This window comes from Engystomops pustulosus, chromosome 2 (assembly GCF_040894005.1).
Source record: "Engystomops pustulosus chromosome 2, aEngPut4.maternal, whole genome shotgun sequence".
Lineage (NCBI taxonomy): Eukaryota > Metazoa > Chordata > Amphibia > Anura > Leptodactylidae > Engystomops > Engystomops pustulosus.
The window spans coordinates 55,047,331-55,119,419 of NC_092412.1; the positions used below are offsets into that span (position 1 = coordinate 55,047,331).

Sequence of the window (72,089 nt, forward strand, 5' to 3'; positions counted from 1 at the left end):
ACTGTGCATTTGGACCACCTATGAAGCTCCGCCTTGTTATATCCTCCCTCGCATATAATACTGCTGAAGAAATAATTTCTTCTTTATCGGAAAGAAAATAGTTAAAAAATACCCACTACGAAGAGTGCTGTGTGCAGAATTGTCAGTGTTTTTCTATATCATACAGCTTCACACTACTTTTTCTTCTATCTGCTTGTAAGAGCTGACAGGTATATTTGGTATTTTGGACAAGGCTGAGAAGGAAGCAGACAGGAAAACCACATGGTCTTAAGAAACAGAGAAATTGCATGGCAGGGTACATACAGTAGTCATGGCAGATACATACAGATCAGGCGCCAGGACTGCTGGCTGTTGTGGGGGCCAACATAAGGCTTTATCTAATGAATCCATAAACATGATGGAGCTATACATAAAATAACCATGAGGGGGCTGTGTATAAAAAAATCCATGAGGGGGCTGTTTGGTATGATAAACTAGGGAATATTTTAGGGAACAGGAGACTGTTTTAGTTTCTGATTTTTTTTTATTGCCACTATGTGCGTTCACTTCAAAGGGGCTCACTAAGGCTCTGTCGCCCAGAGGCCTACTGAAACCTAGAGCTGGCCCTGCATACATAGCCTCACATGACTTAGGCCCAGGTTCATTTGAGACATTTGAAAAAAAAAGCCAAAAGTTTCACCTTCCAGGACAGGAAAAACTAAACTAAACAGGGGTGTGACTAGTAAAGGCGAAGCCCCATCGCCAACTCACGTGATTTAAGATCATGCATATTTATACATATATACTTATGTATATACACAAAAAGCATATTCACACACATACAGCATACACACACTGAACACACACATACAGCATATACACACCCAATACCTCAGATAATTGGGCCCCCTGACACTGTGGGCCCAATAGCAGCTGCTACGGCTGCTAAAGCTGTAGTTACTCCCCTTTATCACAAGAAAAAAGACATGACCATACATGTGCACAAAAGACCTACCAAAAGACTCAATTACCGTATATACTCATGCATAAGTACTGAAAAGCCTCACCTATGCTTGTACACGAGTCAATAAAAAATAAGCCTATATACTCACCTTTGGGCGGTCCCGATGCTCAGCGTGGCTATTCTTCTGTCTTCTCCGCGATGCTCCGTTCCCTGCAATTACAGCAAACAGAGACCCGGCCATGCGCTCTGCCACCCGGCCCTCACTATGATGCACCTGCTGTCATAATATGTGCCGGCCGACAGAGCTCATGGCTTCCTCTCTGCCATTTGTTACAGCATATAGAAGACATAAGAGGAGCCACGCTGAGCATCGGGACCGCTCAAAGGTGAGTATGTACGTTTATTTTCTATAAGTGCTGGGAAAACTGGCTGTATACTAAAAGGGGCTGTCTGGCTACTAAAGGTGGGTGGCTGGCTAATAAAGGGGGCTGGCTGGCGGTATACTACAAGGGGATGGCTGTATATTAAAGGGGGCTGGCTATATACTACAGGGGGCTGGCTGGCTATATTCTGGGGAGCCTGTGACCAATTCCCTCCCTCGGCTTATACTCGAGTCAATGGGTTTTCCCAGTTTTGGTGGTACAATTAGGTGCTTATACTCGGGCCGGCTTATGCTCGAGTATATACTGTATGTGAATTTCATGTGAAATCTGTGCCAGAGATGAATTTCCAATCGTGAAGTGCACCAACAGTTCCTTGAACCACACCAACATCTGCGGCAAGTAGGACCCAATAGTTGGATTGTGTTTATTGCAATGTGGCAGCCATGACAATTTAATTCATTGCAGCGATTTTACAAGTATATGTGAACATTTTGCCATTTCATGCCTGAAACTCCATGTAAAGTTATTGCTACTAGATGTCTCACCAGAAAACATTCTCCCTTCCATTGTCTGCATGGTATAACTCCCAACTATTCCAGATTATGGAATTAGTGGGGCAGCCACAGATTTTTGGAACTACAAATAGAGTTGAGTGCGCTCTTCACCCCTTCTCCCTCCATAGGCAGATGAGAGACCGTGATGTAAATCTGCCAAAGTATAGGACATGTCTTATACTTTGCTGCGCACCTGCCTGACTTAGTGACTGGGTGCAATAAAGGTCTATGTGGCCATGATCTAGTCACAAATCACGGGACCAGATCATGGCCCCCATAACCTCCATCTGAATGAAGCCTAAAGCTATATGTTATTATGGAGATGTGTTTGTAGGTAGATTTGCCATCCAGTGGATTGAGGAAATTGGTTGATGCCTCAAACACTTTTACAAGTGATTTCTTTATTTTACACTTTAGTCAACATGTATTCTGTATATCATTACAATGTAAGAATATTGCAGCAATATCACAACTTTTATGGAGTAAGACTGGTTTTATGCCTTTGACACGGAAATGAATGAGTTTTGCATTTCATTATTTGATGTGTAAATCTATCTCCTTGTAAACCTGAAGGCTGTAATGATAGAAACTATGAACTCTAACAAATACAAGTGTAGCTAAGGGAACAAGTTAATCGAATAAAAGTCTCCCATAGAATTGCGCCAGGCAAACAAGTCAAGCAATTTTCACAGCTTTGTCCTCATAGAAAATATAATAATAAGATTACTGTGTACCTAAAACTGAGAACCTATTAACTGGGCTCACAATGTCTCAGCTGGAACATAAGAAAGATAAATATATAGCCCCATCTATAAATTGTGCACAAAACTGTAATTTCATTTTCGATTAACCATTATGTTGACTTGGAAAGAAGCAATGAGACCAAGATGGGTTGATATACTGTAGGTATTTATGAGGTTAAAATAAAAGCAGAAGCAGGGAACTTGGAGTGGAAGGTTTTATAAAACAGTGGTCTAGGGGAGGGGTGCAATTTTTGGGTTTTGGGCTTTGCTTATGTTTATGCAGGATCATGGAAAATATGGTCATTGGAGGAATATAGTCTGACACAAGGTTAGTGTTGTAGCTCAGACATAGGCTATAGTTATCCAAAGTATAGGTAAAGTATTTCTAAAATACAAGGTCACAAAGTGTTTTATTAATTAAAATTTTTTTTTATAAAAGTAAACAACAAACACATGGGTGATTAAGAGTAATACAGATTCATTAGTGATCCATAAAAAAATTCCAGTGTCAAAAAAGAAAAATGGTAACTGAACACAACAAGGAAATGAAGATGTGAGGTATCAAGCACACGCCCGTCAATTTAACATGTAAGACTACCTGAGATGTAAAAGTCCCTGTTTCTGCTCGTTTTTACATCCGGGGTGGTCATTTTCAATAGCCATGAATGTGTGAGTGGAGCTCATCCGTAGATGACACTTGATGTAGATGATACAAACAAGGCTCCAGGGTACCGTTGTTTGTGTTTAGAGATGAGCGAGCACTAAAATGCTCGAGTGCTCGTTATTCGAGACAAACTTTTCCTGATGCTCGAGTGCTCGTCTCGAATAACGAGCCCCATTGAAGTCAACGGGAGACTCGAGCATTTTTCAAAGGGACCATGGCTCGGGAATAAAATGTGTTATTTAATTGAAAAAGAATGTCTTCTGATAAGTTAGCAAAGGTATGCAAACATCTACAATCTATTCTTCACTGTTCCGCGCGTATATTATCTCCCGACAAGTTAGCACATGTGAAGAACAGTGAAGAATAGAATAAAAACAGTGAACACAGTGAACACAGGATCATTTAAGTGAAAAACGCAGTGAAAAATACAGTGAAGAATAGATTGCAGATGTTCGGCACATCTGCTTACTTGTCGGGGATCCGCTCCTCTTCTTCCACTGAAGTCTCCCCGATCTCTCTGCACTGCTCACCAATGTCTCTCCGTGCCGCCGCCCCGATGTCTCTCCGTGCTGCGTGCTGCCGCCCTGATGTCGCTGCGTGCTGCCGCCCCGATGTCTCTCCGTGCTGCCACCCCGATGTCTCTCCGTGCTGCCGCCCCGATGTCTCTCCGTGCTGCCGCCCCGATGTCTCTCCGTGCTGCCGCCCCGATGTCTCCGTGCTGCTGCTCCCCGGTGTCTCCGTGCTGCTGCTCCCCGGTATCTCCATGCTGCTGCTCCCCGGTATCTCCGTGCTGCTGCTCCCTGGTGTCACTGTGCTGCTCCCCGGTGTCTCTGTGCTGTTCCCCGGTGTCTCTGTGCTGTTCCCCCGATGTCTCCGTGCTGCTGCCCCCGTGTCTCCGTGCTGCTCACCGTGTTCTTCAATGTGTTCTTCACACATATATATTGTTCTTCACATACTATTTTGTTCCGCGCGTATCTTCCGACAAGTAAGCAGATGTGCCGAACATCTGTAATCTATTTTTCACTGTGTTTTTCACTGTGTTTTTCACTTAAATGATCCTGTGTTCACCGTGTTCACTGTTTTTATTCTATTCTTCACTGTTCTTCACTGTGTTTTTTTAATTAAATGCTCGATCTCGAGCAGGGGAAATACTCGTCCGAGCAACGAGCCGTTTCGAGTACCTTAATACTCGAGCGAGCATCAAGCTCGGACGAGTATACTCGCTCATCTCTATTTGTGTTCCATTTTACTGTGGTAGCTTTAGAGTTTGAGTTATCAATGTTTTAAGCTTAGATATAACGAAACACTCCCAGAGATTCTGGGTAATCCTATAAATTGGAAACATTATCAATGCTAAGAAGGTGTAAAAGACCGTGAATTGGGAACATACCCAATCGGTTCTTTGCTCATATATCTATGGCCATTACGGCTCTATATTCTCACTCATTGGCCACAAAATTTACCCTGATAAAGGAGACAAGACAGGGTTGCCTCCTGTGCCCCATTATATTTTTTTATCTATCGAGCCACTGGCCATAGTCCTTCTCAGTAATCCAAACATAAAGGGTGTCACTATAGGTCAGTCAGGCCATAAAAAAAATGCTAATTAAATAATTCAGAGAGAACTCTCTTACACATACCATTGAAGTAATGTCATCATCAAGTAATGGTTCTTTCTATAAAATCAGCAAAAATCCAAGGTTTCAATATCCCTATGCCACAACTGGAATCTCTCTAACTAAAATTTTGTTTAGACTGTTAAGATAAAAAATAACTGACCTTGGCATTCACTTACCTGGCTACTAGACAGTTTTAGTTAAATCGCCTACCTTTGTTAGAAACTATAAAATTCAGAGCTGGATAATTATTCTCTATATACACTATCGTGATTTGGAGGCATATTAACATATAAAATGATAATCCTGCCAAAGTATATGTTTTGCAAATCATTCCAAACCCATTCCAAATTCTTTCTTCATTAAAGCTAGCTCCCAACTTAACATAATTATCACAACATAAGCTTCTGAGCATTACAATTAAGATTCTAACTAAAAACAAACCATTAGGTGGGTTGAGCTTCCCCGTCTTAAAAGATTACCATTATCGAGCACCAACACCAATCGCAACACTGGAGGTCCAAGTATGGTGCAATAAATAAAACAGATTATTAAATCATATGTGGTAAATAAATCCTCCCAACTCTAAGCTCTTAATCCAAGCTTTGGACGGTTTGAGAGGCCATAATTAAATCCCATTTGAAATGATATTTTACCCCTTTAATACTTGCACTATTCACATCCTCTTCCCAATTTTGTTGGAGACTATGTGGTAATAGGGGAACTCTATTAGATACACTCTGGCTGTGCCCTGTAATACAATCTATGAGGAAAAAGCAGTACTAAACTCACCCCTCCTCTCATCCGCCGCTCCTAGATATAGATAGATATTGATAAATTTACAGTCAAAAGTACTTATGGCCACCAAACTGGTAATTACCAGACATTGGCAAGATGTTTAATGAGTTGGTTTACACCAGCTGTGCCTATGAGAAGCACATTTCTTATCAGGAACAAAGGTTCCCTAAATTTAAAGCAAACTGGGATGTTTAGATTGAGAGCCCTTACTTCCAGGAATAATTAGTTACCAATTTAGTCAAGCTCAGCACTGAGCTGCTCTCTCCCTTAAGCCCCTCCCCTTGCATTCCAGGGCGAGCTCACACACACACAGGCACTGACTTCCTGCCAGCACATGAGGAGAGTATAGCTACAGACAGCTACAATCTTTATCGGGTGGAGGCACAGCAAATCTGACAGTATGTGTTATAGGTGAGATATAGTAGAGCTGAGTATGTCATATGTAATATGTATCTCACCATTTCTAATCTCTGATCTGTCTCATCTCTTTTTCTATGTGTCAGATACTAGTGAATGTTCAGAAACTAAATAAGGGTGTATATAAACCTAGTCCCTGATATTCTAACCACATTGTCAGCTCACATTACTACATGGATTGTAATTAGAGATGAGCGAGCACTAAAATGCTCGGGTACTCGTTATTCGAGACGAACTTTTCCCGATGCTCGAGTGCTCGTTTCGAGTAACGAGCCCCATTGAAGTCAATGGGAGACTCGAGCATTTTTCAAGGGGACCAAGGCTCTGCACAGGGAAGCTTGGCCAAACACCTGGGAACCTCAGAAAAGGATGGAAACACCACGGAAATGGACAGGAAACAGCAGGGGCAGCATGCATGGATGCCTCTGAGGCTGCTTAATCGCACCATTATGCCAAAATTATGGGCAACAGCATGGCCATGACAGAGTGACAGAATGAAGCTAGATAGCATCTAAAACATCCAATAATTGACCCTGACACTATAGGGGACGGCATGCAGAGGCAGCGGCAGCAGCGGAAGGCTAGAGAGTGGCATGGCGACATACCCTAAATGGACTCAGGCTTCAAACCAATGGGTAGCAGAGAGGAACCAAAGAAGGTGAGCAAGAAGCGCTCAAATAATATTGGTACATGATAAAAGTTTGCCAGTATATTTTGTGGATTACACAGCAGGGTGGCGACAAAGTTAACATGGAAGCCATGAAAACAATCCAAAATTCTGCCTGACACAGCTCGTTTGATAAGGGGACGATGTATGGAGGCAGTGAACTAGTAGTAGATTAAAGGTACTGCAGTTAAAACTATGTTAGTTGGTTCTTGGCATGGAGCTGGCGCTCCGCTGCCAGGCGAGCTTTCGCCAATATGGCGGGTGAGGGGAATGTAAACATCTGCGCAAGAAGCGCTGAAATAATATCCGTAAATGAAAAAAGTTTTCCAGTATATTTTGTGGCTTACACAGCAGGGTGGCGACAAAGTTAACAAGTTTGATGTGGAATGCCCTGCAATAGCTCTTGGGCGGTGTGCCTTTTATCACCTAGGCTCAGCAGTTTGAGCACCGCCTGCTGTCGCTTAGCAACGGCACTGCTGCTGTGCCTAGAGCTACCGACTGATGGCGCCATGCCGGAGGAGGAGGAGGTGGAGGAGGGGTGGGAGGATTTGGAGGTATAGTAGGCCTTTGAGACCTGGACCGAGGTAGGCCCCGCAATCCTCTGCGTCGGCAGTATATGACCAGCCCCAGGGTCAGACTCGGTCCCAGCCTGCACCAAGTTAAGTGTAGTAGCGTTCTTATAAGTTTGGGATATGGCGGGTGAGGGGAATGTAAACAGATGCGCAAGAAGCGCATGATGCGCATGGAGCTGGCGCTCCGCTGCTAGGCGAGCTTTCGCCAATCCAAGCCCCTGTCTCTAGGCTACTCCCCAAACAGCACTTCTAAGAACCTTTTGTATAAGATCAAGTGTAGTAGCGTTCTTATAAGTTTAGGATATGGCGGGTGAGGGGAATGTAAACAGATGCGCAAGAAGCGCATGATGCGCATGGAGCTGGCGCTCCGCTGCTAGGCGAGCTTTCGCCAATCCAAGCCCCTGTCTCTAGGCTACTCCCCAAACAGCACTTCTAAGAACCTTTTGTATAAGATCAAGTGTAGTAGCGTTCTTATAAGTTTAGGATATGGCGGGTGAGGGGAATGTAAACAGATGCGCAAGAAGCGCATGATGCGCATGGAGCTGGCGCTCCGCTGCTAGGCGAGCTTTCGCCAATCCAAGCCCCTGTCTCTAGGCTACTCCCCAAACAGCACTTCTAAGAACCTTTTGTATAAGATCAAGTGTAGTAGCGTTCTTATAAGTTTAGGATATGGCGGGTGAGGGGAATGTAAACAGATGCGCAAGAAGCGCTGAAATAATATCCGTAAATGGTAAAAGTTTGCCAGTGTATTTTGTGGATAACACAGCAGGGTGGCGACAAAGTTAACAACTTTGATGTGGAATCCATGAAAACAACCCAAATTTCGGCCTGACAAACCTCGTTTGATAAAGGGACGATGTATGGAGGCAGCTATATGGACGACTTTTGGAGGTAGCAATGGAGACAACGTGTGGAGGCTGCTATGGAGACAATTCAATTTGGATAGTGCCGGTATGTGGCAGTCCAAAAAATTTTTCAAACCAGAGGAGCAGGTAGGTGGCCCTCCAGAAAAATGGAATAGATTGAGTGCCTGTATGTGGCAGTCCAAAAAATTTTTCAAACCAGAGGAGCAGGTAGGTGGCCCTCCAGAAAAATGGAATAGATTGAGTGCCTGTATGTGGCACTCCCAAAAATTGTTTAAAACAGAGGACCGTGTCGGTGGCCCTCCAGAAAAATTAAATGCATAAAGTACTATACCTAGAGCCAGTGGGCCCTGTCAAAAAACAGCCAGTTTCCTCTGCTTTACTGTAGAAAGAGGAGGAGAAGGAGGAAAATGAGGAGGAGGAGGAGTGGATAAATTATTCAGGTTGAGCTTCCTTCACCTGCTGGAGATTTGAAATTAGGAGAAATCCATGCTTTATTCATCTTGATAAGCGTCAGCCTGTCAGCGCTGTCAGTCGACAGGCGTGTACGCTTATCGGTGATGATGCCACCAGCTGCACTGAAAACCCGCTCTGACAAGACGCTAGCGGCAGGGCAGGCAAGAACCTCCAAGGCGTAGAGCGCCAGTTCGTGCCACATGTCCAGCTTTGAAACCCAGTAGTTGTAGGGAGCTGTGTGATCATTTAGGACGATGGTATGGTCAGCTACGTACTCCCTCACCATCTTTCTGTAAAGATCAGCCCTACTCTGCCGAGACTGGGGACAGGTGACAGTGTCTTGCTGGGGTGACATAAAGCTGGCAAAAGCCTTGTAAAGCGTACCCTTGCCAGTGCTGGACAAGCTGCCTACTCGCCTACTCTCCCTCGCTACTTGTCCCGCAGAACTACGCACTCTGCCGCTAGCGCTGTCAGAAGGGAAATACTGTTTCAGCTTGTGCACCAGGGCCTGCTGGTATTCATGCATTCTCACACTCCTTTCCTCTCCAGGGATGAGAGTGGAAAGATTTTGCTTGTACCGTGGGTCCAGGAGAGTGAACACCCAGTAATCGGTGCTGGAATAAATTCTTTGAACGCGAGGGTCACGGGATAGGCAGCCTAGCATGAAATCTGCCATATGCGCCAGAGTACCAACGCGTAAGAATTCACTCCCCTCACTGGCCTGACTGTCCATTTCCTCCTCCTCCAACTCCTCTTCTTCTGCCCATACACGCTCAACAGTGTAGGACTCAACAATGGTCCCCTCTTGTGTCTCGCCAACATTCTCCTCCTCTTCCTCCTCATCCTCCTCCACCTCCACCTCCTCCGATATGCGCTGAGAAACAGACCTAAGGGTGCTTTGGCTATCAACAAGGGAATCTTCTTCCCCTGTCTCTTGTGAGGAGCGCAAAGCTTCCGACTTCATGCTGATCAGAGAGTTTTTCAACAGGCCAAGCAGCGGGATGGTGAGGCTGATGATGGCGGCATCGCCACTGACCATCTGTGTTGACTCCTCAAAGTTACTCAGCACCTGACAGATATCAGACATCCACGTCCACTCCTCATTGTAGACTTGAGGAAGCTGACTGACCTGACTACCAGTTCTGGTGGAAGTTGACATCTGGCAGTCTACAATGGCTCGGCGCTGCTGGTAAACTCTGGATAACATGGTCAGTGTTGAATTCCACCTCGTGGGCACGTCGCACAACAGTCGGTGAGCGGGCAGTTGGAGGCGGCGCTGCGCTGCCCTGAGAGTGGCAGCATCTGTGCTGGACTTCCTGAAATGCGCACAGATGCGGCGCACCTTCGTGAGCAAATCAGACAGATTGGGGTATGTCTTGAGGAAACGCTGAACTATCAGATTTAACACATGGGCCAGGCATGGCACATGTGTCAGTCTGCCGAGTTGCAGAGCCGCCACCAGGTTACGGCCGTTGTCACACACAACCATGCCTGGCTTCAGGTTCAGCGGTGCCAGCCACAGATCAGTCTGCGCCGTGATGCCCTGTAATAGTTCTTGGGCGGTGTGCCTTTTATCGCCTAGGCTCAGCAGTTTGAGCACCGCCTGCTGTCGCTTAGCGACGGCACTGCTGCTGTGCCTAGAGCTACCGACTGATGGCGCCATGCCCACGGATGGTCGTTCGGAGGAGGAGGTGGAGGAGGGGTGGGAGGAGGAGGAGGCATAGTAGGCCTCAAACACCTGGACCGAGGTAGGCCCCGCAATCCTCGGCGTCGGCAGTATATGACCAGCCGCAGGGTCACACTCGGTCCCAGCCTCCACCAAGTTAACCCAATGTGCCGTCAGAGATATATAGTGGCCCTGCCCGGCAGCACTCGTCCACGTGTCCGTGGTCAGGTGGACCTTGTCAGAAACGGCGTTGGTCAGGGCACGGATTATGTTGTCTGACACGTGCTGGTGCAGGGCTGGGACGGCACATCGGGAAAAGTAGTGGCGGCTGGGGACCGAATACCAAGGGGCGGCCGCCGCCATGAGGCTGCGAAAGGCCTCGGTCTCTACTAGCCTATAGGGCAGCATCTCCAGGCTTAGCAATCTGGAAATGTGCACATTAAGGGCTTGGGCGTGCGGGTGGGTTGCACTATATTTGCGTTTCAGCTCCAGCGTCTGGGGTATGGAGAGCTGAACGCTGGTGGATGCTGTGGAGGATCGTGGAGGTGACGATGGGGTTTTTGTGGCAGGGTCCTGGGCAGGGGGCTGACTATCAGCTGACACAGGGGAAGGAGCAGTGGTGTGCACGGCCGGAGGTGAACGCGCTTGTTGCCACTGAGTGGGGTGTTTAGCATTCATATGCCTGCGCATACTGGTGGTAGTTAAGCTAGTAGTGGTGGAACCCCTGCTGATCATGGTTTGGCAAATGTGGCACACCACAGTCCGTCGGTCATCCAGTGTTTCCTTAAAGAACCTCCAGACTTCTGAAAATCTAGCCCTCGCCGCAGGAGCCCTCGCCACGGGAGCTTCACTAGTTGACACATTTGGCGCTGATGCACCAGCTCTGGCCCTGCCTCTCCGTCTGGCCCCACCACTGCCTCTTCCAACCTGTTCTGGTCGAGGACTCTCCTCCGTCTCAGAAGCACTGTGTTCACCCGGCCTCTCAACCCAGCTTGGGTCTGTCACCTCATCATCCTCCGATCCCTCAGTCTGCTCCCCCCTCGGACTTCCTGCCCTGACAACAACTTCCCCACTGTCTGACAACCGTGTCTCCTCATCGTCGGACACCTCTTTACACACTTCTTCCACTACGTCAACAAGGTCATCATCACCCACAGACTGCGACTGGTGGAAAACCTGGGCATCAGAAAATTGCTCATCAGCAACCGGACAAGTGGTTTGTGACTGTGGGAAGGGTCCAGAAAACAGTTCCTCAGAGTATGCCGGTTCAAATGGCAAATTTTGCTGGGAGGGGGCAGACTGGGGGGGAGGAGGCTGAGGTGCAGGAGCTGGAGGAGTGCCGATTTCGGTGACATGGGTGGACTGCGTGGAAGACTGACTGGTGGACAAATTGCTCGAAGCATTGTCGGCAATCCACGACATCACCTGTTCGCACTGTTCTGGCCTCAACAGTGCTCTACCACGAGTCCCAGTAACTTCAGACATGAACCTAGGGAGTGTAGCTCTGCGGCGTTCCCCTGCTCCCTCATAAGCAGGTGGTGTCTCACCCCGCCCAGGACCACGGCCTCTGACCCCTGCAGTAGTTGGACGCCCACGTCCCCGCCCTCGTCCTCTACCCCTAGCCCTCGGGTTAAACATTTTGAAAATGAGAGTTATAACTTGTATTTTTTTTTTAACTTTTTTTTTTTTTTTTTTTGTGTTTTTTAGTTTTTAAAACCAAACGATGCTATCCTATTGCTATGGCTATTTTCTAGCCAAGTATTACAGCACACTACTATGCCAGATGAGATGACGCTGAGTTATGAAAAAAATAAACGTAAAATAAAAAAGGAAATGGCAGACTGTGCCTAGTTGAAATACAACCCCGGGCCCTAATAAATTTTCCCACTTCGGTCTTTGCGATGGATATGTGCGTCACTAAAACACAGTGGTCGCAAGTCTGACTCCAAATTGCTCCCAATTTGATAGTAGATGCACTGCAGCAAGTACAGCCACCAGCAGATCAACCAGAAATCAAATATATATAACGCTACTGTAGGCGTAATTAAGACGTTTGTATTCTCCTATGGCTATTTTCTAGCCAAGTATTACAGCACACTACTATGCCAGATGAGATGACGCTGAGTTATGAAAAAAATAAACGTAAAATAAAAAGAAACTGGCAGACTGTGCCTAATTGAAATACAACCCCGGGCCCTAATAAATTTTCCCACTTCGGTCTTTGCGATGGATATGTGCGTCACTAAAACACAGTGGTCGCAAGTCTGACTCCAAATTGCTCCCAATTTGATAGTAGATGCACTGCAGCAAGTACAGCCACCAGCAGATCAACCAGAAATCAAATATATATAACGCTACTGTAGGCGTAATTAAGACGTTTGTATTCTCCTATGGCTATTTTCTAGCCAAGTATTACAGCACACTACTATGCCAGATGAGATGACGCTGAGTTATGAAAAAAATAAACGTAAAATAAAAAGAAACTGGCAGACTGTGCCTAATTGAAATACAACCCCGGGCCCTAATAAATTTTCCCACTTCGGTCTTTGCGATGGATATGTGCGTCACTAAAACACAGTGGTCGCAAGTCTGACTCCAAATTGCTCCCAATTTGATAGTAGATGCACTGCAGCAAGTACAGCCACCAGCAGATCAACCAGAAATCAAATATATATAACGCTACTGCAGGCGTAATTAAGACGTTTGTATTCTCCTATGGCTATTTTCTAGCCAAGTATTACAGCACACTACTATGCCAGATGAGATGACGCTGAGTTATGAAAAAAATAAACGTAAAATAAAAAGAAACTGGCAGACTGTGCCTAATTCTACTCAAACCCCTAATAAATTTTCCCACTTTGGTGTTTAAGGTGGATATGTGTGTCACTAAGAGCTAAACACAACGGTAGCAAGTCCCCCTGCTAATTCCTCACAATATGGTACTAGCTGCAAATAAAAAAAAAAAAAAATTATAACCTTATTGTAGCCCTAAGAAGGGCTGTTGGGTTCTTTAAGAATCACTCCTGCCTAACAGTAAGCTAATAGAACACCCTAACGCTTTCCCTGAGCAGCAGCAGCTCTCTCCCTAGCGGCATCCAGACAGAGAATGATCCGAGCAGCGCGGGCAGCGGCTAGTCTATCCCAGGGTCACCTGATCTGGCCAGCCAACCACTGCTATCTACGTGTAAGGGTACCACGTCATGCTGGGTGGAGTGCAGAGTCTCCTGGCTTGTGATTGGCTCTGTTTCTGGCCGCCAAAAAGCAAAACGGCGGGAGCTGCCATTTTCTCGAGCGGGCGAAATACTCGTCCGAGCAACGAGCAGTTACGAGTACGCTAATGCTCGATCGAGCATCAAGCTCGGACGAGTATGTTCGCTCATCTCTAATTGTAATGTGTCTGCTTAGAGAGTTCCTGCCCATACCCTGGAATATTACACTGACCACCACTAAATGATAGGAGCTAAAACAGCAATACAACTGAGTATATGTAAAAGTAAAAGGGTAAAACTATTGCCATTGTGTAAACATCACTAGAGGATTAAAATTTGAGAATTTCATAGGCAAACCCCTTTAATGGATATTATGTCTCTATAATATTATACTGATTAATGTAGGTTTTAATGACCTGTAACATCAGTTTTATACCATTCCTTTATTGTGACATCTTTAGATAATATTTGCAAACACAAGCTGCTCTCAGTATGTTTGCACTATCATGATTTCTAGTATTTAAGGAAGACAACCAGGAGCCATTCAGGAAGTGCACAGCAGTCTGTAAACCTAAATATTACTGTGTATATAACACAAACCACTGAATAAGGTAAACTAAGGAACTAATGTTTCAGCAAAATAGTCCACGCTTCTGTTATCTAACTTAGAATTTAAAGGTGAACTAGTCCCTAAAAATGTAACACTTTAGTTAAGTTCCCTACAGGGCTGGAGCTGCAGGTATAACCTTTAGAGAAGAAACTCCATCTATGACTGAGAGAATGGTTAAGATACAGAATAATACACTTCCAGCTACCTGCATGTGGTATTACACACTATCAATCTATAACAAATCAAGACTCTTACAATCTTTAAGTATGTTACACTATTCATATTTGTAGTTAAATCAAACACAAATCATTTTCAATTTTACCTCCCTGAGGTTTTAGCATGAATATGGAAATCAGACTCGAGAGTTAGAAGGAGAATTATATCAAAATGTTTCCTTTTCATAAACCCCTTGGGAACACTTTCTCATTTCTAGGAGCACAAGACTGCTTGTTGTAAGTCATTGAAAACTCTAGAAATACAAGATGCAAAATGTAATATTCATTTATGAATAATGTCACTGATAAAGACATAAATCTTCCTATTAATATTTTAGAGTTAACTCACACTTTAAAAAATTCCAAATGCGGTGAAATCGGTGAAAAAAATGCATTTGGCTTTATGGTGTTTTGATACATTGTGTTTTAATACATTTAAATAAATTTAAACCATGTGAAGGCAAATTTTTATTTTGTTTCGACATCTTCTGATGCTAATCACTTTTTCATACTTTGGTGTACGGAGCTGTGTCATTTTTTCCGAGATAAGCTGACATTTCCGTTGTTACCTTTTTGAAGACCGTATGACCTTTTGATCACTTTAAAAAAAAAATGTAGATGTTCCAAACGGTGAAAAAGTGTCGTTTTGGACATTTGGCCATGAAAGTGACAAGGTAAGGCATGGGAGGAGCTACCTCCACACATTTCTGCTGTTGAGCAGAGTAAGATGTGTGGAGGCAGTAGCAGCTGGTCCTGCCTCCTGGTCTCAGCTCTGCACTTTAGTGGCGGGGCAGCCCAGGACATTCTCCCAACTGCCTGGGACGGCGGGACAGCTCCCAAAAACCGGGACTGTCTTGACGAATCTGAGACGTTTGGGAGTTATGGGTATGGAAGGAGCAAGAGAACAACCAAATAAGTGGTAGATGCAATTATTACCCATCCTCCTGTTACAGGATATATTCTTTAAATTATTGTATTAACTTGAGTTAAGTTGAGCTGTTAAGAATACGTTAATGACAAAATGTTGATTCCTATTGATGGGGGGCAGAGCAAGTGCAGTGACAGAAGACTCCTGTATAAACTTAAGGCATGCCAGAGGTATAATGGGAATAGTTTAAGGCAAGACTGTATTAGGGAGACAACATCAGGGAAGAATGGTGTATGGGATGTAATAAGCCCAACAACTAAAATGTTACTCAAAAATCTGTATATTATTCAGCGATATATACAAAAAACAATATAATTTGCTAAAGGGCTTACTTAAAGGACATCTACTACCAGGATCAAGGATTGTAAACCATGCACACTGACATACTGGTGTGTGCCCCCTCTGGCACGATTTGCTATTCTCTTAGCTTCTTATGCCCGTTTTTATGGGGACTCTGGGCTCCATAGGTGTTAAAGGAGCCTGGAACCTTATTTGCATAGTTTTTAAAGCCTTTTTCTATTAAAAATCAGGGCATAAGAAGCTTAAAGAAGAGGAGATCCTGCCAGATGGAGCATGCAACAGTATGTCAGTGTGCTTGGTTTACAACCTTTCATCCAAGTGGTAAATGTCCTTTAAGTTATATACAACTTAGTGCACTTTGTATTGACAACAATCATCTATTCAGGTCTAAGTGATGAGGTCTTTTGTTTACCCCATTGTATACTACTGTACTTTGTGGGTTTTGGTCTGCAGATCTTTCAGCATTTTGTGGCTTCCCAAATAGTTTTTCTTCTCTGTACTTCATATTTGTCCATATTAGACAGAGTATTGCGCCATTCGTTTCCATTATCTCCAAACCACTAAATCTAAAACAGATTATTCAATACACTAGAAACTAATGGTAACAATAGGTCACAATGCTTTGTATTTATGGAGTGAAACTTTTATGATTTTTTTTTTACTTTTAAGAACAGAAGCAGAATGAAAACATCAGGCCAAAGGTGTAGCTATGGTAAAATATATGTGCCAGCTCCCAACACACATGTATTACTATTGACCTTCCAGGACCAGAAACTGTCCTCCAAAGGTCCTTTTTGGTCAGCACAACAGGAAGACAGAGAGACAAGGCACATGTGGAAGGTAAGTATGAGTTTCATGTGTGTCTCCTCTGCCTGTTTGTATGTTTCGTCTAGGTCTTCTTTGTAACTTTTCCTATAAATCACTACTACAACTATCCTACATTAAGCTATTAAACAGTACTAATATCCCTATCCTGTATACATTGGCACAGGATAGAGCTACTACTATCCAGTGTATATGGGCACAGCACAGTACTACTCCTAAAACAAGCCTATCACACTTGCTTATTGCATGAAATGTCCACTCTCTCTTTACTAATCCATGTCCTCCCGTCTGTTAAACACCAAGCTCCAGGCTTCTCTGCAGTCACTTTCACCTTGAACTTTGTATATAAGATGGCGGCTGATGGCTGGTTCAAGCAACAGAGTTTTTATTGTTCCATATGACTGTTTGTACTCTGTCATGTAATATTATATTTGTATATATCCCCTATGATTTATAAAACGCTACAGAATTTGATGGCGCTATATAAATAAAAATTATTATTATTATAACTCCTATGCTGTTAACAGGGGCATAGCGCAGTACAATAATAATAATTATTTATATAGCGCACACAGATTACACAGCTCTGCACAGAGCTTGCCAAATCAGTCCCTGTCCCCAATGGGGCTTACAATCTAATCAACCTACCAGTGTGGGAGGAAACCAATATAACTAATATATATATATATATATATATATATATATATATATATATATATATATATATGGGCACAGTACAGTACTACTACTGCTATCCTGTATATATGAGCACAGATCAGTACTACTACTCCAATCCTGTACACATGAGCATAGATCAGTACTACTACTCCTAGCCTGTATATATGGGCACATCTAAGTACTACTATTCCTATCCTGTATATATGAGCACATCTAAGTACTACTACTCCTATCCTGTATATACTGTATAGGCACATATAACTACTACTACTGCTATCCTGTATAAATGGGCAGAGCACAGTACTACTCCTCCTATCCTGTATATATGGGCAGAGCACAGTACTACTACTACTACTACTACAGTGGTCATGGTGACCCTGGTCAGATGGAAGAGACAAGAAATGTGGATGTTACCTTTAAGTCACTATTTTGTTATGTCCCATGATTATGTATAAGTATCTATTGTATATAGTCACTAGAGATGGGTGAATTTGTTGAAATTCGGTTCGGCCCGTTTGCAGAATTTTTTTAAAAAAATTAGTTTCGACCCGAATTGAATCATAACGAATCATGTTAAAAAACAGGTATATCCTGGTTACAAAGAGCCTGTAGGGTGTTGTAGAATGTTGTGCCATGCTTAAATATGTATAAGGAGCGTGGTTTGGTCTTCAAATAATGCTGTGTTTTAGTATGACACACACATGACAGCCGCCACTCTTAGAATCGCTTCACTCTTCACTTCCATGTGCACTTACAGAGGCCAACTTCACCAAATAAGTGAAGCGGGAACGCAGCCTGACAAGGTAACGTCTATGCCAGCTCAAAAGGACCGAGCTAAGGACCATGATCCCACTATAACATCAAAGAGTGCACTATTTTTACACTGATATCAGATGATTCCATAGATTACGTCAGAACCTGTTCTGTTAAATGCGGATACATGTAGAAACCCCCCAAAGGAATGGAGAGGGTGTCGGCAGTAATTTTGCATTGACGTCACTGATCATTTTGCCCTTCTTTTCATCCATCAGTGTCCTCTTTCAATCGGTCAATAATCCATAAATAATCCATGTTGTTAAATCCAAAAACAAACAGGAGTGGATCCAAAACAGAGATGACCAGTAAATGATATATTTTCATGTCCTCTGTGTTCTGTATCCACTCCTGCTTCTGGCTATCAATCCTGAGGCTTTTCTTTCCTTCTGACAGATGAAATGAAGAGAAAACCAAACATAGTGGCAACGTCATAGAGTGGTGGAGGGTGAAAACAGCATTATCGAAATCACAGGGTGTTCCAGGGAGACAGAGTGGCACAATGACAAATTATGGAGGTGGCGGAAACATGGTAGGCCACAGAGTGGCATAATGACAGGGTGTGGAGGTGGCGGCAACAGCAGCAGGAGGCCCCAGAGTGGAGGTGGCAGCAACCTGGTAGGCCACAGAGTGGCACAATGACATAGTGTGGAGGTGGCAGCAACATGGTAGGCCACAGTGTAGCACAATGACGTGATTTGAACAGAATTTTACGTTTGAAATGAATTTGAAGTTGAAATTTTCAATTTAAATTTGAATTTGAAGATTAGAGATGCCACATGCATCATACATTACAATTTTCCTGAAAATATTATGTCTTTGCCAAAAAAGATTGGCAAAGGTGGCAGCAGCAGCATGAGGTCAGAGAGTGGCACAATGACAAATTCTGGAGCTGGCAGCAACATTGGAAGCCACAGAGTGGCACAATGACAGAGTGTAGAGGTGGCAGCAACATGGTAGGCCACAGAGTGGCACAATGACAGAGTGTAGAGGTGGCAGCAACATGGTAGGCCACAGAGTGGCACAATGACAGAGTGTGGAGGTGGCGGCAGCAGCAGCAGGAGCCCACAGAGTGGCACAATGACAGAGTGGAAGTGGCGACAATATGGTAAGCCACAGAGTGGCACAATGACAGTGTGTGGAGGTGGGTGACAATTCCAGTCCCTGGTAAAGATGGTGGGAGGCAGAAGGAGCAACTGGCAGCAGATGTGTGGTATCTGGCAGGTGGCAGCATCATAATAGTGGCTGAGGCAGGTAGTTAGAATCCAGACTATTTTCTCAATGTTTGGGGGAGGCGTCATGGCTGACTGTCTTTTCAGTATTTCTCTATAGTACGCCAGTTGTTCCACCCTTGGCAGCTGGAAAAAGTCACCCATTTTTGACTGGTAGCAAGGGTCCAAGAGGGTGGAGAGCCGAAAGTCATCCCTTTCATGGTTCACTATTCGGCTTTCACTAGTTAGGCAAAGCAGCATGCTGTGGGCCATCTGCACAAGTGACTCTGAGGAACTCCCAGCCTCCATCTACACTGTATATTGCCACAGTGCTTCTGGGTCATCTGGCTCGTCTTCTACCTCCTCTGGACGCTCCGCTCCTCCTCTCTTGTCACCCGAGTGGAAAAACCACTGATTTCACCAGTCTCTGTTTGGGCTCCAATGTCCGCCTCCTCCTCCAGTTCAGCCCCGACCGGATTCATGTGGCCCTGAGATGTAGTTGCCACTTCTCCAGCGCCCTGACCAGACAGATTTTGCAGCATGAGTTCCAGGACACGAAGCAGTGGAATGACGTTATTCATCCTGCAGTCCTGGCGACTGACAAATAACGTTGCCTCTTCAAAGGGCATGAGCAAACGGCAGACATCACGCATGAGCTGCCAGTCGCAGACATTAAAGTTACACAGGGAAGTACTCTGGTCCGCTTGCATCATCAAAAAAGTCATTAATGGCTTTTCTCTGTTCATACAGGCGGTCTAACATATGGAAGCTGGAATTCCAATGGTTGGAAACATCATATATCAGACTATGTTGGGGTAGGCTGTTCTGATGCTGCAACTCGAGGAGGGTGTGATTGGCTTTGCAAGAATGGCTAAAGTGCATGCACAGTTTCCAGGCCATTTTTAAAATGTCTTGCAGATGGGTGGAAGACTGGAGGAACCTGTTGACAACCACGTGCACCATGCAGGGCGCATCGCCCATCCTTCCTCGGTTCAGCATGGACACCATGTTCCTCATAATGTCTCTCACCATGGTTCAGCGGAGAAAGCCACAGATTGATTTCTTTTTGCATGACGTGGAGCAGTCCCTCCCCTGTGTGACTTTGTTTGCCCAGGCAAACCAGGTATAGAACTGCGTGACACCGCTGTGCCCTGCACATGTGGCATGATGGAGCAGCACTTAGACTTGTGGAGGCTGAGGTGGTGGTGGAGAAGGAGGAGGCGGTGGACACTGGCGTTTGACAACGTGGAGGAGAAAATGGCGTCTCTTTTTCAAGTTGTTGGTGTGGCTGGGCGGAAAGCACATTCACCCAGAGGGCCGTAAAGGACATGTACTTGCCCTGACCATAGTTACAACTCCACACGTCCATGCTGCCATGCACCTTGGAAGAATCCAATAAGCTCAAGGACTGGCCCACCTTTTGTTCTACATATTTGTGAAGGGCTGGCACTACCTTTTTGGAAAAAAAATTTTGGCTTGGGACTCTCCACCCCGGTTCGGCCATTAGTTCTCTGAAGGGTGCAGGGCCCACGACTTGGAAAGAGAGGGACTGCAGTACCAACAACTTGGATAGGAGCACGGTCAGCTTCTGCACCTTAGGATGGCTGGACGCATTTGTAATCACCTCGTGCAACGACTGCTGCCGCCATGCGTAGCGAGGGGCAGGAGCATCTGGACTGGGAGATGATGTCAAGACAAACAGTTCTCTTTAGCAGAAGTGCTGGAGCCTTGACTGGCTGAAATGGCATGTGTGCCGCTAGGTGCTGCTGCTGTTGCTGTGGCGGCAGGATGGACCTACACATCTGTTCCACGTTTCTCCCAGACCTTTGGATGGTGACGCAGGGCCGTGGTGCCAACGTTAGCTCCCTGGCTACGCTTCACTTTCTGCCTGCAGATTCTACATATACACACGCTTGGCTCCTTTGGTGTCTTAACAAACAACTGCCACACCGCCAAGGTAGTGATTTTACTGCCAACAATCTGCACTGAGTGACTACTAACGGCACTGCCTCGCTGAGCCCCTGCTTACTTGGACCTGCTAAGTGGGGTTTGTACCCCATAGCCGTTTGGCTCCTGTCCTTGCACTACTGCCACCCTGCTAACTTACGGCCACAGTATCGACTTGCTGCCTGCTTCGCTGCCTGACGCACAAGCTGACACCCTCTCTCCTGACAATGATGATGAATCCCTAGCTTCACCCGGCTCCCAAGTGTGATCGGCTACATCATCATCAATTTGTGTTTCCCTGTCACTGCTATTCTCCTCAATGATCTCAGTATGCACAGCCCGACTACTTGCAAGTGCGACATAACCTCCGGTGCACTCTCCACATCTCTACTTTCCCACCTACTGCACAAAGCAGCGGGTGTCTGCCCCACCTCTTCACTGCCAAGCAGCTGCTGACTGTCCTCAAGGAGTTCGTCCTCGTTGTATAGTGGCGCTGAGCCCAGACCACCTAGTAGATCTCTGGCTGAGGGAAATGAACAGGACAGAGGCTGGTTGAGGACAGGTGAGCGCCGCTGACCTGCTCCTGGTTGTATCTGACGAACCCACGGGCTCTTGGCTGGGGTTGTCAGATGTCAACTGGGAGGAAGTGGATGACCTAGTCAACCAATTGACAACCTTTGGGTTGTTTATAAACACACTGCTTCGCAGAGTTACCCCTGCCGCAACATCCCCTTACTGTGCTGCGACCTGTGTCTGCTCCACCTGCCACCTCTCTGTCTGACATATTGGGTAACCAACTATGTTGATTTGACAGGGATCTACTTTATCTACCAAAAAAAAAAAAATTTAATTTGGGGTATACAGAAGCACAAGAACTAACACCCTGGAATAGGAGCAGAAATCACTACAGAAAATATGTGGATTTTATACTGATTTCTTCCTATTCACTACAGCTACAAAAAAGAACTGCTATTTGGGGTATACAGAACCCCCAAAACAGACACCCTTGGAGCAAAAATCACTACAGCACAGTACAGTAGAAGCAGCTGGACGCTAGACAGCACATGCAGTGTGAAGTGGCGAGATTGAAAATGGCTCTCTTTTTTTATAGGGCTGTGTGACATCACATAAGCCTGCCGATCGCGGATTGGCTTACAGGTCTGCACATGTGATCGAGGGTGTTCCTTTCTCCTTCCCAGAGTTCTCTGCCCCATGTAAAACATTGTGCTTGCGCCCATTTTGGTAATAAAAACTGTTCTCCATTGTAAGTGATTCTGCAGTTATACTGAAAAAGTGTAGTAGACCTCTGTGGTTTCAATGTATATGAGCCAGACATTAGGATCATGCACAGTAAAGTCCATGTGCCCTGGCTTCATTGCAGGAACATTCAACACACCTGAAGTAATGACCGAATTTAGCAATGTGTTCTACCAAAATCGGCAGGTTTTAACCTACGTTGAATTAGTTTCCTCCTTCTTAATATTACTATAACTTATAGTAATATTACTATAATATTACTTATATATTATATACTCATGCAAATGCCTGGGCCCAGGGCTACGGGGGGTCCCACATAAGGCTGTATATAAGGAATCTATGGGGGGTGAGGGGGGCTGTAAATAAAATAACTATGAGGAGGCTGTATATAAAATAACCATAAGCTGTTTGGTATGATAAACTAGGGACTATTTTAGGGAACAGGAGATTATTTTAGTTTCTGACTTTTTAATGTTCCCATGTGAATTCACTGCAAAGGGGCCCACTAAGGCTCTGTTGCCCAGGAGCCTACTGAAACCTGGAGCCGACCCTCGGTGGGGGTCATCTTAAACCTGGGACCCCATCAGATCCTGAAGAAGAAGATAAAAGCCCAGCTCCATTCTCAATGTAGTGACAGGGTCATAAAACTATGGATCAATCCAGATCTGATATGACTGATCCTATGGAAATCTAGAAGGTGGAAAACCTTGTTAGTCCAGCTTCACTGTGTATCCAGATTTCCAATCCAAACCGATCGGTTTGGTTGATCGCCTCTCTACTAGGCGGGTTAATGAGTTGTTACTCCACAGGATGAAATAATATTTATAAGGCCGAGGCCAGGCGTGAAGGTGTATCAAGAGACATAATAAATAAAGAGTTTCCCATCAGTAATAAAAAAAAACATTTATTATCACTATATACATACAACAGACTCATAAATAACATATATTATATACAAACAAGTTTAAGTGACATAATAAGGAAACATTATTTCCCCAGTAATAGTTTGCTAACATTTTTAGGCAGCAAAAGAAAATACATGCACATATCTATACATAATACAGATATAGTTTCCATGTGATATACTCTATTAATATTTAACATCACAATGGATTTTTTTTTACCCCATTATACATATGTGGTTGACTCTGCCCAGAAATAAGTTAATAAAGGTAAAAGTGCTATTAATAGTGACTTTACAAAGACATACACAGTATCAATAGTTCATGAGCGATGTCTGCAACTCTGGAATATGGAACATGTAAGTGTCCTGTGACATTGTCCACTTTACGGAAAACTTATGTTCTCCTGAATTTGTTAATCATGAGAAAAAGAGCTTTTTTATAACCTTCACGGAATTGGCGGTTCATGGCTGCGTACAGTATGGGGTTGATGCAGCTGTTTAACCAGGTGAGATTTGCTGCTATCATGTGGAGAACATGGGGTGCCGCGTTCTTGGCATCAAAAATATTAAGTAACAAGAAGGGGATATAGCTGATAACAAAGAAGAGGAAAACCACAAAGCACATGCGAGTGACCTTTTTGAAATCTGAACCAGAGTCCTTTGGTTGGGAGACTGTGGAAGGGGCTGATCTAACGTGGTCATTAGAATGAGAGGTCACAGTAGCTTTGGAAGTAGACAGATGTTCTGAGATGATCTCACTTGAGGCTGCTGTGTCTACACCACTATCCTCCACATCCTGAAATTTACTATTTACTGTAGAGTTGGCATTGGAATCTTTTTTCTTGGTATTTTTGGTGTTGGCCAGTTTATACTGGTCCAAAGCCTTGGAAGCAGATTTGACTTTGAGATGGATGAGCAAATAGAAGATACCAACACAGCTTAGGCCCACCACAAAGTAAAAACCCATAAGAATGGTGGTATATGGTCTTCCTTTTATACGATGGAAGCTACAGGTACAAACTTTAGGCACTAATACGTAAACTGGCCAAAGTGGTGCAAAGCTGGCAAATCCTGCCACCCAGGTGGCCAGCAGAATTATAGCTGAGCCCCACCTGCAAAAAATGCGGTCAAAGAGTTTATTGTTGGTGATGAGAATGTACCGGCTGACGGCAATGAGGCACAGATTGATAATTGATACTGAATTAGAAACAAACAATAGCATCCCGAAGACTCGGCAGAAGTTGGCTCCACTTCTCCAATGCAGGTGTAGATATGAGTCTACGGAAAAGGGCTGTAGGAACGTGCAGTACAAGATGTCCGCCAAAGTTAGGTTGATGATAAGCAGATTGAAACGGGTCTGCAGCTTCTTATCCAGTGCATAGGCAATTACTGTTAGCACATTGCCAATTGTTCCCACCAAAGACACGATGATACCCCATGTCACGGCAAAGTATCGATAATCCACGACAGATGGGTGATAGCAAGAGAAGGGATCCGTTTCATTCACCGTAGGATCTGAGACATTCATGGTGATATATAGGCTCTTCTACTATGGTAATTATTTCTGAATGGGATACAAGAAAAAAAAGTTTCAGGAAATTATCACTGCAACCTGATTTAGTTACAACATTATACTAAATCTTTACAGCTGGAAAATCCCTTTAAGCCATATATATTTCTATCTTCACTTACATACATTATGTCTGAGGATGGGAATTTCCAGGAAACCTGTATTGCCGGTACAAACCTGCAATACACTTCTTGATGTAATACAGTAACGAATAAGAATAAATCTACAAAACCTTAGTCACTTAGATATTTACAGTAATTATATGTTGCCATTTATAGTCTTTATAATTAACTATAATAAATGATCGGCCCCTGAGATATGAATAGTGTAAGGATAGTTCTATGCCTTCCCTGTTCTGATGATCTGTAGGAACTTTTACGGGTGGATTCCTGCTGATCACTCATTAAAAGCCTATTGTAACTAGCGAGTTATGTAACCTTCATAAGATATCGGAGCAGAATACATCAACTGGAATGCCCAGAAATGACTTTCCAGGTCAATGGTAAATATTTCCACTGTATAACATCCTAGAATATAATATGCCTAATAATAGAATGGAAATCTCACCGCATATACAGCCATAAGGTAGTTGTCTTATGAAGAAAACAATCTTTTTAAATAAGACTGACCAAATGGAGATACGGGCGGTCCCCTACTTAAGAACACCCGACTTACATATGACCGCTAGTTACAAACGGACCTCTGGATGTTGGTAATTTACTGTACTTTAGCCCTAGGCTACAATGAACAGCTATAACAGCTATTAAAGGTGTCTGTAATGAAGCTTTATTGTTAATTCTGGTTCTTATGACAGCCCAAAAGTTTTAAAATCCAATTGTCACTGAGACCAAGAGAATTTTGGCTGGGGTTACAATGATAAAATATACAGTTCCGACTTACATACAAATTCAACTTAAGAACAAACCTATCTTTTACATAACCCGGGGACTGCCTGTAGATGATAGATAACTTGGTAAAATTTTCTCTTATTCCTTTACAAGAACCAAGGTCTTCTGATGCCTTAATGCCCAAAAATTCTCCTTTTGTAGTGACGCATTGTGAGCATGTTTCAAACTATTTTTTTCTCTTTTGAAGCGGAGGTGAGGTATAATTTAGTATCCAAACAAAACTAGTATATTTTTACATTTAGATTTTAATTAGAGAAAACATTTAAAAAAAAATAGCAAACAACTGTAATTTTTCCTTTAGTTTTCCTTTTAAAATTTCCAATAATTACTTTTAACGTAAAAACTTTTTAGCGGATCATAATCGTCTTAGCCTCACATTTACAGCGATACCAAACATGCTTTTGCTACAACAACAAAAACAAAGTGCCTTTATTAAAACACAGACGGTTTGGGGCGGTAGCCCCAAGGCCCAAGCATTCTAGGTAACCCATGGTCATCCAAACCACCCACCAAATTTTACACTGAGCAGGACCTTCACCGATTAAATCCTTGCACACCTATTCCTGCTGTCATTACACAAAAGCCATTTTAAGAAATTTAAAGGTCTTCTAAAGGTCCTAGAACCACAGCTTGAAAGCAGGCAGAAGGGTACCATCTACGAATCTCCAGGAAGATGGATTTTAGTACCATAAGTAAGAAGTGAATTCCAGACTTGTAGGGGCTATAATATTCATACAGCGCAGAACCCATGGCAGTATTAAACTGTCCCTGCCTGTAATGTCAAAGAGCTAATATCTATGTGTCATTTTACATGGAATAATACAAATCTGCATTGTGTGCACTGTGATTTATTCATTTGTTTTTTATATGGAGATGATCATTTCAATTCCCTAGACTGCGGAACACCAGGGGTGTCCCAAGTTTATAACATCTCCTGCAGGATGCAGAATGGGAATCCCATTCTTACTAACGGGTGGAGAGGCAGGATGAGCATGGACCCTGCTGCTCCAATCTATTCTAAGGAAGTGCCGGAAAGTCAGTTAATGGAGCAGCATGTAGCATATTCATCCTGCCATTTCATTCATTCTCCCAGTCTATGGATTGTTGGGTACCATTCTTGTGATCAGCGGGGGGTCCAGTAGTCAGATCCTCATTGATCACCTTGTTATCCCCTTGAGACAACCCTCTTTAAAATCAAATCACTAGAATGCAATGCAGTCTGCTGGTAAAGTGGGGACTGCACAGGACACAGATCTATAGATTGGAGGAGGGAGAGGGTAAATGCAAGCCAATCGATAAGGAGGCCCCAGAAAATCATGAGATGTACCCGATTCTCCTGGACTGATTTCCTTATTTGGTACTGAGGACATACAGAGCATCGACCATCATTCTACCTGAATGCTCTAAACTATATCCAATAGAGACGCCAAAACTATGGCAGCGGAGGGAGCAATAGGAATGGACCTGTGCATTGTGGTGTCCGCCCTGTGCTAGACATTTCCTCATTAGCCATGTATATTTTATATACACATCATAATAGCAGGAACATGATAGATTTCACACGTTTATTGCCTCTCATTCTACTGCTCTGAACTGATCAAATAAGGAAATACAATTTTGCATTCCAAGAAAACAATGTGTAGATAAGAGCCAGAGTTTCACTATAAAACATCCTGAGCTGTTAACCCTTTATTGTGAAATATGACATACAATTGCTCACTTATAGGCCAGGTGTATGTGTATTTTTTTTAGTTCTTATTGCAGAAACGTAAGGGTTCAGAATAATCTTTACCATGTCCAATACAGAAACTAAACACTCTGAACAGGGGTGAACTAGGAGAGGCAGGGGCCTATAGCAGACTTCTGAATGCCCCCCCTCGTGCTTAAAAATATACATTTTAGACTCATATACTGTATACCCACATTTTTATACCTATATACATAAACATATAGTACTTCATTCATACACACACATTTATACCCTCTTACACACATACGTGCACATTTACAACATTTACATATATACACACACTCGCGGTGCCATATACAGACATATAGCATATATACACACATACATTACAGACAGACCATACACAGCATATTTACACACATATAGAATATACACATCACACCTCATGATGTATATATGCATATATACACATCATACATCATAGACACATACAGCATATGCACATCACATATACACACAACATATACACATATATGTACTGCATATATACAATATACATATCATACTGCACAATGTGCAGCATAATATAAATATACATATAAATAATGGTGAATATCCTCCATTCTTTAGTGTCAGTTCAGATGATGGGGCCCCCTAATACTGAGGGCCCCATGGCTACTACCATTGTAGTTGGGCCCCTGGCTCTGAAGATCTTTGCTAACACCAAGTTATCCTTTATAACTGTGCTGATTGGTGGGGGTCTCAGAGGTAGGTCACAGGAACGGGGGTCCGATGTACCCCAAATGAATGCAGCATGCATTCGTATTCGTTGTCTATGGCACTGAGTAGCCACCCTACATTTAACTATTGTTGTTAGTACCATAGTGATGCATAGAACAGCAGGGCACATGTGTGATTGTCTGCTCTATTCAACGATCCCTGTTCTTGTGATCTGTGGGGGTCCCATTGCAGGGAAACCTACTGCACAGCAAGGTATTCTCTATCCAGTAATAACTTGTTGTTATCAGAATAGCCATTTTTCTCTGCCATTGTTATTACATTAGTAAATTGCTAGTAAGTTTTATCAAGTCTGGGATAATGCAGGGATCCAAGTTTTGGATTTCCCCTTGAAGTGCTGGGCATCTCCGACTCTACAGGTTTGCCTGGGAGTCAACTGTGTAGTGCTAACACTGGGACTCATACACCACAAGGACTCATGGCAAATGGGTGGAACTAAATGCATTGTACATTGCTCTTTAAAATATGCAGAACCACTCCAAATGTTATGTTTTTGTTGTGGATTTTGCCACGCCAATAAAATTGCATACGTGATTTTACAAGGACATGTGAATGAGGCCTAATACTCAATTCTTACCCTGATTTAGTAGCGAAATAAGTAATAATAAATATTTTCTCATTCCAATCAGTGATGCCTACAATCAGTATTAGACAAAGTGGGGCACTGGGCAAAACTAAAAAAGTGGAGCCCCAAAATAAAACTATTTTATGACCAATCACAGTCAGTAGGAGGCCCCTTTAGCCCTGCACAATAATAACACTTTGTAGTTACACACAGTAGTAGGTAAGTATCTGTAATATAGGACTGTAGAATTTTATAGGAGATAGACAGATGATAGGGAGATTGGGGATTGAAGATAAATATGAAGGATGATATAGATCTATACTGTAGATAGATGGTGTATTCATAGATGCAGAAATAGAAGGTAAATAGATAGTAAATAGGCAAATTATAGTAGATGGATAACTAAACAGGTAGATGATAGATATATAGACAGGGGATAGATGATAAGCTACTTCCCCTGGGCATTCAACCAAGGGGTATTAAAAGAGCAATTCATCCTCTGCCTACAAAAGTTTACAAGCAAGGAGCCCCTCTGGGAGAGGGGGCCCTGTGCAAATGCCCAGTTTGCTGCCCCCTAATGCCGGTCCTGCCTCCAATGAGCTTTTTGTTGAATTTTTAATGGTTCAATTTATTCCTTTTCTTTAAATATCATCAACATAAAATCAATTATTTTTATAAAATATACATAAACAATATTTTGCTTTATGGTGTTTTTTTTCTGGCGCATTGTTGGGGGTCAATGCCATTTTTGTTCAGAACGCAATATACTTACATATATATTGTTTTTTTTTCCCATAGGTTTATATATAGAACTTCAAAAAGGCAGAATAAATGTGGCACAAAATAAACAAAAAAAGTAATCAAAATCAATTCCCAGAAGTCCCATAGAATCTAATGCAATTCTAGTAGATCATGCACACCTCTGCTACTGCAATCTGTACGTTTTGGTTCCCCATAATCTTTCCTTTGGGACCCTCATGATTCAGAGACTTATTTTATATCCCTTTAATGGCATAAGTGTAAGCGCAACTGTCTATGTGATTTTACTCCTTTAATTGTATTCTATTACATACATTAATAAGTAAACTTATGCAGTTTAATAAGCTTATTCTCAGAATTGTAACTATTTGGGTATATACTTTAACAATTAAAAGGGAGGAGACTGCTTATTTTTCAATATACTTTTTAACTTAAAATGTATCCTTTGTGACTAGGAAGTTCTTAGAGACAATAGTAAATTTAGAATGAGATAAGTATCAGATATTGAAGGCTGAGATGTACTCACCAGAGGCAGACACGCGCTGGCTGATGATCTGAGATGATCTGAGATGTCAATCTTTATATAAAGTCTTTCCTCAAAAGCCCCACCTTGCTCAATGACTTCCCATAAGTTCTGTAAGTTACTTCTCTTTTCTAACCCCTATGCCCTTTTTCTGAGTCTGCTTATTAACCCTTGCTCTTTTGGACTGTTCTGTGTTACTGTTTTGTCATACAAGTTCTGTCCAATATACAGTATTTCTAGAATAAAATGTGAAGTCCTATAGTTAGGGCAAGATCATGTGCGGACTCTGTCATCTGTTTGTGACTATATAAAACTACAGATGGTGGTAGTTTAGTGAAGATATCTCATAAAACAGTGTGTCAGACTGCGCCAAGTCCAGCTAAAATCCAGGAATGTAAACACATAGGGCAGCACGGTGGCTGAGTGGATAGCACTTCTGCCTTGCAGTGCTGGGGTCCAGGGTTCGAATCCCACCCAGGTCAACATCTGCAAAGAGTTTGTATGTTCTCTGTGTTTGTGTGGGTTTCCTCCGGGTCCTCTGGTTTCCTCCCACACTTCAAAAACATACTGTTGGGCTGTTTAGATTGTGAGCCCCATGGGGACAGGGACTGATTTTACATGCTTTGTGCAGCGCTGCGTAACCTGTGTGCTGAATTATTATTACATTATTCACAGTCCTGCTGCTGCAAAGATCACATACAAATGTATGGTTACACAGCTCTCCAGGGTCAATGCCTGGCACTATCTGCAGTTTTACATGGTCAACACTGATGACAGATTCCCATTATAGGGGTTGTCCAGCTCAAAACAAATCTGTGTTAAAATAATCTCATTACACCTCTGTTTCAGTTCCAGTAGTCCCTATTTTATGGTTGTCAAATCATACAGCATTTAGAGAAGGTTACTATACAGTCATTCCCTGACCCAAGAGGTGGCGAGCCATGGGTATAGATGTCACTATATTGTGACCAGTGTTTAGCAGTGGGGGTGACCTCCAATAAAATCAAACAGGACGTTCAGGTACAGAAGAGACAGGTAAGCTTATGTCTTTAGGTAAAATTAAAGGGACTGGACAATGTGAATAACAACAGGATACACTGATGAGAAACCAGACTTCCAGTTGTGGTCCAAAAAAATTGAATAGAAGGCCTACATAAAGCTTTTGGTGGTGCAGGGCGAATGATATTAAACATTGTCACTTGAGCAGGCTTGGATTTCTGCTGACTTCAGCATTGTTGCACCTTGCAGGTCACAACATGAACAACTTTACTGTCATCAGTTATAAAGTAGTACTGTAGTCTAACAGCCTGTACAGCCGCAAACTGAGACATGCTCCTTCAGGAACCATATTACACAGGTAGTAGCATTGCCTTCATGGGAGAACACCTCCAAAATATGAACGTGCAAACATAAATACACAAAGCTGCATGTGTCGCCAGAAAGTTATCTGAAGTGTGCAAAAAACTTCTAGGAAATCTACCATCAAAATGCATCATGATAAACCAGTGACACCTACTCATAGATCCAGGCACAGTGACTGTGGTAATCTTCTTATATTAATTGTCCATAGCCTCCTTTTTTCTAAAATCAAAGTTTAAAATTATGCTAATGAGCTTGAAAGGTGTAACCAGAGACCCTCTGTGGTGCAGATTCACAGCCCGTTACACTGTCTGAACCTCCCACTTTGTTTCTTCAGCACTTCTCCGCTTCCTCTGCCTGATGTAATCTTACAGCAGCAAAGAAAATTTGATATTTGAAATGTGAAAGGAAAGGGGGGGGGGGGCTCCTGCACAGTGTAACAGCCTGTGAATTTTCAACATGGAGGTGCTCTGGTAACACCACCCAGAGCCCTTCGATCTCTGTAGCATAATTTTAACCTTGGTTAAAAAGGTAGAAAGAAAGCTATGTAATTTTTTTAAGTAATTTTTAGTTACCGTTATTTTATTAATACCAGCAGTATAGTATAGTAAGGTAGTAAAGAGGTGTTCAGTGACATTCAAATATTACTCATATTCTACAGGAAAACTTCTGATAGGGAAATTACACTAAATCATATTTAATGAAAGGTGGCCATGGTTGAGATCATGTGGCCCAAATCCAGGACATTTTTTGTTTTGCTGTTTATTATTACAGGTAGATTTAAGGCTTAATGTGTAAATGATTAACTTTCTATTCAGATTTGTAATAATAAAAGAAATCCTTTTCATTTACCTGCAGTGACTTGACTTTTCTATAGTGAGACCAACTTTTAGTTGGTTTTCAAAAGAAAAAAATATTTATAATGTATGTCCATGATATCAGATTTTTGGGGTCCATAATCCACAAAGATTGACTGTTATCAGGAGCTGAATAGACAGGATTTAGACATCAACGTTCTCTTTGCAATGTTCAGACTGGGTAGGTACAAGTCATCTCCAGATCATTTGGATAAGAGCTTAGATGCAGTTTTTGGCTGCATGCACATGAACGTGTGCCCGCCGTGCCGTACCCCTGCTGCTCGCCCCTGCCCCTCTCCATAGAACATAGAAGCCACACGGCCATAGATAAGGAGAAAGATAGAGCCTGCACTATCTTTTTGCAGCTTGTTGCGCTCACCGTACTGAGCCCATGTGCCATAACGGTCTATGGGGGACAAGCGTCCGCAAGCTTTCTGCCGTACATACGTCCCCCCGATTGTCGTGTGCATGGGGCCTTAGGAGCTGTCTGCTTCTAGTTTATTCTCCGCTGAACACCTGATCTGTGGGGGTATTGCACACTGGCCCCAACTCTTAAGCTTCTAGTAAATATTAGTAATTTATTTTGTACTCCTTTGTTACTGACTTGTCACTCCACTTTCCTTCATTGCTTCAAGACGTTGTACCAAGTTTGGTAGTTATCCATTATCCCATGGTTAGGGAATAACAGTCTGGTTAGATCGTCTGACTGCTGGGACCTCTAGCGATCATGGGAACAGGGGTTCTGTTCTCACTAATAACTAATAGATGGAGCAGCAGGTTGAGTATTTGTCTTTCTGCTCCATTCAGTACTATGGGAGCATAGGATTTTATAGAGCATTGCATTCAGGTATCTCTCATAATCAGTGAATGGCAGTACCAGAGATAACTGAAAACTTTGCATAGCAATTTCGGACAATCCCTTATAGATGAATGGGGCGGCAGGGCATATTCACAACCTGCCACCCTATCAATTACTGGACATGGGACCCCCGTTCTTGTGGTCTGGGACAAGAAATAGCAAGCAAACTTGGTACAACCACTGTCTGAACACGATTAAGATTGTTTCAACACAGCTAGAAATTGTGCAGGCAGAACCTAAGACACAATTATACTGTATGAATTGTCTTCAGAACTGTAAGGTTCAGTTCTACACTACAGTTCCTTTCTTCCATTAAAGAAGTAAAGAAGAGAGGTTTAACAGAGCTTTAACCCCTTCCCGCCTCAGCCCTTTTTTGTTTTTGCGTTTTCATTTTTCACTCCCCACCTTCAAAAATCTATAACTTTTTAATTTTTCCATGTACAAAGCTGTGTAATGGCTTATTTTCTGTGTGTCAAATTGCACTTCATAGTGATGGTATTGAATATTCACTGCCGTGTACTGGGAAGCGGGAAAAAAATTCCAAATGCAGTGAAAATGGTAAAAACCGCATCTGTGCCGTTTTCTTGTGGGCTTGGATTTTACGGATTTCACTGTAAGCCCCAAATGACATGTGTACATTATTCTTTGTGTCCGTACGATTACGGGGATACCAAATTTGTATAGGTTTCATACATTTACAAAAATTCAAACTTCCTGTACAAAAAAATTTGTTGGGATTTTGCCATCTTCTGGTGCTAATAACTTTTTTTATACTTTGGTGTACGAAGCTTTGGGAGGTGTCGTTTTTTTGTGTCTTTTGATGACGTTTACAATGTTATCATTGTGAGTAATTTGGGATGAATAAAGTACTAGATGGTTTTAGAAAATTCAAAAAGAGTAATTATTTGATCAAAGCCCTTATAGTGAAGGATAGATTGTTGACTACTGTTGTTGTTACTATGTTGGGAGTAATGTTTTATAACGTCATCAGTTATGCTCTATACCACATACTACTCCGTAGTAACAGTATTAGTCATATTATTCCAGCTTGAATTCCTCTTCTCTACTTTCTTTCCATTCACTTCTATGTCTGTGTACCTTTTATGACACTACATCCTTTACTTAACCTGTGGTAACTGATAATACAGTATGATGACACAGCAGCCTAGAAACGTATTGTATCCATGTCTTTGTAAGCTAACATAAATCATTATTAATTTCTAGTCCCCAGCCTCCTGTGGTATATAGCCAGCCAGCCTCCTGTAATATATAGTCAACCAGCCCCCAGTGGTATATAGCCAGCCAGCCCCCAGTGGTATATAGCCAGCCAGCCCCCTGTAGTATATAGCCAGCCAGCCCCCCTGTGGTATATAGCCAGCCAGCCCCCCTGTGGTATATAGCCAGCCAGCCCCCTGTGGTATATAGCCAGCCAGCCCCCAGTGGTATATAGCCAGCCAGCCCCCTGTAGTATATAGCCAGCCAGCCCCCTGTAGTATATAGCCAGCCAGCCCCCTGTGGTATATAGCCAGCCAGCCCCCCTGTGGTATATAGCCAGCCAGCCCCCCTGTGGTATATAGCCAGCCAGCCCCCCTGTGGTATATAGCCAGCCAGCCCCCCTGTGGTATATAGCCAGCCAGCCCCCCTGTGGTATATAGCCAGCCAGCCCCCCTGTGGTATATAGCCAGCCAGCCCCCCTGTGGTATATAGCCAGCCAGCCCCCCTGTGGTATATAGCCAGCCAGCCCCCCTGTGGTATATAGCCAGCCAGCCCCCCTGTGGTATATAGCCAGCCAGCCCCCCTGTGGTATATAGCCAGCCAGCCCCCCTGTGGTATATAGCCAGCCAGCCCCCCTGTGGTATATAGCCAGCCAGCCCCCCTGTGGTATATAGCCAGCCATCCCCCCTGTGGTATATAGCCAGCCAGCCCCCCTGTGGTATATAGCCAGCCAGCCCCCTGTGGTATATAGCCAGTCAGCCCCCTGTGGTATATAGCCAGCCCCCTGTGGTATATAGCCAGCCCCCTGTGGTATATACTCAGCTACCTGCAGTATATAGCTAGACCCCTGCAGTATATAGCCATCCCCCAGTAGTATTTAGCCAACCGGCCCCCAGTATTATATAGCCAACCAGCCCCCTTTACTAAAGAGCCAGCCAGCCGCATGTAGTATGGTATATGGCCAGCACCTGTAGAATATAGCCTGCCAGCCCCCAGTATGGTCAACACATATAAAATAAACTCACCATTCCAACACCCCAGGCAGCTCCTCTTTTCTTCATGTGTGTTGGCACTGGGTCTAGGTCAGCGCACGCCCCAGCTGGCAGCAGCTGATACCATAGTTTGTGCGCCCAACTGGGCCGTGCCCGCTAACCTGGGACCAGCGTTTTGGGGATGAATGTCCAGATGCAAATTTGCGGCCGGATATACATCCCCACAAAACCTGTGAGAAAGGGGCCTTACAGTCCCCCCGATGGAGGCTCTGACCTCTTACAGGCACAAACTCCGCCAGGTAGGACGTGAAGACCAGTTAAAAACTGTGAGAGTTTTTTGCCATTGTAAATCTGGTTGGTCGGGTGTTCACTGCCTATCACAACATGCCCAAAATGGCATGTGGATGGCGTTAACAGCAAAACTGGCTGGTGAGGGGGGAGATTCATGTGCCTCCTCTGCCAGAAAACTTACGGTAATCTCTCCTACTGAGTTTGAAACTGTTCTGTAGAGATGATAAAGAGAGAGAGACATCCAACCTTGAAATCCACATACATGTGTGCCGGCTCTTGACATAAAAATAAGGCCTTACTTTCCCAAGAAGTGGGGTTCTGGTACTGTGTGCAGGCAGTAAATGGCAAACCATTCAAAACAAATTCACTTGGAGGGAGAGGGGGGCACAATTTTCATATAGCACAAGCACATACCCTTGTTTATGAAGTTTTGTTTACATAATTATTTTACACGGTTGACCGTACAATGTTCAAAGCAATGATGATATTGTCAATAATTAAGAAAACACAATCAGAATTTTCTAGAACATCTGATTCATAATAAGATCATAAGTACGTCACAGGGAGTTATTACACAATATTTTACAGTACTTTTCTATCTACTCATAGCATTTACAGTGTTTTTTAAGTATGTCAAGCAAGTGTGCTCTCACATGAGGAACTTTCACAACTTTCACTCTTCCTTACTGGTATTTCCTCACTGTCATGAGATTGCCAGCTTTTAGAAACTGTAGTCTGCAGATGTTTGTCTTTTCCTACCTTTTACTGGAAGGCAGGAAAGTTACATCCGCTAAAAGTGCAAGATTTGAACACATATTTTTCTTTCTTTTGTGTAATTATTTTACTGTTTTAAGCTATATTCACATGACTGTATGGGAGACATATATATACAGTGTCACGGGTGCCCCCGTGATCCATGTCGTGGATCGCGGGTGCACCAATGCTCCACCATGTGCTGCCACTGTCCCGCTCCCCCAGGTCAGTATTTACCTATCCCAGCTCCTGATGGCTCCATCGCAGTCCTGTCCAGGCCTCAGGTTGATCTCCTGTCTAGGCCACGCGCTCCCGCTGCTAGGGTGTGCGCATGCCTACTCTAAGAATTTAAAGGGCCAGCATCCTCCTTATTGGCGCTGGAATTCCCAGCTCTGCTATATAGCCTGGCGACTCCCAGCATCCCCTGCTGGATCTTCAGGTCATTCTGCTGAAGAGAAAGCCTCCTGAGCGTTTCCAGATGCCTCCAAGTTTCCTAAGCGTTTCCAGACGCCTCTGTGTTCCCGTGTTCCTGTGGCGGTCCCGGTTGCCCTGTGGAGGTTCTGGTTGCCCTGTGGGGGTCCTGTGGTGGTCCGGTTATCCTGTGGTGATCCTGTATCCCAGTGGTCTTCCGAGGTCCTGCCAGCCGTCCTTCCGAGGTCCTGCCTACCTATGTCCCTACCTTGGCTGCCACCTGTGGAGCGACCTGGGGACTCCCCGCCACAGCAAGACCATCCCGCTTTGCGGCAGGCTCTGGCGAAGACCAGGAGTCCACTTAGACTCTGCTCCCAGGTTGCGTCTGGCATCGTTATCTCCCGCGGTGGTCCAGGGAGTCCACTGACTTTAGTCCCAAGAGACTATTCCCATAGACTGTGACATACAGCTGATGTATATACGCGGTAAATATGTCCCCCATAGACGGCAATGGGCTCACTGAGCCGATTGGTGCAACACATGTGTGGCAGTGTTCCGTCGCCGGGAGAAAGATAGGACATGTAGAGATGAGCGAGCGCTAAAATGCTCAGGTGCTCGTTACTGGAGCCGAACATTTCCCGATGCTCGAGTGCTCGTTTCGAGTAACGAGCCCCATTGAAATCAATGGGAGACCCGAGCATTTTTCAGTAAAATTACAAACTGAACGAGCACAGTGAAAGAACACAGTGCAGAACAGATTGCAGATGTTCGGGAACATCTGCGATCTGTTCCGGAGACACGCGTGCAGAACGGTGTTCTCCGCAATAGTATTTGAAGAACAATATGTGTAGAGAACAACTTGCAGATACATCTGCAAGTTGTTCTCTACACATATTGTTCTTCAAATACTATTGCGGAGAACACCGTTCTGCACGCGTGTCTCCGGGACATCTGCGATCTGCTCCGGAGACACGCGTGCAGAACGGTGTTCTATGCAATAGTATTTGAAGAACAATATGTGTAGAGAACAACTTGTAGAGGTTGCCAAACATCTGCAATGTGTTCTTCACACATATTGTTCTTCAAATACTATTGCGGAGAACACCGTTCTGCACGCGTGTCTCCGGAACAGATCGCAGATGTTCCCGAACATATGCAATCTATTCTGCACTGTGTTCTTTCACTGTTTTCTTCAATTAAATGATTCAATTAAATGTTTTAATTGTATTTTTTTACTGTTCTTCCCTTTTTTTTTTTAATTAAATGCTCGTTATCGAGCAGGGCAAATACTCGTCCGAGCAACGAGCCGGTCCGAGTATGCTAATACTCGACCGAGCATCAAGCTCGGACGAGTATACTCGCTCATCACTAAGGACATGTAATATCTTTCCCCAGCCGAGCGCCTTATATCACCCCTCCTCCTCTCCCCAGCGCCGACGTGTGCCCGCCGTGCTACGGTACGGCGAGCACACATCATGTGAATGTAGCCTAAACTAGGTTTGTGATGAGTAGCAGGACTGACAGGGCCAATGTCCTTCCTGCACAAAAATAAGCCTAAGAGATCTTATTTCTTGGATAAGAGATGCTACCAATGTGTATTGATGGAGAAGCCGCCTCTAACGTGACTACGCAATTCTCATTTTACGCTGCCATATCAGTAGCCTGGCCATTGACTGTGATTGCTGGCAGATGTCTCCATACTTATCTGTGTAATACAGATGACTATCATTCCAGCAATTGTTCATGACTTCCAGTATTGTGTTTATATTCTGATAACATTGGAGACCTGACGTGCTATTAGCTGTAGAGCAGATCTATCGCCAGCTGTCTGGTGCTGAACAGCTCCTTACCAAGTGTCACAATTACAATATTGCAGGAAACAAAGCCCCAGAAGTCATTTTCCACAATCAAAGAAATAGATCAAAGTGGTTCAATTACTTGGTGATTCATAGATTTTCAAAGTGTGTGGTGGAGAGGAGATGGAAATAGAGCAGTTACACATAAAACCTCATCCATTACATGGGAAAACCTCCACACAGTGATACAACCACTAAGAAGATTTTAGCGATAATTGCCTCTAGTATGGTAGATGTGCTGTCCTGTGGGAGGGAGGCCATGCCACAACAGGCTCAACAAAAGTTTTGTGTGTGTTGTAAAAAGTGGTATTTTTTTTTTCTTTTGGGTGGAGTAGAGTTTCAGAAATTCGAAAAAGATGCTGTGATTCTTCTTCTACTCTAAAGAGTATGGGACTAAATGATGGTACAAATGACACCAGCCCTCAAGCACACAAATGTTGGTTTTGTCAGTGTGCTATCCATTGATTCACAAAATGGTTTAAAAAATGTCTAAAATAAGAAACATTGGTGTAGTGTATAGAATCCCACAGAGCAACTTTCAAAAAACCCCCTGTCATTTACACCATTAAACCACTAAACCCCCCCCCCCCCCCCCAGAGGATAAGATCCCATCTATAATCTTTTGTGTGAAATCTCACCCATTTACCAATAAAAAAAATCTTTACTAAAGTCATGTGAAAATGAGCAGAGAAGAGTCATATTTGCCTGAGATGAGCGAAGTTTAGAGACTGCAGGTGGAGAGTCACTTGAGGTGCCTCTATATTTGATTCTATAACACCTAAAACCATGCATTGCTGTCATATTTAAGATAAGAATAGCATCTTTCAGAGCACAGCAAGTTCTGTGAGCTGTAGATTTGATCTGCAACTCACATTTCAATCAATATCTTTAAAGGGAACCTACCACCACGATTCTAACTATAAAGGTAGATCGGGTGGTAGGTGGATGTATGGGACGTGAAGATAGCCCTTTTTAGAGCTAATCCTCACATCGCCACTATCTTTTAAAACTTTAATACCCTAATATGTAAATTTTGTAAAGCGGCTATTGGGGCATAGAGTAGCCGGACATGAGGCTACACGTCGTGGCTACTCCGCGCCCCAGTAGCCTCTTTTCTCCTCCTACTTGACATCTTAGGAGTGCAGCTCTTCGTAGCTGCGTGCCCTCGTCTGAGAAGCCGGAGTTCTGCGCAGTGGCCGCGGAACGGTGGCCGTGCAGCCGCGGCCCGGCCGTTCGGCACATGCACAGAACGCCAGCCTTCCGGACAAGGGTGCGCAGCTATGAGGAGTTGCGCGCCGAAGATGTCAGGGTAGGAGGAGAAAAGAGGCTACTGGGGCGTGGAGTAGCCACGACGTGTAGCCTCATGTCTGGCTACTCCATGCCCCGGTAGCGGCTTAAGAAAATTTACATATTAGTGTATTAAAGTTTTAAAAAGATAGCAGGGATGTCAGGATTAGCTCTAAAAAGACCTATCCTCACGTCCCATACATCCACCTACCACCCGTTCTACCTTTATAGGTAGAATCGTGGTGGTAGGTTCCCTTTAACTTCCTGTATCAGCAAGATTGTATGTGGTAGGAATGAAAGACCCCCGGGTTGTTCAAAGTTTGGCCGTACTCATTGAACCCGAACTAGTCTTCAGCTTTAAGATTTTTATTTAACACACATCATTTTTCAGTGAACCTGGTCGCAGTAAAACCCAGCATTTTATTACACAGTTTGTGGCTGGGTTTGGGTTATATAAGGGCTCATTCATATGGGCACTTTTCAGATCCGTATCCCATCAGTGCTATTTGCTTTTTGACCCATTGGGGCAGATGTACCTTTATTTTTCTTTTTTGCAACTTTCTTTGCGCCAAAGGCAACCTCCCTTTAAAGGATACCATTATCTACCGTAGTTTCCTTCACTATTCCCTGAGTTACCACCTTTTTTCAAAAAGTCACAGAAAAAGTCCCCAAAAAGTTGCTAATGCATACTTGCTTTAGGCATAGTGGAGCTGTTTGCAACTTTTTGTTTATTTTGTTCACCTCATGTTTTTGGTAATATGTGTAAGTGTGGGGGGACAGAATATCGGGTCATTTACCAATATACATATATTCAAAGTTCTGATCTGCTTTCTCGATTTGTAAAGTGAACCGTCCTGTCTCCTGCCAGGAACTTATGAAAGTTTTCATGAATAGAAGATCCAGATCCGGAGGGCGCCTTCCCACGTGACATTTTTCTTGCGTTTTTAAACGCATCCAAAACGAAAGTGGGAGGGGGTTTGGCCAAAATGCATATGCGTTAACAATGAAACATATGCGTTTACAATTAAAAGGATGCGTTTCAGGCAGAACCCCCTCCCACTTTCGTTTTGGATCGTGGGAAGGCGCCCTGGCAGGGCAATTGTTCATGGCCAGGTAAGATTACACAACCCTCCATGGCCTTTTTATGGACAGGAATGTCTGGCTGATGAGGTAAAAGACAGGATGTTTCACTTATACATCAAAAAGCAGAGCAGAACTTTTAATAGATGTATATTAGTAAATTACGTAATATCCTGCCGCCCCCCCAACACTTACACACACATTACAAAACTCATGAGATAAAGTGGCCAACCCCTTTAACTCATATGTACTGAAAAGTCAAAACGCCCAAGACATAACAGACCAGTGAAAAGATAAAGACTTGTGGAAAAAAAAAAACAAAATTGCAGCAGCATGCGGACCTCCATGGATGTCAATGGGGGGCACTTATCTTAAGTCTGGAAACATGTATCTAGTTTTGTTTTTTGGCTTGCCGATTTAACTTAACCTAGTGGTTGATATTTATTGACTTCTTCAGACGCCTACATCTGGATTTTAAGATGAATCAGATGCAACAGGGTAAACCTCTGTCATGGTGAACTATGCCAAACGGGTTTAAGAGTAGCAAACGGGGAAACAAAAATCTAATTGTTCGATAAATGCCGACCAATGGGTCCACAAAGAAGGCACAGGACATGTAGGAAGATCTCTATGAGATCCGTTTTTTGTATACTACAGCAACTTTCCTATCTGATAACTCACTGCTGTTCGGCCCAGTGCCAGAGGTACTGAGTGAGGTTCTGCAGATGGTGTGCTGTGAAGCAATCTCATGCAATATTTTACAAGTAAAGAATGAGTGCTTTAGTCTAGGGACACATTGGTTGAGATATTCTGCAGCATTTCTCCTGTAAGTCGCTGCAAACACCCCCCCCCCCACCCCTAAAAATGAATTATTTAGTGTTGGCTTACCCATGTTGAAAAGACCTAATATGGGTTAAGAGTCACCCTGCACATTATGTATATCATGTGAGTATGGTTTGCATAAATCCCATCTACCTTACTACTAATGTAAATCAACGCAAGTTACTGACTGACAAATTTGTACAGGGAAACATTAAGGGATTTTGCCCCAATCACATAAACACACAAGTTCACATAAACACACAAGACGTCATACAATCCCATATAAATACATCATGCTATATCAATTCCTGCTCATTATAACATGCGATTGTCTCAAGCAATAACTAGGTGTAACTAGTAAAACTTGTGTAAAAGTCGGTGTAAAATCACTAAAGTTTCACCAGTTTTAGCGTCAATCAATGTGGCTGTGCTTCCATCTGCTGCACAACCTACACGCAGCCTTTTATAACCCCACAGCACTCACCTTACAGCCGTTTAGCAGAACTGGACCTCGGATCACAGGAAAGTTTCAGGCGCTCTGTGTCTTGGATCTCTTCTTGTGATGAGATGAAAGCTCTCTGCTTTCCCTCAGGATAGTAAGAGGAAATACTTCCAATACCACAGAGTAGGATGGGCAGGTACACAATCTGGAACTGAGACAAACTATGTTGCAACACCATTAACCCATTCAGTTCCAGGAAGTGATGGGAAGGATCACCTTATACAACAGGGTGTGTTGTACAGTCTCACCTGACTCACTCGCCACTTGGGAAATTCAAGGAGTCTACGGTGAAGAGTCGAATCTTATTTGAACAGGAAGGTGAATTAGTGGTGACACATTGCATAACACAGTGTGGTCTGACTGCAGAATTAGACTCTGACTCAGGAGGTTATGGAGGGGGGAGAGACTGTTATTGAGGAAATTCCTAATAATCTGTATTATTAATCCCTTGGCTCAAGTCATATACCAAAGGCTATACCTAGCATTTCATACTGAGAAGTAAAATGCTGCCTACATCCTAATGTAAAGGTGACATCAAATTATAGGGCAACATCACCAGAAGACTCCTGTAGCAAATTAAATTTTGCCACAATTTTGGGTGGTGTCCTCACTGCAAATGTTCCAATGGATAAGATATTATACTTGGTGGTTAATAGAAGCATCTGTGATGGCAAACTGGAATATGCGACCATATGGATGCGACCACACGTTCAGTTTTTTTTCAGATGCAGTTTTTGATGCCCAAACCAGGAGTGGAGTAAAAGTAGGAGTAGCAGAACCTACTTTTTTTGTCTCAACCCATTATCATTCACACTTGCTTTGCTTTTTGACCGGTTTCACCAATTATCTTAATTACAACGGGTCAAAAATGGACTGCTTAAAAACGTCCCAAAAACTGGTTCAAAACGCCACATGTGCCGCCAACTTCAAGCCTATTTCCTATCAGCAAATGTGATGCGATTTACTCACATCGTAAGCTTGCCTAAGGGTGCGGTCACACGTTCCGCTAGTGTTCAGTTCATAAAGAGACACTAGCGCACAGGGGGTGACCCTTGGCCTGATTGCATATGCGTTTCCAGAGATACGCATGCGATCGGGTTATCAATCGCATGCGTTTCCCAGGAAACGTATATGCGATCGGGCGGAGGCCCGCCCTCTGTGCGCTAGCGTCGCGTTATGAATGCAACACTAGCTGAATGTGTGACTGCGCCCTGAATGTCCGCCCCCAACATTTAGAGACCAGAACTGAACTCAATGTGGGGGAATTACCAATGTGTTTCAGGTTCCACCAGTCTCTAGCTGGAAGACGCTAGTCTTTTTCTGCACCAGATATTTTACTGTGATGATGAATCCTGGTGCAGTATAAGACTGTCAGTTCCTACTTCAGGCCTACTTTTAGTTGGTCTAAACTGTGTGACAGAATTTTAGGCGCACGGACGATTTCCAGAAATCCACGCCCATCCCCTGAAGTCCCCTGAACTTTTTAAGCGTTTTTTAAGGGTGACAAAGACAATTGCTTTCAGCTGATCATGACTAAAAAATGCATATGCCAGTGCGTCTCCAATGCGTTGAAATCGCAACAAAAAATGCAGCATGTGAACGCAGCATCAGCCAAACTAATGAGGCAAGTAAATTGCATCACACTCGCTCGTGGGCAATAGGTCTTAGTGAGTTGCACCATAGAAAAGTTCAATACTTGATGCTGCACATGCTGGGCTCAGAACTTGGCACAGAAAATGCTTGACAGGTTCACAAAAGATATAGGGACCTCACAATGTACAATTAGTTATAGATATGGTATAAAATAACAGTTCTTATTGTTAGGTCTAAAATGATGCGTGATGCATATTGCTCGTGGTAATGTAGTGAAAAGAGGGTAGCACTGAAGGGCCCAAGTGCTTGCCTTTACCTTAAAAGTAAAAAACATCAATAAAATTGTAGATGAAAAATATATCCCAACATCTGCAATTTTATTGATGTTTTTTACTTTTTAGGTAGAGGCAAGCACTTGGACCTTCAGTGCTACCCTCTATCCACTACATTGCCCAGCCTGTGATTAAACAGGTGCACCTATTTACACTTCTAGTTCGGGTGAATACTTATATGTCGCTTTAAAAGTGCTATGTTTTTAATGTGTATTATGTACTTGTAACAAATATCTAGGTCTTTGTTTAATACTTGTGCAATACATGTTATGTACATTTTTTGTATTTTTTTTCATTAATAGAGCAATATGAATCACGCATCATTTTTGACCTAAGAATAAAAACTGTTATTTTATACCCTATCAATAACTGATTGTACAGTGTGAGTTAGTGCTAGGTCCCTATATATTTTAAGATTCTCTACAGATTGGCACCCGTATATTACCGATAGCACCTCCACCGTCGTATAGGTAGTTTGTGGGGTGAGGTTAGTGCTTAGATATCGTTATTATAGGTTCACAAAAGACATCTAGTATCAAAATCCATCATGAGAAACCATGGACATTTATTCCTAGATCCAGGCACTGTGATTGTTGGATAGCTGCTAAATGAAGCAAGTTAATCTATGAACACTTACTCATAGATCCAAGCACTGTGACTGTGGGAATATTCTTAAATTTGATTTCTATGGCCTTCATCCTTCTAAAATCAACTTTTATAATTATGCTAATGAGCAGTAAGGTGCACATCCTCGCCCCCTATTGCGCGTTCCAGCTTTGTAAGATTTAAAGGCAAGCGTGCTGCTAATTGGGCTGGCTGGCCGCTGCCTTGCTATATAGCACTGCCTATTCCATTGACCCCTGCCGGATCTTTGTGCCTTGATGCCTATGAGAAAGCTTGTTTTTACACTATTTCGGTTATCCGTTGTGCCCTCTGCTTCCGTTTCTGACCTCGGTTCCCTGCCGTCTGTTTTGACCTTCTGCTACGTGTCCGACTCCGATCCTGTGCTGCCTGTCCTGACCTCCTGCCTGACTACGACTCTGATTCTGCCGATTCTGTACCTCGCCTTGGCCACTACCGCGAGCAAAGTGGCATCTGTGGAGCGACCTGGTTTTGGTGAATAACGGATGGCACTTACATTCCATTGGCTTAGGTCATCACCCGCGGTGGTTTAGTGGGTCCACCACCACAGATCCTGACACTTACTACCTAAAAGAAATCATAACGATTCTCATGATTAACATTTATGCCATATCCATGGGATATGTTATGAATACGTTATAGGTGCAAGTCAAACCTTGAGAATACTCATGGTTATGGAGAATGGGGACAGAAAGAGACATGTTTCTGGACATTAAGCTAACCGAGACAGCCAGACATAGACACACAGTCACTATGGAGAGTCAGACAAAGGCATACACACACCAATACACACACTGACAGTCATTTGGACAGCTTGGTTTAGGATTAGGACACTGGAAATCATAAGAGTCATTGATACTCATCATATAGTCATCCAGGGACATGCATGCAGACACTGAAACTCAACCAGACAATCGAGACAGGCTTGCATTAGTTAATAGACCACACATGTATACTGTACCCTATATGATGTAAACACACGGACTCACACACCATACTTGCTTTCTACCCAGAAGTTACATTAGATATCTCGACGAAGATGTGTCTTAGGTGATGCACAGAAATATTTAGCATAAGCCGACCTCAGAATAAATTAGCTTGTCTGTAGTGGCAGACTACCCTGGACAACATGCTCCCTTTACTTGTGCTTTCTCCATGGGTCTATATACAGAGTGTCATCAGATTTCAGTGCATATAAGTTAAAGACACAAAAAGAACAATATAAAGAAAGTTAAAATATATGGGATAGCAAACTGTCTGTCACAGATGCACCCGCGATCCTTGTCGCTGATCAAGGGCACACCCGTGCCCCTCTATGTGCTGCGGTCCCGACTGCCGCTGTCCCGTTTCCTGGCCTGGACTCACATCTCCATACTCCTGGCTGTACTTCTGCTAGGCCGTGCGCGCGCTGGCTCTTTAAGACCTAAAGGGACAGCATCCTCCTGATTGGCTCCTGCTAATCCGGTGTTTCCAGTGATCCTCCATGTTGCTACCATTCCTTTGACCTGCTGTGTCTTCCAGGGTTCCTGTCCTGCTGTGCCTCCCAGGGTTCCTGTCCTGTGGAATCTTCAGTCTGTGCCAGCGTTACCAGTGTTCCTTTGTGTGCCAGCGTTACCAGTATTCCTCCGTGTTTCCTGCTGTCATCTCAGGTTTGGACTGTTTCCTGCCTTTCCTGCCGTACTACCTTGGCTGCCACGCAGGCCTAGTCGCACCCGTTGGACGACCTGGTGGCATCCCGTTGCAGCAAGACCATCCCGCTTTGCTCGGGCGAAGACCAGCTGTCCACTTAGACTCTGAGCCCGGGTCTTAAGAGAGTTTTCCACATACTTTCCCTCCTCAAGTGTGACACTGTCTCTCCCCTCTGTCACCAGGTGAGGTTTTTCTTGCGTTTTCTTAAACAAGCCTCCCATATTGCCTTTTGGCCAATGATAAACGGTCCTACATGGACTTTCTCCTACTTTCTGGCCAATTCCTTAGGCAACCAGAATGAGATGGATCCATGCCTCAATGACTTTTCAAAGACTATATTTGGAGTATTAGCTTGGCCCAAGGCAGGCAACAGGATGTGAGCCCACGATGGGGTCCTTAACTAGGAAGTCGCTACAGTTTGACTATTAACTCCAGAGAGGCTTAAACATACAGTGGGTACAGAAAGTATTCAGACCCCTTTACATTTTTCACTCTTTGTTTCATTGCAGCCAATTAGTACCATCATGAAAGTTTAGTTTTTTTGCTCAGTAGTGTACACTATGCACCCCATCTTGACAGAAAAAAAAGAGAAATGTAGATATTTTTGCTAATTTATTAAACAGGAAAAACTGAAATATCACATGGTCAAAAGTATTCAGACGCTTTGCTGTGACACTCTTATTTAACTTGCATGCTGTCCATTTCCTTGTGATCCTCCTTGAGCTTGTTCTACTCCTGCATTGGAGTCCAGGGCTGTTTAATTTAACTGATTGGAGTTGCTGAGGAAAGGCACACACTTGTCTATATAAGACCTCAATGCTCACAGTGCATGTCAGAGCACTTGAGAATCATGAGGTCTAAGGAACTGCCCAAGGAGACAGTATTGGGACAAGGTGCAGATCTTTCCTAGGTTACAAAGAGAATTTCTGCAGCACTTAAGGTTCCTAAGGGCACAGTGACCTCTACAATCCCTAGATAGAAGAAGTTTTGGACGACCACAACTCTTCCTCGACCTGGACTCCCAAACTATGAGAAATAAGATTCGCTGGTCTGATGAGATGAAGATTGAACCTTTTGGTGTTAATTCTAAGCGGTATCGATTAAGAAAATCAGGTAATGCTCATCATGCTATAGGGGTGTGACACTTACATTAAGACTAAGAAAAGAAAACAGAAATGAGGCATAGAAAAGAAATGATTTGTCAAGTAGATTCACAAATTATGGAATCAGAGGCCATTAGGACTTCAATGAAACCTGTCACCAAGAAGGTTTAACAAAATCTGGAGGCAGAAAGTTATAGAAGACGAGCAGCTGGATTTATAATTATTTTTCAGGGAAAAATTCTATGTCACTATGCATACTTATACCTGTCAGTCACTGATAGGATATATCCTGACCTCCTGCCTGTCCCCGACTGCGATTCTGCTATACGACTTTGTACCTCGCCTTGGCCTCCACCGTGGACAAAGTCTGGTGGTACCCCAGCAAGTCCAACCCGCTTTTCGTTGGGCTCTGGTGAAAAAAAGGTGCCCCTTAGACCCTGGTGTCGGCTTACGTCACCGTCTGTGGTGGTCCAGTGGGTCCATTACAACTAGTGCCTGAAAATAGGAGTGCAGGAGATGACCAATTTGTGACAATTACAGAGTATTGAATGTATATTCTGCAAATAGGAGATAACAATACAACTTGGTACAACCTATGTAAGGCTGTATTCACATGAGGACATTTTTCTTAGGATTTTGCATTAACAATTTTATGTCAAAACCAAGAATGGATCTAAAAAAATATGTTGATCTAATGCATTTTACTGTATAATCCATATGAAGGACTAACGTGAGCATTTCAATAATGGAAAGGTAAGTGTTTATATTCTTCATGTATACTGTACAATAAGTTATACAATAACATGATTTATTACTTCACTGCCATAAAATGAGTAACAATGAGACATCTGTCTGAGGCGGATATTACCTATATAAACTCCTATTTCAACATTGACATGCCACTATTACATTGGGTAAAGCATAGAACCTTAGGGAGATAAAAACAATGGTGGGGATTTATTATTGGGGTTTTTGTCTATGTTTGGTGTTGTTGTGGTACAAATGCTGTTTTGTGACTTTCCATTGCGTCAAATGAACATAGGACAGTGCAAAGTCACTTTGACATGGACCCTGCTTGCGCCTAATTCATTATTTGCATAGACCAGTTTTCACAGTACGACTGAATTCATGATTTGCGATTTGGCACAAATTTCCACGTTTTACTGCAAATGTATGCCAGTCCCCACCCTGGTCTATGTTTCAACTTTTCTTTGTGTTTTTTGCAACTATTCATGCGACTGTTGCAAACAATCCACACAGCAAGAAAAACTGCAAAGAGCCCCCAGTACTAGACCGGGGGACACATGGTGGTATGCACCCCCATCAATTTCCTATTTATATTCTCATTATGTTATCATTATCCAAGCTAAGCAGTTAATTATTTGATAAATTATATTTTGCTGCTTTTGCGGTCTATGTTTTTTCCACCTGGATGTTTTTATTGCGATTTTATTTTATTTCTTTCATTCCTATCACCATATTTTCGGACTATAAGGCACACCGGGTTATAAGCTGCACCAACAATAAATGCATGCTAAAACGTCCAGGTTCATATATAAGGCGCACCGGATTATAAGGCGCACCTAATTATAAGGATGAAAGACCAGCAGGTGGCAGACCTGTGCACAGTTCAAGGCAGCTGTTGTCTGTAAGTACAGTTTATATATAAGGTGCACTACTATTCTGAGAAATTCAAAGGATTTTTTGTGCGCCCTATAGTCCGAAAAATACAGTAATTGGAATTAGTATGTTCTGTTTTGGTAAACTTACCTGTTCCAAGGTGAATATTTTTAAGGGCTAAGCTGAGCCCAGTTCAGAAGTCTGCTGTGGGGCCAGGGTTATGCCACTGTTAGTGGGATTTTTGTCTCCTAGTTATTGTTGGGTGGACGTGCTGAAATTGTCTTTAACATTAAAAGTTTTAGATGTTCTAATGAATTTGATATTTAATTTGTGTTTCATTTATTAATTATTAAATTAATTTATTAAGTTGCACGTAATAAACACTGGGGCCTGTTTGAGCCACAATGCTTTTCTGTGTTTATATGGGTTAGTTTGATGGACATGGGGGTCCTGTGTTACCATGATTATCAATATGTAATATCCATATAATAGAGCTCAATATAGCTATAGTCACTCACTGTAAGAAGAAGACTGGGTCTGGTTGCCATTTTTTATTTGGGTTATGCAAAATACAAAACACCATACTATATAAAACGTGGCATGAATAAAGGAAATGTTTTACAGGCAGTCCTCAGGTTACATACAAGATAGGTGCTGTAGGTTTGTTCTTAAGTTGAATTTGCATGTAAGTCAAAACTGTATATTTTATAATGGTAACCGCAGCCAAAATATTTTTGGTCTCTGTGACAATTGGATTTTAAAAATGTTGGGTTGTCATAAGAAACAGGATTAACAATAAAGCTTAATTGCATACACCTGTGATAACTGTTACAGCTCATCATTGTAGCCTGGGACTAAAGTACAGTAAATTACCAACATACAGAGGTCCATAGGGGTCATCTCTAAGTTGGGTGTTCTTAAGTCAGGGACTGCCTGTACTATGTTTTCCCCTAAAAACTTTATATCACTATACAGGCAGTTGCATACAAGATTAGTAAATATCCAGCATTCAGAAATCTTTACCAGAGGACAGTCTGCAATTAGGGGTCGCCTGTAAGTGGAGTGTCCTTATGTTGGTGACCGCCTGTATATTTGCTTTATACAGTAGTGGATTATAATATAGGTGGTTTGGGGCGGTATGACCATAGAAACCTCCCACCAAATTTTATACTCAGAAGGACCTTCACCCATGAAATTCTCGTACATCTGTTCATGTTCCTGTAAACAAGAGCCATTTCAGGACCTTTGAAGGCCCTCCAAAAGTCCTGAAACCGCCGATTAAAATAAGGCAAAAGGGACACATCCCCCATTCCCTAAGAAGCTGATTCTAGCAGCATATGTAGAAAGTGAATTCCAAACTTGTAGGGGCTATAATATGCATACAGCCCAGGTCCTTCAACAGTACTCATCCACCCCATGGCTCTATAACCTGCTGCCTGCAGACTGAACTTCCTGTGTACTATGACAGATTTTCAGATATTACCATTCTCTTCATATTGAGAAGAAACACTTTATAGGCCTCCTAAGGGCAGATTCACACAGGCGTGTAAGTTGCATGTGTCTGTTGACAAGGGATCTGTTTTGTTTTGCTTGACTCGTCAGCATTATCAGTGAAGAAAATTGACTATTATCAGTTTTTACTGCTGGCCCATAGACTTATAACTCATTTTCCTCTCAGTGTTGGGATTCCTCAGTGCTCAGTCCTAGGTCCTCTTCACTTTTCCCCCATCGAACAAACCATCAGCAGATTTGGTTTCCAGTAACATCTCTATGCTGGACTCTGACCTCTCCTTTGCAGCGCAAATAATAACCCTCATCCACAAAGCTCTGCATAATGCTGCACCTCCCTATCTCTCTTCACTTATCTCAGTCTATTGCCCAACCCGTGCTCTTCAATGTGCCAGTGATTAGATTCAACTCTAGCCTAAATTCGAACCTCTCATGCACATCTCTCCCGAGCTGCACTGATTCTCTGGATTGCCCCTCCCCAGACTATCAGACTAATAACCAATCTCCAAAGTTTCAAACATGCTCTTAAAACCCATCTTTTTAGACAAGCCTATCACATTCCCTAACTGAATGAAATGTCAACTTTCTCTTAACTAATCCATCCTATGTCCCCCGCCTGTCGGTTACCATATATATACCAAGCTCCAGGCTTTTCTGCAGTCACTTTCACCAGCAGAATTTTTATTTATTTCATTATTTTATACTGTTCCCTTCTAAAGAATGGCTGGACCATTATACAAGCTCTTATAACTCTTCATCTGCATAGTCTGTAAGCTCTTATGAGCAGGTCTCTCACTCCTATTATTCCATGTTACTGTTAGTGCTCTGTAATGTAATATTATATTAGTTTTTGTCCCCTATGAGATGTAAAGCGCTGCGGAATATGATGGTGCTATATAAATAAAGATTTTTCTTATTATTCTATTGGCTTCTGTGATCTGCAAGCATAGAAAAAAATAGGACAGGCGCTAAAATACAGGCAGTCCCCTACTTAAGGACACCTGACTTACAGGCGACCCCTAGTTTAAGACGGACCCCTCTGCCCACAGTGACCTCTGGTGAAGTCTCTGGATGCTTTACTTTAGTCCCAGGCTGCAATGATCAGCTGTAAGGTGTCTGTAATGAAGCTTTATTGATAATCCTTGGTCCCATTGCAGCAAAAATTTGTAAAATCTAATTGTCACTGGGGCAAAACATTTTTTTGTCTGGATCTACAATTATAAAATATACAGTTTCGACTTAAGAACTTAAGAACAAACTGATGGACCCTATCTTGTATGTAACCCGGGGACCGCCTGTAGTTTCAACAGACAATGGAAAAGAACCGGTCAAAATGGCTTCAATAAAAATCATTAAATCACAGAAGTGAAAAAAGGACGTGTGAATGAACCCTTAGGCATCTGGAGCTAGGTACAACCCCACCCCTACAGTTATTTCCACGTAGGATGCCTGTGTTTCCATTCACTTCAGGTAAGATACAATTTGGTAAGACATAACATTGGTTGGAGTACACCTGACCTTCTTCATCACATCAATCATTCATCGATAATTACTGTTCTTTGATCAGAAGTAATAACTATTTAGATTTTTAGAATCACATAATATAAGTATACATGTTGTTGCCAGGATTATATTTCTGTCCAAACTGGTCCCAGTAGTTTTTCACTATTCCAGTTTAGTCCTTGGTGATTGATTTCTACTGTTTTGATTTGTATTATTAGTTCTAGTATGTACTGTAACCATCAGTGTTGTATAAACTTCATGGAAATGTCATGAGGATATCATCAGATCTAAATGGTAACTCGACAAAGAGATGACCTCAGGGCCTAATACTACTTCACTCTTTAGTATCAGATCACCATTTATAAGACAAAATGAAGATGGGTCCAAGAAAAGTAGAACATTTTCCAGAATATTTATCCTGTGTAAAACATTATACTCTGAGATTTGGCTTAAAACCAGAGAAAAAAATGTTGGAAAATATTAAAATGAAAATGAGGGATCAAATATGCAGAGATGTTGCAGATACTATGAGCAGAATTTTCATACTTAAACAAATCTCACCTATAAAAATGTCAGCATCGTAAGATCTTTTGTGCTGCAGGTTTTGAACATGTAGCATTTCAATAACTGCTGTTTATTTTCTGAGAGACAATAAAACAGGAAGCAGACAGCTCCATTTCCTGTGTAGTGGTCAGAGCAGGTTACTGCAGTTTAACTCCTATCCCTTCATAATGGGGGCTATAGAGAGAACGGGGCTGTCTGCTTCCTGCTCCATACTGTGCTTATAAGCTGCTGAGAATGGATGATCTGTGGGGTGCTGGGTAATGGAGGCCACTAATCTGATACTGAGGATCCTAGCCTTAATTAAATTAAAATAAAATTAAAATATTTTCTTTTCTTAAAAGGCTTGTTGTTGCCATCAACACATACGTTATAAATAGTCATACACCGGTTGCATCAACTCCGGGTATAATACAGGTGTTTAGTCTTGGGTAGCCTGGCTCCACCCATCTGACAGTCGAGATGTGAAAATAATGACCTTGATTACCCAGTAACTTTTGGGGCTGAAGATAAATGTACAATAAGCCAGAATTAGTGAAAACATGTCTATTGAATGAAATTAGTTGGAGTCTATGGAAGGTTCTCTTAAAATTAAATGTAAAACTGATGCTTATAAAGCTTAAACATGAACTATCTATACTTTATTTGATGGTATGTTGCACTATGACATGTCCTGACTTGTTAAATTTATGTAATACAACCTTTGGTTGCCAAAAATATACATGGTTCATGTCCCTTTGAAGATTATGGCTCATGAAAGGAAAAAAAAAAGATCACAAATCAGTCGGTGACTATGTCGGCTATTACTGGATGTGAAGAAGAGCAGGGGCTAAGACATGAAGCTACTTTAGCATGATTCACACAGATTTTAAGTAAACCTAGAGGTGAATTGTTGTTAGAAATGTTTATTATTAGGATTTCTAACCTTAAATTAACCAGATAATCCAGCCTGTTCCCCTAATTATGTTAGTGGAAATTACCAAGACTATGGGCTTAACATATAATAGAAGTAATAGAAGTATAATAATATAATATCCATCAACATGTGTCATATTCTATAAAAACTATTCAATATTTTAGTTAAAATGTAAACTAAAATGACTTCATCTCAGCTTTAAATGCATAGGGTTATTTTTTCTTCTATATACTAGATTATAACAGACCTCTATAGTAAATAGATGACAAACATGCCGCAGTATACATACCTCTCACCTCAGTGATGGCAAAAGAATGTCACCTTAATATGGTGGCTACCTAGCGTAGTATAATGTGCCCTTCCGATTCCCTACCACAATATAAAATGTCCATTTTCTATTGACCCCCATACAGAAAAAACTATTTTCTCTAGTTCTTCTTATAATAGGCATCTTGCTCAAGCCCTCCCCTCACTTACTTCCAATGCCCCCATTCTGTACCCCCCCCCCATTTTATGAGTTTATTTTTTAATCACCTCCATTTAGAATGCCTCACTTTAGTAACCCCCATGTTTATAATGTTCTCTTTTCTGTTAGAACGCCACCCCCTTCTTTTCTTTTTGCTATGTGGATCTGAAGCCGGTTGGTGAAATTACATCACCAGATTTGTACCTCAATAGAGCTATTTTCAAGCATGCTTGAGGAGCTGAAGTGTCGCATCTTACCATTAGGTGTATGAATCTTCACACTTCTAAGGAGTGCTGCTACCCTGTGTGTTCTTTGGAGATTACCTATACATTATCTTGAGTCTGTACCATGGTGGGGACCTTGATCCCTCTGCTCACTGCACTGCTCCATTATTTGTTTCTCTGCTTGTACCCGGTGGCCTTAATGTACTAGAGGCTCAATGGTGATGATGTGGGGAGCTCACAGCTCCCGGCTTCCCACTTCTATTTAATGTTGCCTTCTGGTGCTCGAGACTGTGTGACGGACGCAAAATTCTGGGACTGTCGGGAGGTATGCTAGTATAAAAGCATCAACTGAAGTGTTCCTTTCATCTTCAATCAATCTTTAAGTGTAAACATACTAAAATTCAGTGCCAAGCTTCTACCTCAAATCTCAGAGATCCGGAGTCTCAATGAAGCATATAAAACCAACAGCACATTTCAGAGCTTCAAATAAACAAGAACAGAGTTTATGATGATCCGTGTCCTTCCTTCTCCACTGGTCCAGTTGGTAACGGTGTACACTGCTTTGGAAAAGCACTTCAGACTTGGCTCTTTTGTGGAAAACACATGTAAAAACAGCGCTAAATCCCAGCAAGTTGAGGCCAGCAGACATGCTAGTATTCCTAAAAGCTTGATAAATGTAGGGTCACCATTGGTTAGAGAAATAGGCAGAAGCTTTTAACCTTTGTTGTATACATTGTGATTGGTTAGTTTAACAATAGTGGACAAAAACTGGGAAATTAAAAAACAGACATACTGATATTTATTGCATCAAATGATATATAAATTAAATACTGCTATATAAAAGATATAAATATGAGATTTTATGTTGCTTTTTTGAATTGAAGTGCACATTATGAATTGTTAGTATGTTAGTATAGCCAGGGACATTCCCCGGAAGAAACAATACGGCGAAACCCAGGGTCGGACAAGGATGTTTGCTAGCCTTGACTTGCTGTGACTTTATAGAAAGTGCTGTTTTTACATGTCTTTCCATGAAAGAGCCTAAACCGAGATGGACCTATTGGAGATCCGCAGTGCGTTTTTCCAGGGGCCATTGGAGAAGGAAGTAGACAGATCATTAAAAGCTCTGTTATTATTTATTTGAAGTTCTTAAAAGTGCTGTAGGCTCCATTGAGACTTTGAATCTTTGAGATTTGAGGTAGAAGCTTGGCATATAATTAATTCTATTTGTTCTTTTTGGGTTTGGCTGGCCTGAAGCTTTAGTCCCCTCACCACACACCTGTGAGTATTTACATAAATACAAAAAATCTCTTTGCTTATATTGAATTTCAGTGGCTACCGTTGATCATCTCCCTTCTATTCAGTTGATCCATCAAGTTGTTGGATATGACTAGGTGCAGGTTCCTGAAATCAATATTGGAATGAGGAAAAATGAGCAGGGAGGTGAGTAGGCTACAGCATTCCCAAAATGTGAGCCAATGTGGAAAGTTCCCTGAGAAAGATCAATCATTGACAGTGTGATAGATGCCCAATGCTTAGTAATGTCTGTAGGAAGTATAGGCAAGAGCCAGGTGCAATCCCGAAGAAGAGCTGATTCAAGACAATTTTTCTTCGAAAATGTGCAATCTTTGATATAAATATTATTGTATTTTTAATGCTACAATTTAATTAATACATTTCTAGGTATAATTCAGTATGAGCAACTGGTTACTAAGAAAAAATCTGGGACTTACTCATAAGGAAGAAAACCAGAAGAAAGTCCACTGCACTACTATTTATATATTTGAACTGCATTGGGGTCCAACGAAGATGAAGTCCGGCGCGATTCACGAAGCTTGTGCGCCCGAGTTCCTGCATCCGTCGCTTCCCCGCCGAGGTCCACCGGAGTTCACCTTCTTCTTCCCGGTGCTTGTCTTGCGACACAATTCGAAATATTAAATCCTGAACATAGTCCGAATCCACCGGGTTGTCCGACGGCCCGCCCCCTGATTTGTGTCACGTGCAAGCCGACGCTAATGCGCCAAAATCCGATCACATCCGCCAAAATCCCCTGTTAAATGTGGCTCAAAACGGAAAATGCGCTCTGCAGACCATTAGTAAATGAGCCCCATTGTGTTAGTAATTTATACCCTCATACAATACTTCTACAGAAAGACCATTAAAACACGAAGGAACCATACACAAAGAGGAATAGATTACAGATGGCACCTGGCACCTCTGTATTATGTATATTATACAGCATTTATCACTGTCAAGCAACACTAGAGGTCAGGTCCGGTGAGCCCAGATAAAAAATGATGCGCTGTTATTCACGATGACAGCTATTCAAGTTTGATCCGATATGATGACAACATAATAACAAGTTATTAGCCTTGAACATTTTCCTGAATTGTCTCAGGTAAATACTAATCAGCGTTCTCTACGGAGTTAACTTCATGTTTGATTCAGGTTGATCTGAGCAGCCCTTTAAAACTGTAACTTGTAGGACATTATCAAAACATTTTAAATAATAATAATTAAAAACCTCACTCAAGTTGTGTTAATGTCAATGCTCATTTATCCCAAATTGCCCCTTATGCATATTATGAGGCTCGTTCTCCTGTACATGACCTGTCATAGTTATCTGTGTAGCTAACAGCTGCCCTGTCGACCTCATGGCATAAGTGGCTTCTGCAACCACAGAGTGTAACACAAGGTCCCTACCGGTAAATATTGCAATAGAATCGTCTGATGGTCAAATTGTGACATAAACTTTTGTGCAAGGAACTTCTTGTGACCTCTTTGTCACCTGACATATAATGGCATTGGGAATTTATTAAATTCTTAAAAATAGGGCAGCATTACAGCTGGCAGTGCTGGGGACCTGGGTTCAAGTCCCAGGGTCAACATCTGCAAAGAGTTTGTATCTTCTCTCTGTGTTTGTGTGGGTTTCCTCCGGGTCCTCCGGTTTCCTCCCACACTCCAAAACATACAGGTAGGTTGATTAGATTGTGAGCCCCTTTTTCGCCATTTCACAACAAGAAAAGTTTAATAAAAAGTGACCAAAAGGTGTAATAGCCCCCAATTGATAGCAATGAAAATGTCAGCACCTCCTGAAAAAAAGGCAAGTTACACAGTATTAAAAAATTATTGATGTCAGAATATGGCAATATGGAATAATTTGGTACCAAAGATAACATTTTTAAAAAAAATCAGCTAAAACATAATAAAACCTATATAAATTTGGTATCTCAGTGATTGCACTTTCCCAAAAGAGTAAAGGGGAGATGTCATTTGGAGCGCACAGTGAAAGCCATAAAAACAGAGCCCACAAGAAAATGTCGCTAATGCAGATTGTTTTTCTCAGTTTTAATTTCATTTGGAATTTTTATTACATTGCGTGGAATATTAAATGATGCAACCAAAAAGTACAATTTGTTTCACAGGTAACAATCCCTCATACATTTCTGTACACTAAAAAAAAAATTTCAATTAAAAAAGTTTTGGCTTTTGGAAGGAGCAGGGTAAAAAACTAAAACACAAAAATGAAAAAGGGATGAGCCCTATAGGAGTTAAATCATAGTAACATTAAAAAAGGTGCGCGTTCCGTGATACAGGTCTATATGATACCAAATATATATCTGTGAACAGTCTGAGGATCCTTTATGCTAATAACTCCCCACAAAAAAGAGCACACCCCTCACATTTTTTAAATATTTCATGATATGTTTTTATAAAACAACACTGAAGATATGACACTTTGAGACAATGTTATGTGGTAAGTATACAGCTTGTATAGCAGTGTACAATGGGGGTGCCCCCACTATAATGAACACACTCACTTTGGCATGGAGTTCACTAGACCTTCACAGGTTACACTGAAATCCAGGAGCGTAACAAGAAACCAGTCCCCCCCGAGATTCTAACCAACATGTTCCCCAATATGGACATGTAATTCTCTTTTTGTCCTTGTAACATATGCAACACCCCTGCCAACGTATAGCCAAGAGGGTAGCTGCGAATAGGGCCCTCTACCTGTCAGGATCCACCTGGTGAGCCTGTGCAACTCACCCAAGGGATAATGCAGGGAGATCTCAGGTAATCTGCAGCTGTAGCCACTGCCTGGAAAGGCAACAGTTAACTATGTGTAATTAATTAACCAACAAGTTGGCTGTATTTTAAACTGGAGTGTGATTGGAGAGGTGCTACCACCTGACCAAGGGGAGTATGAAACCCCTGTGCAGTTGGAGCACATGGTCCAGATCTCATGCTCCTTCTCAGGAATCTGTCCAGTCTGCAGAGTCTTTGCCTGTCAGCAGTCCAGACCTCATGCTCCTTCTCAGGAATCTGTCCAGTCTGCAGAGTCTTTGCCTGTCAGCAGTCCAGACCTCATGCTCCTTCTCAGGAGTCTGATCTTTAGAGTCTGCCAGCAGTCCAGACCACATGGTCTGAGTGAAGAAAGAGTCAGTGCACAGTACACCTTCAGTGCTGCCAGAAACCAATCCCAGGAACTCAGGAGACTCTAACCTAGAGCCACAGCTTCCACAGTTTGGACACGGCTCCATGTCCATTATCCCAGCCTGCATCTACTACCAGGCTGGTGCACTATTCCTGAGGAACACTCTACATGACCACTCCAGTACCAGAATCCGAAACTGCTGTTTGACCTTTTAGGCCCGTTGCCTACTACCTGTTCAATAAAGAACTGTGAGTTGATTTGCACAATGTTGCCTCTGTCTGATCCCTGGATACGGCTGTCTACCACCACGGGCTTCCCCATCCATTACCCAGGAACTTATCTTACAGACATTCAATAGTTGCTGCAGAGAGAACCATCAGATCACCGTCTTCTTTCTTATTTCTTGCACACAGCACCTGCTGGAGACCTGCCAGGCTGTAGGACAGCCCTCCGGTCCCCATACCAAACACATCAGCGTGTCTAGGCCGCAATGAAAGGCTAGGCCCCAGTGGGGGATGTTGCACATACATCATGGTTTGACAGTTTTGGAAGGTTGCACTAGAACATCTCATCTCGCAAATATTTGTCTGGATGAATTGCAAAAGTTCCCATAGACACAATGGGGGATATTTATCATACAATGCCCCCCCCCCCTTCACGCCCCACTAGCAATAAGCTAGCATTTGCATTTGATGTGGCACAGAGGCCCTGATAAATGTTCCCCATTATCTTGTAGAAGAGTAAAAACTCCAATAACTGCAAAGATGGGGCATCCTATGCAACATTAATGCCCTATTGATTATGAAATAATTTCATTAAAGGTAATGTGTAGTTGTCCCCATACATGTGTCCACATGGTGTATAAACCATAACTCCACCTCTCCACAACTTATATTTATGTTAAATTACGGTAAAAGGATTTAAAAAAGTCTTTATATGGTTTGAGTTTTGTACTGTTCCCCTACTTAAATGATTTGCAATACCACAAACAACCTGTGGACAAGTGAGGTGCTGTTTTAGGAAGGATGCAAGAGTGATGAAGTTGACCTCTACCGGTCTCTTATTGGATTAATTGTCTGACTTATTATTGTACATAAACTGTTGTACTAAACTTTATGGCTAGAACCTGTGCCGAACCTCATAGAATAAGTGGTTTCTACAACTACAACATTTGCTACATGGTCCCTACCAGTAAATAGCAAAAAAGAATAGTGACAAAAAATGTGTAATTTTATAATGTAAATAATCAGAAGTGAGTCCACACTGGCTCCACTAGGTGGCAGTAATGCTACGGGATAATGCATTGTTCTCTCATGAATGGAGAGTTTTGTTTCCGTGAAATTTTGATGCTTTAGTTTAGTCTCTACGTTCTTCTACTAAAGTGGCCATTTATTTCCTAAAAATACCCTTGCTATGGTACAGCGGGCGTGTCGTCTTGTGAATGTAGCCTAAGTTGTCATTTTGAAATTTTGTTAACTATTAATAAAACACTATATAAAATGAATATTAACATGAGCCTCATTGTTATATATCTAGTGGCAGAAAGGTCACTAAATAAGCCTTTCTTTAAAGGGCATCTACCACAGGGATGAAGGATTGTATGCAAATGAGCCTGAGGGGCTCCATGCTCCATAGGTGTTAATGGAGCCGGGAGCCCCTCAGGCTCATTTGCATACAGCCCTTCATTCTGGTGGTAGATGCCCTTTAACACATCCCACTTAGTCAATGAAGAACAAAGTCACATAGTTCTAAACACACAGTGATATCTACAATCTCAATTACATATCTTCCTATGATCAAACCTCTCCATAAAACAATGTTGCCTCCTTCAGTACACTGCAGATGAGTGGCCTATAAAGCTAAATCTGGGATTTTTCTCACTTTGTTCTCATGTTCAGACGCACCTTTCACCACCTCTGTCTCAGGTTTTATAGAGCTCCAGGGGCTGAGGAGTGTTAACTATTTATTTCTGTTACATAAATAGCAGTAACATATTTCACAAGCCCTTTAAGAGTTGGCAGTCAACAATGTCCCTGTACCCAGGGAGAGGCACAATTTAATGTCTGAGCCTTGGATCTAACAGCCTTGGGTAGGGGAGTTATAAGGAGTCCGTCAGGCTGAGGGTACATGCAGGTGAACATTATTCAGGTTTTTTATTCTGTGTTTTAAAGGCCAGGTCCTTGTTCTTGTTTCCAAAACATGCTTATGGGGCAGAATCCACCCTAATGACACATGTGTCCCCAGCATGTGACCCTTGACACATGGACCATTATTGTGGATATATGGTTTACACTCTGGTGACATACTATCACAAAAACTGACCACTAATCCCTTTGTTTGAGGTCTACAAACATCATGCATTTTGGTGCAGGTAGCCTAAGACCTAATGCACGTGAAAATAGTCTTTGGCCATGTTATTTCAATGACTAACACAATATCCATGTATTTCTATGGGCTCATACACACACAGTAACACGTATTACTATTGGGTTATATACACAGCCCCATGTATTTCTATAGGCTCAGACACACACAGCCCCATGTATTACTATGGGCTCATACACACACAGTAACATGTATTACTATGGGCTCATACACACAGACCCATGTATTTCTATAGGCTCAGACACACACAGCCCCATGTATTACTATGGGCTCATACACACAGACCCATGTATTTCTATAGGCTCAGACAAACACAGCCCCACGTATTACTATGGGCGCATACATACAGCCCCATGTATTTCTATAGGCTCAGACACACACAGCCCCATGTATTACTATGGGCTCATACACACAGTCCCATGTATTTCCATTGTCCTCAAACAAGGGACCAGATAAGAGCTGGAGTCTTTTCAAACAAATCTGGCCCTGACGGACTCCCTTAAAAGCAAGGCGCAACATTCATTTGTGGCATAAGCGTAGAAGAGGAAATTATCTTACACAGCACTGGAAGTGTATGCAAATCAGATAAGTGGTAAGTGGTTATTTACCTCCCGCTACGAGCATTGAATTAATTATATTATTTTTATGTATCTTTAGAAATGTTAACTCCTCCCTGAGCCTTGAATTACCCAAGAACACAAATCATCATGTGATTGTTATTACACATAATTGGTATTACTGTAATTATGAAATGACCACAAGATGGAAATAAATGGCCGCCTTCAAAGTAGAAGTTCATCAAAAAGTTATCCAACAGGGATTACCACAGAACGTCAATTCATTCTGCAAAAAAAATCCCCTTTAACCCCTTTCTGCACCACGACATTATAGTACGTCCTGGTGAGCAGTACTTTAACCCCTTAAAGAGGTTTGCCCAGAAAAGAAAATTCTCAAATTTTAACCCCTTAGTGATGTTTACACAATGAAGATTATTTTTAACCCCTTACTTTACAATTTTACTTAGTTTTATTGCTGGTTTAGATCCTATCACTCAGTGATGGTCAGTGTAATATCCCAGAGTCTGGACGGAGACTCTTTATTCCTCTAGTTCTGTGAGCTGACAATCTAGTTAGATTATCAGGGTACAATGTTAATATACACTTTTATTTACCTTGTGAACATAGAAAGAGAGATGAGATAGATCAGAGACGTGTTACCCGAATATTTCCGATTTGCGCCGATTTCCCCTGAATTGCCCCGGGATTTTGGCGCACGCGATCGGATTGTGGCGCATCAGCGCTGGCATGCGGAAATCGGGGGCCGTGGCCGAACGAAAACCTCTTTTAGTTAACTTGTCACTCACCTCTATCGACATCAAGCCTCACATTCAGGAATCCTAATGATATGATGCAGGAGTAAAATCAAACTAGTAGCTCTATTCCAGTCGGAACAGATTCCAGGTTCATACAGCGGTATCTACAGTTAGGAATCTGCCTTAATGTGTAGCTGAAAGAGGAGTGGGTTAGAAAACTTTAGAAAGGAGTCTCATAAATGTGCCTATAAATGCTTGGACTCATATCATGATGTAAAAATCTAATTTTCCGGTGTTCTCTGTAACCTGTGTGTAGCAGCGGTTTATGCCCTATGATTGTTGCTGTTACTGTGGCCTGCTGCTTTCTCTTTTTTACAATATGTTCTTGTCATCTCTTGGTTAGGAAAAGAGAAAATAAACACTGCCATCCTGAAAGAGACAGATTGAAAGATCATGGATCCATAACATTTGCAGCCAGGGAAGAATAAAAGACCTTATAATTATAAAGCAGCAACACTGAGAAAGCAAAATGGCCATGATAATGGATATAACAGAGCTGAGGACCTGCTATCAATGCTCAGGACCTGAGGCAGGTTTATTGTGGCACAAAGGTAATATAGGAATTTAGTTCCTACAGTTTCACATGACGACAATGCTTATAACTAGTTATAGAATTTGAAGTGTAGAAAAAATCCACTACATATTCCATAGAATTATCCGGGCGATATACTGATGACACTGACAATCCAGGTCCTCGATTGGAATTAAAATAAAATGATAAAGTATAACTAAACCTTTGAGGCATTTTATTTTAATTTCAGAAATTAATAGAACAGGTGATAATAAAAACTTTGTAATCAAGTGAATTAGCTTTTCTGTCCCTTTCTGCTGTCCTATGCACATCATAGAGAAAGGGCTAAATATTCACTCTTACACCATCTAGATAACATTTTCCTTGATGATGCAGCTCTCTGAGGACATTTGATTACCCAGAGACTGTCTGAAAAGTGTTAAGTCTTTGGGGTATATTTATCATATGTATGATTGCCCCGCCGCTGCATTTTCGTGATGGCATACATCAAGAGGCTTGTGCCTCTTGATGTATCGGGGCAGGCGGTTGCACAACGTTTGTTCTACGCCAGGCAGGCACACATGAAAAGTCGCCTGAAGCAGCGAAAGCGCCAGTGCGGGGACAGTAACACCCGTGCCGGCCCACTCCCCTCACGCCCCTTCACGTCCCACTAGCGTCAAGGTGGTGGAGAGGGCAGCACAGAAAGCTGATTCACACAAACTGCTTAAATAAGGAACAAAGACAGAGGAAAATGGAGGAGACGGGACCAGGTTTCTTTTATAAAGTATACAATTCTCAAAGTTTACTATTATCATCTGTACTATTCATTACAAACAATTTTTCAAAAGTTTAGCTAATCTTTTACATTATTTAATTATCTATTTATGTGGCTGTTGTTTTCAGTCTGTATATATATATATATATATATATATATATATATATATATAGATAGATAGATAGATAGATAGATATAGATATGTTTTTGCATAATCATAGAAAATATTGTCAAAAAATGCGTTGTGAAGTCTAAATAAAGCAATATGAGAAAGCTTTGCTATTGATTTGAGGCTTGGTTGCAAAATGTTTTTTTAATGTGTGTAAATGACTTGTTACTGGAAGTGCAGTTTTGCAGGTATACTTGCTAAACTGAATAGATATTAATAGAAGAACAAGCCCTAGACTCCGTAGTAGGCCCAGCATCACAACCAATTTCTTCATACTAAAGTAGACTAATAAAACATAACAAGGTATATTGCTAGGATGTATTTATTTCACTAACCAGCCGCATTTTGCAGCTGCTTGTATCTACAGAGGTAATATTTCCAAAATGTGTGCAGTGATTAGTGGAGAACAGAGAAGTACATCACTACACTATACAAGAAGACAGCGTATATGTGCTAAATCACACAAGTATATACATTGTCAGACTGGGGTTCTTTGGATCCCCAAGCAGGGCCGATTCTAGCATATTTGCTGCCTGAGGCGAATATTAAAATGCTGCCCCCCCCACTCACTGTTCAGTAAATGCTGAAAACTTTACTAACAAGTAACATCCCTACAGACAGCTCCCTGACACTGTGTGACTTACAACAGGATCTGGGAGTCATTAGTGACATCTAGTACCTTATAGATGACAATCTCTTCCATCAGGAGGACTTTATTCCAGGTTCTCCAATCCATGACGTATCGCTGCTGAATTCACGGCCGGAAATCTTCAGCTCCGTGCAGCATCTCCACCCGGCGTCCCTAAAAATACCACAGTCACTTACAGTATAAAGTCTCCTGGATAACAACACTGTGCTCCTAAATATTATATACCACTCACAACACAAGTGACCGCACTCTCCCCAAATATAAAACATCCCTTCCTTATTATATATATTCTACTGGAATTATAGCAGGCACAGCACTCCAATCAATATACAACACCCTTAATTTATTAATACAGACCCCTAACATTTGGTTTACATGATGCAAAGTAATCCTAAGTATGGTATCCTATAACTAATATATCCCACCCTGTGATTATGTTACATGTGAATTTATATAGAGTGCTACCCTGATTAATTTAAATATATAGCACCCCCTAATGAATATATATATATATATATATATATATATATATATATATATATTTTATTTTTATAGCCCCCCCCCCCCCAGTATAAACAGTATCCGGCCCCATATAAATATATACAGCCCCCCAGAATAAACAGAGTATGGTCCCCCATATAAATATATACAGCCCCCCAGAATAAACAGAGTATGGTCCCCCATATAAATATATGCAGCCCTCCCCCAGAATAAACAGAATACGGCCCCCCATATAAATATATACAGCTCCACAGAATAAACAGAATACGGCCCCCCCATATAAATATATACAGCCCCCCCCTAGAATAAACAGAATACGGCCCCCCATATAAATATAAACACCCCCCCCCCTAGAATAAACAGCATCTGGCCCCCAATATAAATATATACAGCCCCCCCCCCAGTGTAATAAGAATTTGGCCCCTCATATAAATATATACAGCCCCCCCCAGAATAAACGGAATCTGGCCCCTAATATAAATATATACAGCCCCCCCCAGAATAAACAGAATCTGGCCCCCCATATAAATATATACAGCCCCCCCCCCCCAGGAAAAATTGGATCTGGCCCTTCATAAATGTACACAGGCTCCCCAGTAAAAAAAAAGGAATCTGGCCTCATATAAGCATATATAGAAGATCTACTAGTACCACTAGAAACCCCCCCATCCATTTGAACGGCTTTGACGGGTATTTAACAGGTGTCTGCGCTGGCATTGTGCAGCGCATGATCGAATTTTGCCACAGCTGCACTGGCTTCCATGCGATACAAATTGGGGGGCGATACAATCAGACTGATTTGGACTGAGCGCAGGATTTAACTTTCAAATTGTGTTGCAAGACAATGCACTTACATGCACCAGGAAGAAGAAGGTGAACTCCGGCGGACCTGAGCGGGGAAGCAACACATGCAGGATATTGGGTGCACAATCTTAGTGAATCATTATTATGGGACAATTTCGGTGAACTCCTCGGACCGAGTAAGTAAATGTGTCCCTATGTGTCTCAGCACTCATAGACCCTGCTCTGTAACTTTACATGGACTATGGCTGACTTGTTGTGGTTTCTAAATGCTTCCACCTTTTGATGAAATTGCATGAGTGGACATCTTATTACAGTACCACATCAAAACTTAGAAGTGGTCATTCTTTCATGAATAGCTGTAAGGATTGTATATAGTGGGAGGGCAATGAAACTGAATGAAACATAATGCGCATTCAGTGTATGTGTGTACATACAGTATGTTAAAATGGACACATGACTAGATATGAGGGAACATACTCGTCCGAGCTTGATGCTCGATCGAGCATTAGCGTACTCGTAACTGCTCGTTGCTCGGACGAGTATTTCGCCCGCTCGAGAAAATGGCAGCTCCCGCCGTTTTGCTTTTTGGCGGCCAGAAACAGAGCCAATCACAAGCCAGGAGACTCTGCACTCCACCCAGCATGACGTGGTACCCTTACACGTAGATAGCAGTGGTTGGCTGGCCAGATCAGGTGACCCTGGGATAGACTAGCCGCTGGCCGCGCTGCTCGGATCATTCTCTGTCTGGATGCCGCTAGGGAGAGAGCTGCTGCTGGTCAGGGAAAGCGTTAGGGTGTTCTATTAGCTTACTGTTAGGCAGGAGTGATTCTAAAAGAACCCAACAGCCCTTCTTAGGGCTACAATAACGTTATAATTTTTTTTTTTTTTATTTGCAGCTAGTACCATATTGTGAGGAATTTGCAGGGGGACTTGCTACCGTTGTGTTTAGCTCTTAGTGACACACATATCCACCTCAAACACCAAAGTGGGAAAATTTATTAGGGGTTTGAGTAGAATTAGGCACAGTCTGCCAGTTTCTTTTTATTTTACGTTTATTGTTTTAATAACTCAGTGTCATCTCATCTGGCATAGTAGTGTGCTGTAATACTTGGCTAGAAAATAGCCATAGGAGAATACAAACGGCTTAATTACGCCTACAGTAGCGTTATATATATTTGATTTCTGGTTGATCTGCTGGTGGCTGTAGTTGTTGCAGTGCATCTACTAGTAAATTGTGAGCAATTTGGAGTCAGACTTGCGACCACTGTGTTTTAGTGACGCACATATCCATCGCAAAGACCGAAGTGGGAAAATTTATTAGGGCCCGGGGTTGTATTTCAATTAGGCACAGTCTGCCATTTCCTTTTTTATTTTACGTTTATTTTTTTCATAACTCATCGTCATCTCATCTGGCATAGCAGTGTGCTTTCATACTTGGCTATAAAATAGCCAAAGCAATAGGATAGCATCGTTTGGTTTTAAAAACTAAAAAACACAAAAAAAAAAAACAAAAAAAAAAAAGTTAAAAAAAAAATTCAAGTTATAACTCTCATTTTCAAAATGTTTAACCCGAGGGCTAGGGGTAGAGGACGAGGGCGGGGACGTGGGCGTCCAACTACTGCAGGGGTCAGAGGCCGTGGTCCTGGGCGGGGTGAGACACCACCTGCTTATGAGGGAGCAGGGGAACGCCGCAGAGCTACACTCCCTAGGTTCATGTCTGAAGTTACTGGGACTCGTGGTAGAGCACTGTTGAGGCCAGAACAGTGCGAACAGGTGATGTCGTGGATTGCCGACAATGCTTCGAGCAATTTGTCCACCAGTCAGTCTTCCACGCAGTCCACCCATGTCACCGAAATCGGCACTCCTCCAGCTCCTGCACCTCAGCCTCCTCCCCCCCAGTCTGCCCCCTCCCAGCAAAATTTGCCATTTGAACCGGCATACTCTGAGGAACTGTTTTCTGGACCCTTCCCACAGTCACAAACCACTTGTCCGGTTGCTGATGAGCAATTTTCCGATGCCCAGGTTTTCCACCAGTCGCAGTCTGTGGGTGATGATGACCTTGTTGACGTACTGGAAGAAGTGTGTAAAGAGGTGTCCGACGATGAGGAGACACGGTTGTCAGACAGTGGGGAAGTTGTTGTCAGGGCAGGAAGTCCGAGGGGGGAGCAGACTGAGGGATCGGAGGATGATGAGGTGACAGACCCAAGCTGGGTTGAGAGGCCGGGTGAACACAGTGCTTCTGAGACGGAGGAGAGTCCTCGACCAGAACAGGTTGGAAGAGGCAGTGGTGGGGCCAGATGGAGAGGCAGGGCCAGAGCTGGTGCATCAGCGCCAAATGTGTCAACTAGTGAAGCTCCCGTGGCGAGGGCTCCTGCGGCGAGGGCTAGATTTTCAGAAGTCTGGAGGTTCTTTAAGGAAACACCGGATGACCGACGGACTGTGGTGTGCCACATTTGCCAAACCAGGATCAGCAGGGGTTCCACCACTACTAGCTTAACTACCACCAGTATGCGCAGGCATATGAATGCTAAACACCCCACTCAGTGGCAACAAGCGCGTTCACCTCCGGCCGTGCACACCACTGCTCCTTCCCCTGTGTCAGCTGATAGTCAGCCCCCTGCCCAGGACCCTGCCACAAAAACCCCATCGTCGCCTCCACGATCCTCCACAGCATCCACCAGCGTTCAGCTCTCCATACCCCAGACGCTGGAGCGGAAACGCAAATATAGTGCAACCCACCCGCACGCCCAAGCCCTTAATGTGCACATCTCCAGATTGCTAAGCCTGGAGATGCTGCCCTATAGGCTAGTAGAGACCGAGGCCTTTCGCAGCCTCATGGCGGCAGCCGCCCCTCGGTATTCGGTCCCCAGCCGCCACTACTTTTCCCGATGTGCCGTCCCAGCCCTGCACCAGCACGTGTCAGACAACATAATCCGTGCCCTGACCAACGCCGTTTCTGACAAGGTTCACCTGACCACGGACACGTGGACGAGTGCTGCCGGGCAGGGCCACTATATATCTCTGACGGCACATTGGGTTAACTTGGTGGAGGCTGGGACCGAGTGTGACCCTGCGGCTGGTCATATACTGCCGACGCCGAGGATTGCGGGGCCTACCTCGGTCCAGGTGTTTCAGGCCTACTATGCCTCCTCCTCCTCCCACCCCTCCTCCACCTCCTCCTCCGAACGACCATCCGTGGGCATGGCGCCATCAGTCGGTAGCTCTAGGCACAGCAGCAGTGTCGTCGCTAAGCGACAGCAGGCGGTGCTCAAACTGCTGAGCCTAGGCGATAAAAGGCACACCGCCCAAGAACTATTACAGGGCATCACGGCGCAGACTGATCTGTGGCTGGCACCGCTGAACCTGAAGCCAGGCATGGTTGTGTGTGACAACGGCCGTAACCTGGTGGCGGCTCTGCAACTCGGCAGACTGACACATGTGCCATGCCTGGCCCATGTGTTAAATCTGATAGTTCAGCGTTTCCTCAAGACATACCCCAATCTGTCTGATTTGCTCACGAAGGTGCGCCGCATCTGTGCGCATTTCAGGAAGTCCAGCACAGATGCTGCCACTCTCAGGGCAGCGCAGCGCCGCCTCCAACTGCCCGCTCACCGACTGTTGTGCGACGTGCCCACGAGGTGGAATTCAACACTGACCATGTTATCCAGAGTTTACCAGCAGCGCCGAGCGATTGTAGACTGCCAGATGTCAACTTCCACCAGAACTGGTAGTCAGGTCAGTCAGCTTCCTCAAGTCTACAATGAGGAGTGGACGTGGATGTCTGATATGTGTCAGGTGCTGAGTAACTTTGAGGAGTCAACACAGATGGTCAGTGGCGATGCCGCCATCATCAGCCTCACCATCCCGCTGCTTGGCCTGTTGAAAAACTCTCTGGTCAGCATGAAGTCGGAAGCTTTGCGCTCCTCACAAGAGACGGGGGAAGAAGATTCCCTTGTTGATAGCCAAAGCACCCTTAGGTCTGTTTCTCAGCGCATATCGGAGGAGGTGGAGGTGGAGGAGGATGAGGAGGAAGAGGAGGAGAATGTTGGCGAGACACAAGAGGGGACCATTGTTGAGTCCTTCACTGTTGAGCGTGTATGGGCAGAAGAAGAGGAGTTGGAGGAGTTGGAGGAGGAGGAAATGGACAGTCAGGCCAGTGAGGGGAGTGAATTCTTACGCGTTGGTACTCTGGCGCATATGGCAGATTTCATGCTAGGCTGCCTATCCCGTGACCCTCGCGTTCAAAGAATTTATTCCAGCACCGATTACTGGGTGTTCACTCTCCTGGACCCACGGTACAAGCAAAATCTTTCCACTCTCATCCCTGGAGAGGAAAGGAGTGTGAGAATGCATGAATACCAGCAGGCCCTGGTGCACAAGCTGAAACAGTATTTCCCTTCTGACAGCGCTAGCGGCAGAGTGCGTAGTTCTGCGGGACAAGTAGCGAGGGAGAGTAGGCGAGCAGGCAGCTTGTCCAGCACTGGCAAGGGTACGCTTTACAAGGCTTTTGCCAGCTTTATGTCACCCCAGCAAGACACTGTCACCTGTCCCCAGTCTCGGCAGAGTAGGGCTGATCTTTACAGAAAGATGGTGAGGGAGTACGTAGCTGACCATACCATCGTCCTAAATGATCACACAGCTCCCTACAACTACTGGGTTTCAAAGCTGGACATGTGGCACGAACTGGCGCTGTACGCCTTGGAGGTTCTTGCCTGCCCTGCCGCTAGCGTCTTGTCCGAGCGGGTTTTCAGTGCAGCTGGTGGCATCATCACCGATAAGCGTACACGCCTGTCGACTGACAGCGCTGACAGGCTGACGCTTATCAAGATGAATAAAGCATGGATTTCTCCTAATTTCCAATCTCCAGCAGGTGAAGGAAGCTCAACCTGAATAATTTATCCACTCCTCCTCCTCCTCCTCCTCATTTTCCTCCTTCTCCTGCTCTTTGTACAGTAAAGCAGAGGAAACTGGCTATTTTTTTGACAGGGCCCACTGGCTCTACCTATAGTACTTTATGCATTTAATTTTTCTGGAGGGCCACCGACCCGGTCCTCTGTTTTAAACAATTTTTGGGAGTGCCACATACAGGCACTCAATCTATTCAATTTTTCTAGAGGGCCACCTACCTGCTCCTCTGGTTTGAAAACTTTTTTGGACTGCCACATACAGGCACTCAATCTATTCCATTTTTCTGGAGGGCCACCTACCTGCTCCTCTGGTTTGAAAACTTTTTTGCACTGCCACATACAGGCACTCAATCTGTTCCATTTTTCTGGAGGGCCACCTACCTGCTCCTCTGGTTTGAAAACTTTTTTGGACTGCCACATACAGGCACTCAATCTATTCCATTTTTCTGGAGGGCCACCTACCTGCTCCTCTGGTTTGAAAACTTTTTTGGACTGCCACATACAGGCACTCAATCTATTCCATTTTTCTGGAGGGCCACCTACCTGCTCCTCTGGTTTGAAAACTTTTTTGGACTGCCACATACAGGCACTCAATCTATTCCATTTTTCTGGAGGGCCACCTACCTGCTCCTCTGGTTTGAAAACTTTTTTGGACTGCCACATACAGGCACTCAATCTATTCCATTTTTCTGGAGGGCCACCTACCTGCTCCTCTGGTTTGAAAACTTTTTTGGACTGCCACATACAGGCACTATCCAAATTAAATTGTCTCCATAGCAGCCTCCACACGTTGTCTCCATTGCTTCCTCCAAAAGTCGTCCATATAGCTGCCTCCATACATCGTCCCTTTATCAAACGAGGTGTGTCAGGCAGAAATTTGGGTTGTTTTCATGGATTCCACATCAAAGTTGTTAACTTTGTCGCCACCCAGCTGTGTTATCCACAAAATATACTGGCAAACTTTTATCATTTACCAATATTATTTCAGCGCTTCTTGCGCTTCTGTTTACATTCCCCTCACCCGCCATATCCTAAACTTATAAGAACGCTAGTACACTTGATCTTATACAAAAGGTTCTTAGAA

At 43.1% G+C, this 72,089-nt stretch overlaps 1 protein-coding gene across 3 annotated transcripts; it reads right to left on the reverse strand.

The window, feature by feature from the left end:
- Window positions 1-23,219: 23,219 nt before the first annotated feature.
- Window positions 23,220-42,728, reverse strand: GPR84 (G protein-coupled receptor 84). Of its 3 annotated transcripts, XM_072134670.1 has the most exons (3): window positions 42,585-42,728; window positions 42,319-42,487; window positions 23,220-24,803 (listed from the first exon to the last, which is right to left on the reverse strand). In XM_072134670.1, exon 3 carries the CDS (start codon window positions 24,765-24,767, stop codon window positions 23,634-23,636), a length of 1,134 nt encoding a protein of 377 aa, XP_071990771.1. In that variant the 5' UTR covers window positions 24,768-24,803; window positions 42,319-42,487; window positions 42,585-42,728; the 3' UTR covers window positions 23,220-23,633. The 3 variants fall into 3 exon arrangements, with proteins under 3 accessions (XP_071990771.1, XP_071990770.1, XP_071990772.1); XM_072134669.1 differs by lacking the exon at window positions 42,585-42,728 and having other exon boundaries at window positions 42,319-42,532; XM_072134671.1 differs by lacking the exons at window positions 42,319-42,487; window positions 42,585-42,728 and adding an exon at window positions 30,056-30,156.
- Between the last annotated feature and the right edge of the window lie 29,361 nt (window positions 42,729-72,089).

Coding starts and splice junctions, on each gene's coding strand:
- GPR84 (XM_072134670.1), bottom strand. CDS start 24,767: ATGAATGTCTCAGATCCTACGGTGAATGAAACGGATCCCTTCTCTTGC.